This window comes from Helicoverpa armigera, chromosome 17 (assembly GCF_030705265.1).
Source record: "Helicoverpa armigera isolate CAAS_96S chromosome 17, ASM3070526v1, whole genome shotgun sequence".
In the NCBI taxonomy this organism is placed as follows: domain Eukaryota; kingdom Metazoa; phylum Arthropoda; class Insecta; order Lepidoptera; family Noctuidae; genus Helicoverpa; species Helicoverpa armigera.
Window position 1 is genome coordinate 4,461,743 of NC_087136.1, and position 72,089 is coordinate 4,533,831.

Sequence of the window (72,089 nt, forward strand, 5' to 3'; positions counted from 1 at the left end):
TAATAAAACAGCAGATTCAAAACCAGAACTCTCACTAAAGTATCAGCAGAGCATGGTTGAAAGTAAGAAACTGTGAAATTTCACATTTTAATATGAAAAATATTCAAAAATATTTTCACGGTTCCAATTACCCTAGGAGGCGGAACTATCGCGTTTCTGATAGAAGAATACCAGCACCATAATAAAACAGCAGATTCAAAACCAGAACTCTCACTAAAGTATCAGCAGAGCATGGTTGAAAGTAAGAAACTGTGAAATTTCACATTTTAATATGAAAAAATATTCAAAAAAATTTTCACGGTTCAATTACCCTAGGAGGAGGAACTATCGCGTTTCTGATAGAAGAATACCAGCACCATAATATAACAGCAGATTCAAAACCAGAACTCTCACTAAAGTATCAGCAGAGCATGAAAGTAAGAAACTGTGAAATTTCACATTTTAATATGAAAAATATTCAAAAATATTTTCGCGGTTCCAATTACTCGAGGAGGAACTATCGCGTTTCTGATAGAAGAATACCAGCACCATAATACAACAGCAGATTCAAAACCAGAACTCTCACTAAAGTATCAGCAGAGCATGGTTGAAAGTAAGAAACTGTGAAATTTCACATTTTAATATGAAAATATTCTCATTCCAATTATAGGAGGCGGGAACTATCGCGTTTCTGATAGAAGAATACCAGCACCATTATATAGAAGCAGATTCAAACCCAGAACCGCGAAAATATTTTGAAATTTCACAGTTTCTTACTTTCAACCATGCTCTGCTGATACTTTAGTGAGAGTTCTGGTTTTGAATCTGCTGTTATATTATGGTGCTGGTATTCTTCTATCAGAAACGCGATAGTTCCCGCCTCCTAGGTATTGGAAGCGCGAAAATATTTTTGAATATTTTTCATATTAAACGTGAAATTTCACACTTTCTTACTTTCAACCATGCTCTGCTGATACTTTAGTGAGAGTTCTGGGTTTGAATCTGCTTCTATAGTATGGTGCTAGTATTCTTCTATCAGAAACGCGATAGTTCCCGCCTCCTAGGTATTGAACCGCGAAAATATTTTTGAATATTTTTCATATTAAAACGTGAAATTTCACAGTTTTTACTTTCAACCATGCTCTGCTGATACTTTAGTGAGAGTTCTGGTTTTGAATCTACTGTTTTATTATGGTGCTGGTATTCTTCTATCAGAAACGCGATAGTTCCCGCCTCCTAGGTATTGAACCGCGAAAATATTTTTGAATATTTTTTCATATTAAAATGTGAAATTTCACAATTTCTTACTTTCAACCATGCTCTGCTGATACTTTAGTGAGAGTTCTGGTTTTGAATCTGCTTCTATATAATGGTGCATGTATTCTTCTATCAGAAACGGGATAGTTCCCGCCTCCTAGAGTAATTGGAACCGCGAAAATATTTTTTTGAATATATTTCATATTAAAATGTGAAAGGAGAACATTCATTTCGTACCTAAAACTGAAAGTGCCAGCCAGAAGAAAAAAATAGCAGATTCTTGTAGAGAATAATGCCCTGAAGATTTTTTACTATTACAAGAATTGTCTACAATTAACCCCCAGGCTGCTATTTGACTTTGAAAATACCAAAAAATCCCACAATGTTTGGAGCATTACATTACAGCCCCAAACTGGAGGAGCCAGCCGTTGCCTTCAAACGACTCCTATTCGACCTGGGAAGTCATCAAATGACCCCCTTCTCGCTGTGGGAAAGTCAGACTCTTACTGACTAAAACCCATCATGGGGAAATCAGGGCCGCGATAATCCTTTCGAACAATCCCGCAGCCTCCATAGGCCTTGTCCCCGCAAAAATATCGTACGATTCTTGTCGAGGATGCCCTGAAGATTTTTTACATTGTAAGGAACGTCTTCGGTTAACCCTCAGACTGCTATTTGAGTTTATCGTGAATAAAAATCTATACTTAAATGTTACGACATATAACGTCCACAGTATTTTTTTAACTAATTGAACGTCTACGCCCCTCCCCCTCCTGCTACACTGAGGATACTTACTAAGAATTACCGCGGCCGTGGTTTCCCCATGATGGGTTTTAGTCAGTAAGAGTCTGACTTTCCCACAGCGAGAGGGGGGTCATTTGATGACTTCCCAGGTCGGGCAGGAGTCGTTTGAGGGCAGCGGCTGGCTTCTCCAGTTTGGGGCCGTAATGTAATGCTCCAAACATTGTGGGATTTTTTGGGATTTTCAAAGTCAAATAGCAGCCTAGGGGTTAATTGTAGACAATTCTTGTAATAGTAAAAAATCTTCAGGACATTATTCTCTACAAGAATCTACTATTTTTTTCTTCTGGCCGGCACTTTCATTTTTGGGTACAAAATGTTCGAGACTTGAATGATCTCCTTTCACATTTTCTTACTTTCAACCATGCTCTGCTGATACTTTAGTGAGAGTTCTGGTTTTGAATCTGCTGTTATATTATGGTGCTGGTATTCTTCTATCAGAAACGCGATAGTTCCCGCCTCTTAGGGTAATTGGAACCGTGAAAATATTTTTTTGAATATTTTTTCATATTAAAACGTGAAATTTCACAGTTTCTTACTTTCAACCATGCTCTGCTGATACTTTAGTGAGAGTTCTGGGTTTGTATCTTCTGTTATATTATGGTACTGGTATTCTTCTATCAGAAACGCGATAGTTCCCGCCTCCTAGGGTAATTGGAACCGCGAAAATATTTTTTTGAATATTTTTTCATATTAAAACGTGAAATTTCACAGTTTCTTACTTTCAACCATGCTCTGCTGATACTTTAGTGAGAGTTCTGGTTCTGAATCTGCTGTTATATTATGGTGCTGGTATTCTTCTATCAGAAACGCGATAGTTCCCGCCTCCTAGGGTAATTGGAACCGCGAAAATATTTTTTTGAATATTTTTTCATATTAAAATGTGAAATTTTACAATTTCTTACTTTCAACCATGCTCTGCTGATACTTTAGTGAGAGTTCTGGTTCTGAATCTGCTGTTATATTATGGTGCTGGTATTCTTCTATCAGAAACGGGATAGTTCCCGCCTCCTAGAGTAATTGGAACCGCGAAAATATTTTTTTGAATATATTTCATATTAAAATGTGAAAGGAGAACATTCATTTCGTACCTAAAACTGAAAGTGCCAGCCAGAAGAAAAAAATAGCAGATTCTTGTAGAGAATAATGCCCTGAAGATTTTTTACTATTACAAGAATTGTCTACAATTAACCCCCAGGCTGCTATTTGACTTTGAAAATACCAAAAAATCCCACAATGTTTGGAGCATTACATTACAGCCCCAAACTGGAGGAGCCAGCCGTTGCCTTCAAACGACTCCTATTCGACCTGGGAAGTCATCAAATGACCCCCTTCTCGCTGTGGGAAAGTCAGACTCTTACTGACTAAAACCCATCATGGGGAAATCAGGGCCGCGAAAATATTTTTTTGAATATTTTTTCATATTAAAATGTGAAATTTTACAATTTCTTACTTTCAACCATGCTCTGCTGATACTTTAGTGAGAGTTCTGGTTTTGAGTCTGCTTCTATATAATGGTGCATGTATTCTTCTATCAGAAACACGATAGTTCCCGCCTCCTAGGGTAATTGGAACCGCGAAAATATTTTTTTGAATATTTTTTCATATTAAAACGTGAAATTTCACACTTTCTTACTTTCAACCATGCTCTGCTGATACTTTAGTGAGAGTTCTGGGTTTGAATCTGCTTCTATATAATGGTGCATGTATTCTTCTATCAGAAACACGATAGTTCCCGCCTCCTAGGGTAATTGGAACCGCGAAAATATTTTTTTGAATATTTTTTCATATTAAAATGTGAAATTTCACAGTTTCTTACTTTCAACCATGCTCTGCTGATACTTTAGTGAGAGTTCTGGTTTTGAATCTGCTGTTATATTATGGTGCTGGTATTCTTCTATCAGAAACGCGATAGTTCCCGCCTCCTAGGGTAATTGGAACCGCGAAAATATTTTTTTGAATATTTTTTCATATTAAAATGTGAAATTTCACAATTTCTTACTTTCAACCATGCTCTGCTGATACTTTAGTGAGAGTTCTGGTTTTGAATCTGCTTCTATATAATGGTGCATGTATTCTTCTATCAGAAACGGGATAGTTCCCGCCTCCTAGGGTAATTGGAACCGCGAAAATATTTTTTTGAATATTTTTTCATATTAAAATGTGAAATTTCACAATTTCTTACTTTCAACCATGCTCTGCTGATACTTTAGTGAGAGTTCTGGTTTTGAATCTGCTTCTATATAATGGTGCATGTATTCTTCTATCAGAAACGGGATAGTTCCCGCCTCCTAGGGTAATTGGAACCGCGAAAATATTTTTTTGAATATTTTTTCATATTAAAACGTGAAATTTCACAGTTTCTTACTTTCAACCATGCTCTGCTGATACTTTAGTGAGAGTTCTGGGTTTGTATCTTCTGTTATATTATGGTACTGGTATTCTTCTATCAGAAACGCGATAGTTCCCGCCTCCTAGAGTAATTGGAACCGCGAAAATATTTTTTTGAATATTTTTTCATACTAAAATGTGAAATTTCACAGTTTCTTACTTTCAACCATGCTCTGCTGATACTTTAATAATAGTTCTAGATTTGAATTGAAGTCTAGATTACAGTTTCATGAAGCATCTATCGAAAACAAATGAGTTTTCGCCCTTTTATCTGGATTGAACTTTGAAAATAACACTTTAATCTTTATTCATGCTCTGTTAACACTCAAACGTGAATTGGGAAAAAAAATATTTTTCAGCTGAAATACGCCAGAACTATTCCTGAAAAGTATGAGGAACTATGGAACTCATCTTTATGTGACAATATCTCAGTTTTTTTTTGATTTTCTGAAAAATGCTCTGCTACCAGAAGTTAGCAGATCATTTTGTGAACTATCGTTTTTCAGCTGAAAATGGCAGAACTATTCCTGAAAACTATCAGGAACTATAGAACTCATCTGCATGCGATAAGAACTCAAAAAAAAAGTTGATCTGCTAGACAATGATCTGCCAGGTTCACGGACACGAAGCGGACCCCGTCTAACGCTAAGACGAAGAAGCCACTACGGGCCATAAACTCCAATTCATTTGCATATAATAAAATGTCATCACTGTTTATAGCACATGGCTGTAGTACATGTACTATATGTCATATCTCCGATAGATTCTATATATTCAGAGATTTTTACCACTTTTTGACGTAGCACTATCTTCAACATTCACATAATGAATGAAAAATACATTAAGATGGATCAATGAAAAAGATAGGATACTAACAATCTACCAAATGACATGATCAAAGTACAATTTTAGCACCTAACTATAAGATAAATCCTATTTATCACGTTGTACTTAAAATAAACAATCTTTTTGAAATTATTTTAACAAATCCGTTAATTTCAGTGATAAGATGGCATAATCGTGAAATTGATAAAAATCGGCCAGTATAAATAGCTATGGGGTCTGAGGAAGAAGGATTGGCTTCAGATAGTCGTCACGATGCAGAAGTCTCTCTTGTGCTTGCTCATTGTTACCGGTAAGTTTTAAGATATCATGTACGATAACATTGAAGATCGATTTTGGTGCAAATAATAAAAGTGCTGGAAATTCAGTCTCAATTATACATGTCTCATTCTCGGTGATTCTTATCGATGGTGTCAGTTAACCTTATAATATGAATGAATGATTTGAATTTAAATGGTGTTAAAAGTCTATAAATCTATGATCAAAATAACAGTAACAGTAGTGTTTATACGGAAGAACTTTACATCGACGACGTCGTAACGGATCTTTCTTACATACGACATAGAGGCCCAACTTTAAATAAAGTTTTTTTTTTCTGATATTATACCATGTTCTAGTTTTTGGATCATTGGATACGAATATGTGATTATTATTTCAGTATACGCCGCGTCTGCGGTGCCAGTACCATCAGAGTACTCTGAGGATCGCGTGTACCCGCGATACATCGAATTCCCCGATGGCGAGGGTAACATGCACACTGTAGACCTCGAGGGTGAGCCTGACATGGAACTCCTCGACGAGATCGAAAGAAACCCAGCTAACAACCTATACTTGCTGTTCACTAGGTAATACTACGCCCTATTCATTTGTAGCTACTTATTTAATTGTTTAGGAATTAAAGGATTTTAATTAACCCATGCAATTTACAGACGCAACCCCAGAAACGCACAAACTTTGGTGATTAACAACGCCAACTCCATCACGAGCTCCAACTTCAACGCTAATCACCCCACCGTGGTCATCGCTCACGGCTGGCTCAGCAACCAGAACACCGACATCAACCCCACCATTAGAGATGGTAAAATAACGTAAATCTCTAAAATGCAATATTTAAATTCTATATCCAGGAATATTTTTTAAAAACCTTCCTTTTTTTCTAGCTTACTTGAATAAGGCAGAAACCAACGTCATAGTCCTGGACTGGAGAAGACTGGCGTTGTCGGACTACTACACAGCGGCAAGAGGTGTACCCGCAGTCGGCCGTGGTCTTGGACAGTTCCTGGCTTTCCTAAACAGTGTGACTAGACAACCTTTCACCAGCATGCACTTGGTCGGCTTCAGTTTGGGCGCTCACCTTGTTGGTAACGCTGGCAGGGAACTCGGAGGAAGAGCTGCTCGTATCACTGGTAATTAACACATTTAATATAAGTCATCATGCCTTATTTCAAATAACTGACTTCGACAGTCTAACAATGTTTGCCTTTACAGCTTTGGACCCTGCTGGACCTCTATGGAACTACAACTCCAACCGCGTTAACCCCAATGATGGTGTCTACGTTGAGGCTATCCACACCGATGGTGGCTACACTGTCGGCGGTCTCGGTATCGGCACCAACGTGGCGAATGCTGACTTCTACCCCAACGGTGGTATCTCCCAGCCTGGCTGTCTCACTAATATTTGCAACCACAACCGTGCTTGGGAATTGTTTGCCGCCACCGTTTCCTACAATCACTTGGTTGGCCGCCTGTGCGCGAACAACACTCAACTGACATTCAACAATTGCCGTGGTGCTGAACTCCGTATGGGCAACGATGACTTGAGGAAATGGGGGTGAGTTCACTTATTATTTTGAATAATCCTAGATATACCTGCCCTAATAAAAAAGTTTTAGTTTTACCATTATTTAAGAGACTGAGAAACCAGGTTACCGAAAACAGTCGCTAGATTGCTGTCTTTCCCAGAAAACAGTCCCATTTCAATTTTACTGAAAACAAATTTTTTGTTTGCGTTTATTTATATTTCTATTTTTTTTTTTCAGAGCTGGCATGTACCGCTTGGACACAGCAAGAAGATATCCTTTCTAAAACGACCGCGATGCAAAATAAACGATTTTTGGCACTATTTTTGTGATTTTTACTTTTTTCATATCAGTTACCTCTGGTCTATTTTATGGACCTACAACAACAACAGTTCACCTTTACTTTATAATACACCCCTTATTCAATAGTCTTTATTGAAGCCCAAAAAACATATTTTCAAATAATATTACATTACATATTTGCCATGAAAAACGAGAATAGTTTAAATAATTATTGGTACCTAAAATTCTTGTTTGTGATTTAAAGCATCAACATAATTATGTTAAATTCTTTAAATTGGACTTTAGATCCGCTTACGCGGGAGAAGGAACAATCATAGAACTAAATCTAAGATAAAGACGAAACGAAATGCCAATTCTTTGATTTGGAGTTCAGCAGACACCTAATTTGTACTACTGGGCAATGCGTTGTCGATCCAACACTTGCTATATCTCTTTGCCTTATTTAAAATACATAGTTATATGTACACTCAAATCCTTGTGTCAATGTCGCCTCTAATTTGCCTATCAGTCTACAATATAGTTGTATTTGTGATTGTCACTTACCTCGTCTTTATCTTCCCACATTTCTAAAAATCTTCTAATGTAGGTCTATTTACCACGTGGTATAAGCATCTGCTATTGGTAACTAAGTTATTTAAAAAAATACGGTGGACTTAAAATACTAGGCATTCTCTACTAGTCTTGTCTTGGGTGGAGGAGAAAAGGAAATGATAGGTACAATAATAACAAAGTGTTTAGTAATTACTTCTTAAGAAAGTGAGTTTTTGGTATGGCAAAAGTAGATTTTAATAACATTAGTAACCCGTATGATGAAATCACATCCTATACCGATATCATTATACCTAGTTATGATTAAAATTCACGATTAAGATAATCAGGCACCCTCAGACGAATTAAGTCCTGTCATTATCACCAACAAAGTTGATAATTTTAAAAGGGGGATTAATAAAATATATAGGTATACCTAAAAGTTAAGCTCACTCTACCTATAGGTAGATAAGGCATTATTCATTCTTGGATGAAATTTAATTTCAATTGTAAAAGTGACAGTACTGCTTTATTTCGATTGAAAAGGACACTTTCGAGCTTAGCTTAGGTATAGGAAAGTTTATAATGTGTTATACAAATGTAACTAGTTTTCTCAAACTTGAAATATAGGTGAATACTCGTGCGTTGGTGAGAAAAAAAAAATGTAAATAATTTCAAACCCAGAGCACTACACTCTTTTGAAAATGATGGAACTTATTCGCTGAAATTGGCATTTCAAGTTTATTACGTTTCACTTATTTGTGCCAATTATGAAGATTGCGCAAATCGCACCTGCTGTAGGCATTCATAGTATGTTACGTATCTAATATCAATGTTTAATACCTATACTAATATATCATCCTCCGAGCCTTTTTCCCAAACTATGTTGGGGTCGGCTTCCAGTTTAACCGGATGTAGCTGAGTACCAGTGCTTTACAAGGAGCGACTGCCCTGCCTGACCTCCTCAACCCAGTTACCCGGGCAACCCAATACCCCTTGGTTAGACTGGTGTCAGACTTACTGGCTTCTGACTACCCGTAACGACTGTCAAGGATGTTCAATGACAGCCGGGACCTACAGTTTAACGTGCCATCCGAAACACAGTCATTGTGTCTAAGATATACTTAGAAAGTACATACAAACTTAGAATAGTTGCATTGGTACTTGCCTGACCTGGAATCGAACCCGCGCCCTCATACTCGAGAGGTTGGTTCTTTGCCCACTAGGCCACCTATACTAATATATACTAATAATATAAAGCTGAAGAGTTTGTTTGTTAAATCATTAGCGTAAGACTAATAGGAGCAGAGCAATAATGAATAATGTTCCAAAATCGGGGGATTTTTTTACACGCTTTTTATAAGCTTCACCTGTATGTTTGTAACCGACTTCTTTTGGCCCACTTTAAACGGCCAGATTTCGTTCAAACTTTGTAGATTTATTGAGGACCGATGACAATACACTAATTTGATAAAATTATTCCATTTTTAACCGACTTCCCAAAAAGGAGGAGGTTACACATACACATCGATTACGCCGAGGTTTATAGACCGATTTACGTGATTCTTTTTTTGTTCGACTCAGAATAGCTGCCAGTTGGTTCCATAGTCATCAGCTCAGAATCTGATGACGGAAACCCTGAGAAATCGAGGGCAACCTTCAAAAGTTGTAGGCATACAGAGGGTAAAAACTTGACACTCAGGTGTACGCCTAAAAGCACTATTCAACTGTGAAGATTTGGAGCTGACCTGATGATGGAGACCAGAGAGGGTCGAGGGAACTCGACAACTGAATATGTAAACTACCTCGTGTTTGGGCTTAAATTATCTGTATTGACAAGTCCTTTGCAACAGTGAAGGTTTGGAGCTGACCTGATGATGGAGACCAGAGAAAGTCGAGGGAACTCGACAACTGAATATGTAAACTACCTCGTGTTTGGCCTTAAATTATTCGTATTGACAAGACCTATGCAACAGTGAAGGTTTGGAGCTGACCTGATGATGGAGACCAGAGAAAGTCGAGGGAACTCGACAACTGAATATGTAAAATACCTCGTTTGGACTTATATTCTTTGTATTGATGAGAACTTCCCACTTGTATGGATAGTGACAACTATTCGTATCACTGAAAAGCTTTAAATAAATAACCTTTTTACAAAAAAATTAAACCGACTTCCCAAAACACTAAAAAGCAAAAAAAAAAAAACTAATTTTAGGTGCATCGGCCTAGAAGTGGCTGGCAAAATTAACTTAGTAACATCCATTAGACACCGACTTCTAGGCTTTTCAATTTGCAAAATATGATTTTTGTTAATTTATATAATTTCATCTATAGTCGATAAGGTAAGAAAATTAATTAAAATTTTCTAGAATTTTTCAGTTCAGAAGGCAGGACTCGATGTTAATTTTTATTTCCAATAATTATCTTTAGCCGTTTTCTCTAATATTGACAATTTTTTGTATTCTAAAGAGAATTTTAATTCTACAAAACAAATAATAGTTTTAAAACAAACTAAAAAGTAGAAAATAAATAATAGTTTAAAAAAAATAAAAAACACGCTTTTTATAGAAAAACGAACTAAAAAAAAATATTTGAAAAAAGCGTGGGGTGCTTTTTAAGATATTATCGAAATGAAAACCACTGTACACATATCTGTCAATAAAATATTTATAACTATTGACACCATGCACCCCACGCTTTTTTTAAATATATTTTTTTTTGTATTCACACTATTATTAATTTATATTCATTGATTAACACTGTTTTCTTAATTTAAATTCATTAAAATTTATTTGTTCTATTGAGAGCTTCTGCTGCGTGCGCTGCGTAAACGGTTAAAGGTTAAAGGTTACGCAAAAATGATGTAGGTATGCCAGAATTGTTTCTCTTTAAAAGTTCTATAAATATTTCCGTGACAGCTCATAAGTTATCTTTTTTAGGGTTAGGTCACTATAACCTTTTATATGCTTGTCTTTGTTCTCAAAAAATGCATTATTTACGAGGTGTTTTTTAATAAACATGATATTACTCTATATCCAAATAAATACATACGTCACTAGTATTTAATTTACAACAAAATTGTATTTAACATCGTTCGATTTTAGTGTATATTCTCTCACTGTTCGGAAGCTACACTATCCCCGTTTAACATCGTCAATATTTTACCCGGGTTTGGGAAGTCGTTCCCTCAGGACGCGAGCAAAACCAGGTAAAACGGGTAAAAGCGAAACACTACTTACTGATTAATTACGAAATCTCAGAAATTGTTAACTCCTACAAACTTGAAGAGAGGTAGGTTCTTAATAGAGAGAAGACATGCATTAAGGAGGGATTTTACTAAAATCTATTCCTTATATGGTTAAACCGGGGTTGATAGTTCGCATGGAAGTCCTGTTTTAGAAGTGAGTCCTGTTTTAGGGTCCCAAAATTTGTAGTTAGCCCGCTTACGATAAAAAAAAAAATTGTACGCGGATGAACTCGCGGTCGTCTGCTAGTATCTAAGATAAAATATATACTTGTATACAAGTGCGTGTGTTAGGTTAGACAATGACAATGGCACATCTATGCTGCCCAATATACCCCAACACCTGCGTAATTAAAACTACGTAACTAAATTCCTTTAATAAAAAAATATATTTTTAAGCAGAAGAAGCCACGTGCCATTTCCCAGGGTAGGTACGATAACACTCAATCAATCGATTGATAGTTTGGTCAAGCACGTAAAATAACACAAACGTCAAGATAAATAATTTGCGTGAGTAAAGTTAATCGTGGACATTATTAATTATTTATCTGATGAATTTGATCAATATCAAACATACCTATTACTGGTGATAAACTGTTAATAAATAGGTCTGTTGCGCGAATAAGCTTCAGACAACATCGGAGCCATAATGAAGACAGCCATTTTGATTTTGGCTACGGGTACGTTGAATGAATTTATCTTATCAAGCACAATGGGAGTGACGTGATACTGATTAACACATAGAAAAACAATTATTTGTGAATGTCAGATGATTTATAGTAGTAATGTTCATTATGGAGTCTAAAAATAGTGCACTAAATAAGTTAACGGCTCGAAAATAACAATGAGTTGTTATAGCTACTTGTTAAGATAAATATACTTTAAAATCGTAACTTAAGAGAATTATTTCATAACGTAATTTCTTACATTTCTAGCAATAACTGCTTATGCAGTGCCTTTGGTTCCGGAGTTCTCAGAAAACCGCGTGTACCCTCGTTACATCCAATTCCCTGATGGCGAAGGTGTATTGCACACCGTGGATCTTGAAGCCGAGCCTCAACTTGAAGTAGGTGAAGATATCAGTAGAAGTGGATCCAGGAATCGATACTTGCTGTTTACCAGGTAAGTGATGACTAACCCATACGTAACAAACATACCCCCAGATTTCTCAGAGAAACGTAATTAGCTAAGTAACTAAAGCAAAATTCACCCAAAACTGGTCTCAAATGATTTTGATGATAATTATGGTAATAACGAAGATTTACCCTTATATTTCAGGAATAATCCAGATTCAGCACAGTCCCTGTTGATTGATGATGAGGATTCCATCAAGGCATCCAATTTCAATCCTGAGGTTCCTACCATCGTTGTTGTGCACGGATGGCTTAGCAACCAAAACATTGAACCAAATCCCACTCTCAGAGACAGTAAGATCTACTTACTATTAATAAAATTGTTATCCATGAAGTTTGGTTTGATTCTAATATTACATGTTTTTTTACAGCCTTCCTTGCAAAAAGTGATGTGAACATCATCGTAGTTGACTGGAGTCGTGTAGCTATATCTGAATACGCGACTGCTGTGATTAGAGTACCAGGCGTCGGGAGAGCGGTTGGCCAGTTCTTGGCTTTCTTGAACTCTGTAACCGGTGCACCTTTCGACCAAATGCATCTTATTGGCTTGAGTTTGGGAGCTCACGTTGTTGGAAATGCAGGCAGAGAGCTCGGTGGAAGAGTTGCACGCGTCACCGGTAATAAGTTGTTTCTTATGTATGACTTCATTTACGTAGTCGCTTCTTCAAGCACGTAACCATAAATTGTTTAAACGTTTCAGGTCTAGACCCTGCTGGTCCTTTGTGGAACCTTAACTCAAACCGCATCAACCGCGATGATGCTATCTACGTAGAAGCTCTCCATACTGATGGTGGTTACCTGGTCGGAGGTCTTGGTATTGGAACTGACGTGGCTGACGCTGACTTCTACGTCAATGGTGGTGTCTCTCAGCCCGGCTGTTTAACTAACGTCTGCAATCACATGAACTCCTTCAGATACTTTGCTGCTACCGTCACCTACAACCATATTGTTGGAAGAGAATGCACGAGCTCAATGCAAATTACTTTGGACAGATGCCGTGGTCAGGAACTGCATATGGGCAATGATGATTTGAATAAATCCGGGTAAGTTGTATTTAAAAAGGCCATCGAAGAAGTCTAGCAGTGTAAAATATCTGAAATCAAGGAAGTTTAATGGTTAATTTCCGAATTTATTGTGATACTTTTTTTTCTTATTTCTAGGTCTGGAAGGTACCGCGCCAACACTCGCAGAAGATACCCGTATTAATTCTGGATAAAGTTGAAGCAATTTCCCAACAAATCTGACTAATTTAGCAACAAAAATGTACTATTTACTCGTGTATTCTCACAAATAAATAACTTATTTCCCCACCTTTGCACTTTTAATGATTGTTTTATTGGTGTTCACCTGATAGCCATAAATTCTATTATTCGTCTCCCAAACTATATTTTAATGTTTTTCATTAACCAATAGCAGCTCTTTATTAGCATTCCACATATTATACAGGTGGTATAATTTATAATCTAGAAACAACATAGTACAGGGCACAGCTTAATGATGTTGGAGAGCTATACAGTAGCATATTACAAAATTGTATTATATTTAACAACAATGGCTTTATCATTAGGATTTTAATATCAAAACCAATATATCGTAATTAATGGTTTACTATTATTTTATCTATCAGGTGTAGCTGTAATATGCGAATGACGTACGTAAAAAAATATTTTACATTTCCGCCGATCATTATCTTTGCACGCGGTTAGATACGCACAAAGCCTAAAGTAAATATTAACTACTGTTCTTTAGAAAGCTTTTGACTACATTTATCACGTCATTTGCTTGAGAAGCAGTGTTGTTAAATTATACAGGACCCCTTCTATGCCAGATAGAAGGGGTCCTAATGATTAGTTACTTGATAACAAAATATTCTACTAAATTGATCATGGTCAGTGACTACACCGAATTTTATGAACTTCAGTATTTTGGGGTGTACCGCAAGGCTCTATACTGGATTCAATGCAAGTGCTGGAATAGTTTATACCAGTGTAGTAGTCCAGATTTATATAGAGCCTTGTACTCTTAGGATTACTCTATACGCCAACTTTTAGTCTGCTGGTAGTTTGTTCGGACTCATAAATCAGCAAGGAGATGAATACTAAAAAAACATTTGGCAACCATCGAGTCTACTGTCGTAAGACTGACTGTTTAGTCTGCAGTTCGTGCGTACTCTAACGATTTGCTTTCTTTGTCATCAGAATCAATCAATTTTGTTTAATCGAGTTATGGTACAAAAGTCTAATTAGGGGAAGTCTACAATCATATCTTAATTGTAATCGGTAAAGCATTTTTATAAGTATCTTCATCTTTGGCATGTAGTCAAGCAATCTTGCTTGACGACAATCTAAAATATTGGAAGCTCTCAGGGAAGATAATATACACAAATAATTATGCTGAAGATTAAGGTTAAAAAACTTACTAACATGCTTGCGTGCTTTCAAAAAACCGCTTTCTTTGGTACATAGATAAAACCTCGGTAATAATCTAGAGATGTTATAATAATCATCACCACTTGTCATCAAAGTCACGGGGTTCTGATACTCGTAAACAAATCTGATATAATCTAGAAAGGTAGACACGTCTCACAGATTAAAATTATTAGATATCGCAAAGAACACAATTGACGAGATAACAATGTAATTATGAATATTCGCCTGTTAATCAAGAGATAATATAATTATTATTTATTTTCATTGTTTCTGACAAACGGGGTGTAGGAAGTCAGATAGGTAGTCACATGCTGGCCTGATCCCAGCAGCTAAATCTTATTGAGTTTATGAAAAATATTGATGCAGCGGAGCTTAGTAGTATTGCTTAGGTATTTACATTAATTCCTATACCTAACGCATTGTGTATTATGAGTAATTTCAATTACCTACAGGAGAATACAATTGAAAGCTGAAAAGCGTGGAGAATATCTACAAAAATAGGTACTTAGTTATTCCATTTAGCTTAGAAAAAATATGTTTTTATAGCCAGCGTTTTGGCCACGAGAAACGTCAACCAGCCGCCTAGACAGATCTTTAAATAGGGTTTGGCCATTCGGACCACACGATCCAAGGGTTTCAACCCAAAACGGTTCGAAAATATAGTTGCCGACTATGTCGGCTATAGTTCGTCATATACGGTAGGTACCTCAAAATCAACTAGTGTTAGAGCAAGACTGACTAATTTCTCAGTACCGTGAACCGAGGTTATGAAAACCGGTAAACTAATGTTAGTAATGCGGAATTGATGATTAAAGGATAGTACATGTAATTAATCGAAATATCATTATCTTTCCTGGAAACAGATGTTCAAATACTTTTTATAAGATTACTAGATAAATAAATCCGCATTGAATCGTCCAAATTATCTATTTCATGAACGAGATCAATATCAATAATTATTTTATGGAAATTCTGGATGATAAACTTTCAATAAATACGTTCGTACTGCGAAAACTTTTTGCAGACATACTCTTCACTTGTGGTATGATGAAGATGGCCACTTTGCTTTTTGTTGCTGCGGGTAAGTTTCATACCATCACTAATTACCATTCCAAAGTTATAAAGTTACCATGTAAAATGACTTAGGGTCGTTTTACATAATTATTTAAATAAAACTACTTTTACGGATTTTATCGCGGTTATATTACTATTATTTAAACCCGACGTTTCGGATCCTTTGAATTCTAATGTTCGAATGTCTAATATTCGCGTAAGTGTCAGAAATCAATAAGTGGCATAATTATTATAAAATTTTTTCATTCCTACACAGCGCTAGCAGTCACTGCGTCTGCAGTGCCACTGACTCCGGAGTTCTCAGAGCAGCGAGTGTATCCACGGTTCATCCAATTCCCTGATGGTGAAGGTATCCTGCACGATGTGGACCTTGAAGCACAACCTCAACAGGACATTCTGGATGAAATCAGTAGAAACCCAAGGGTTAACAAATATTTGCTGTTCACCAGGTAGGCAATACTTTAATGCAGTATTTGGCTTCTGAGAGCCAGAATAGAAGCCAGAGAAGGCCATACAATATTTTAATAAGTTTTTTTATAATTGTAGTATCATAATTTTCCTAGCACACACTTAAAATGCCCTTTTCTCAGACGCAACCCTAAATCTGCACAATCATTACTTTTTGATAATGAGGAATCCATTAAATCCTCTTACTTCAATCCTGACGTTCCAACCATAGTCGTGGCCCACGGATATTTGAGTGATCAAAACACTGAACCGAACCCTGGACTGAGAGACAGTGAGTTTTTGTTTGATATCAATTTTATAATTCTGTATATGGCCTATATGCATTCTTGGCCTTACTTGTAATGCTCTCTTTCTTCTTCGCAGCGTTTCTCGGAAAAAGTGATGTAAACGTCATCGTGATAGATTGGGGTCATGTTGCTAGATCTGATTACGTCACTGCTGTACGAGGTGTCCCAGGTGTTGGCAGAGCTCTTGGACAGTTTTTGGCTTACTTAAACTCTGTAACTGGTGCACTTTTTACCTCTATGCATCTCATCGGCTTGAGTTTGGGTGCTCACGTTGTTGGAAACGCAGGCAGAGAGCTCGGTGGAAAAGTTGCTCGCGTCACAGGTAATAATAACGTATTGTAAACTGTTTTGCATTAAACCGCTGACTCTGTATGTACGTTATCAAAAACTTATCCATGTTAAAATTTTCAGGTTTAGACCCCGCTGGTCCCCTATGGAATCTGAACTCTAATCGTATCAGCGCAAATGATGCTATCTACGTGGAGGCTATCCATACCGATGGTGGTTACCTTGGTATTGGATCTGACGTGGCTGATGCTGACTTCTACGTCAATGGCGGCGACGATCAGCCGGGCTGTCTAACGCATGTCTGCAGTCACATGAGATCATATAGGTTTTTCGATGCTTCCGTCAAATACAACCATATAATTGGCAAAGAATGCTCGAGCTCATTGCAAATAACATTGAACACATGTCGTGGCCAAGAGCTGCCTCTGGGCAACGATGATTTGACGAAATTCGGGTAAGTACATTTTTCAAACGTTGTAAAAATAATGACCAAAAAATAGTAAATAGATAATCTATTTTTTTTGTTCACAGATCTGGCAGATACCGTGCTAATACTCGCAGAAGATACCCGTACTAATCAACACGATCTATTTAATAAAAGACGTTTGTAAGACGTGATTTTGCATAAAAATGTTGTCTGGTTGAATAAAAACATGAATTAAATATTACAGTGTTCATTATTTTTTTCTTTATCTAATAAAATTGCCGAAGGTTTAAGAGGGCTATCACAAATTTTCGCGAATTTAAACGTTTTATACGAGTTTTGATGCTTTGGATATAGTCACAATAAAAAAACAAAAATAAGATTCAGAAAGTTTGATCATTTATCTTGAAAGTGTATTAAATAAATATTTTAATTTGTCCACGTACATCAGTAAAATCTTTGTCTCTGCAAAGGATGTTTCATAAAATGTTGCTTTTGGGTATCTTTTGATGCTTCGGTACTCCGAGGATATAGCAATTTAACCATTTATAAAAATGTTCATGATACAACTATATCTTGTACTTGGAAGTGCTTAAATCAATTTATTACAATTCATACAGTATTACACCAAAAATAATTCTATAAAACTGAGAGTTACTGACAATTTTCCGTACGAAACTATATTTTTTATCTATGAAAGTATAATCCAAATTCAAATAAAAAACATTTAATAATTAAGGTGGTATTGTTATAAAGCTTGAAAAAAAAAATTGGTCTATTTAAAAGTAAAACAATATTTTAAAATAATTTTTGTTTGCAATGCATAAATCAATATAAATCTTGTGACGCGCGGTGTTCAACTTTAGTCAGCGCCAGGCGCTTACCGAGGAGGGACGTATCGCTCACTGTTGCGCCGCGTAAACTCGCCGGAGTTCGAAAAATATAGCGCAACCTACGCATCTAACACGTTTTGATACTAGTGAGTTTTATTTTATTTATTAGTTATAATGATCTGATTGAAATGTAATATACATAAGTATTAGGCCATGATATTCTAATTCGAAAATGTTATAGATTGGGTTCTCTTTTTTTGATGTTGGTTATAAAGAAATATGTACGTAAATGTCATCGTCGTTAGTTTCGCTGTTGCATAATGATGTAATTGGACTTCTTTGATTCTTGCAGGATAATGAAAGCGTATTTAATTCAGACTATCAGACTCAATTGAATACCAGTACAAATAATATGGTAAGTATTTTTTGTCACCCGCAAAAGGTATACGTGACATATTTGTTTTAATAAACTATCTACATTCCTAGTTTTCATTGTTGCAGGAAAATGAAGATACAATACACGGAAGACGAATTATAGATTTTAGTTTTTTTATAAATCAATTACTTATAATTGATAAACATGGTGAAAAGTTTGGTTGTCGATTAAATAATTTAAAAATTGTAAACGATTACTTGTTTATTGTAACTCAATCGAGCTATTCTAGGTTATAAAATTCATCGGTACAAATAATATTTCATAAACTATAAAAACAATAAATTATTTCGGAAAAAAGTGGCAAAGTCTCAAGTTTGTTTGTGCCGCGTGGCGGTCCGCAGGTGTGCGTTGCGTATTTCACTAGACGCACACATGCGCAAGTGCTGCCGGCTATCGTCTAATTTACCTACAACTGAGCAATTCGATTTTGTAATAGCGCTCTTAAACCAATCTTGCCACAGGGGATACTGTTATTGTGACCGAGTTGTGAAAACCAATCAAGATATTAGACTCGAAGAAAGCCCCAAAATTGCTGGCATGGATATCTATCGCAGCTATAGGATAATAGAACATTTTATAATCTTGAGGAAACAAGATCCTCATTGGCCATGTGTTTCACTTAATCTTATCATACGCTTTATTAGTCTCCGTAGTGATTGTTGTCCATCAGATATCAAAGATAAGTGGAACTAGGGTGTTACTAGGCATTTTGGGGTTCTACAGCGAAATACTTATCAAGACCGTCTAGCAAAAATATTGAACTAGCACAGATTAGGAAAGCTTTTATTTAAAGTAAACTGTCGCGTTTAGCATCGACAGTATCTGCCTGACCACTCAGTCTTCAAAAAAATTTGGCTTGATCTGGGTGCTTTGGTCACTTTGGGTGCTCACCATTGCACACTCATTACATCGAAGTAAAACATCCTCGATTTTACAACTAAAACTACTAAAGCAAGAACACATAACACAGCTAGATGAACGCATAACATGACTTATCAATTAAGAATGGATATTTTAATTATTTCATGCAAGTGGTATTTATATAGTCACTATTGGTCGGCCAGTATTTTGTACCTATGGAAAGCTTATCAAGTTATAATATGGCAACCAAAATTAATCCACAAAGTGTTTAATCATTTATCTAAGACAAATGATCAAAATCTTTTATTAATTGATAACCTTTTCAATAAATAGGTGCGCTTGCTCGAAATATTTCACACGGTTCCTTTTTCTCGTCGTCATAATGAAGACCGCTCTATTATGTTTCCTCGTGGCTACGGGTAAGTCAGACAATACTTTTTACAACTTTTTCTAGACGTAATTCGGTATCATCGTTGCTGTCGTACCAAGATAAGATCAAATGCTTTGTTTGTTTTATGACTATAACCTTATGTTGAACAGTGTTATTGACAAAATGTATTGACAAATCCAAATCAATAATCTAAAGTCATGGTATTATACCAAATAAACCTATCATACTACATTTTATACCATATATTTTGAAAACGCAGATCTCTAACATAATTTGTTTCCTTTCCAGCCTACACTGCATATGCAGGGCCAGCACGATCAGACTTCTCAGAGCACCGAGTATATCCACGGTTCATCAAGTTCCCTGATGGCAATGAAGTATTACATGATGTAGACCTTGAAGCTCCAGCCCAACAATCATTCCTTGATGAAGTCAACAGAAACCCTGCTAACAACCAGTATCTGCTGTTTACCAGGTAGGATTCCTTCTATGTAGATGGTCATGTCATGTAAGTACTATAATATCACTAAACCCGAAACTCATGTTTATATGTGGATGATATAATACCGGGGTCATAGCTGTCCAAAAAAATGTCTTGACCCTGATTCTTGACGGATAATCCTACTTTTGACAGTAGAATTGTGAAGTGCAAAGAGAAGTTTGAATATCAGCAAGCCGACATAGATCCGCTCTTGCTTTCTTACACATACATACCAAAATAGACTTCTAACATTCATAACTTTGTTCATGTTATATTTCAGGCGTAATCCAAGATCATCCCAGTCTTTGGTCATGAACAACGTTGGTTCAATCACTTCTTCCAACTTCAACCCTAACCACCCAACAGTTGTCATTGCTCACGGCTGGCTCAGCAACCAGGAGACCAATATCAATCCTACCATCAGAGACGGTAAGGAACCACATTCTCTAACCTAATTAAATAGAGTATTTGAATAATAATCAATACGTTTTGAAAGTATGCAAATTATGTATCATTAAAACGAGGAAGTGTTGAAACAAAAATAAAACCTGTAAATAAATAAGGAAAATACAAATCACGCAACACACTGGTTTGTTCTAAGAATTTTGCTAAATTACGTCATTTTTTAAACGCTTTAGACTTAACTAGTCATTTTTTCAATTTTATCAATGTTACTTGCATTTTCGCCGGTGTTTATGTTAGCATTTTTTATTCTAAAATACTCTATTGTCAACTCTTCGTTTACTTTTTCTAATATATTTTAACATGGCCATTCATTGTTCTTTGCAGCTTATCTTAACAAGGGTGAAGCGAATGTCATTGTCTTGGACTGGAGAAGGCTTGCGATCTCCAACTACGTCACAGCCGTCAGAGGAGTTCCTGCTGTCGGTCGTGGTCTTGGACAGTTCTTGGCTTTCTTGAACTCCGTGACTGGCGCTCCTTTCAACTCCATGCACCTGGTCGGCTTCAGTTTGGGCGCTCACCTTGTTGGTAACGCTGGTAGACAATTAGGAGGAAGAGTTGCTCGTGTCACAGGTAATTATCTTTTTCATACCTAATAGACTGTACTTCTCAAAGCTTATCTTTTTAGTGCCATTCATTTTACCTAACATCATATTAAAACTCGAATCCTCTTTTATTTTAGGCCTCGACCCTGCTGGTCCCCTATGGAATCTCAACTCCAACCGCATCAACCCTAACGATGGTATCTACGTTGAGGCTATCCACACCGATGGCGGTTACACCGTCGGAGGTCTTGGCATCGGATCTGATGTTGCCAATGCTGACTTCTACGTCAACGGTGGCATCTCTCAACCTGGTTGCTTAACCAACGTCTGCAACCACAACAACGCCTGGAGATATTTCGCTGCTACAGTGACCTACAACCATATTGTTGGTAACCAGTGCTCGAGCTCATGGCAAATTACTTGGAATAACTGCAGTGGTGCAAGACTGAACATGGGTAACGACGATTTGAGGAAATCTGGGTTAGTATTACTTTCTTTTTCATTGAAGCACCTTTTTACTTGCCTTAAAGTATCTGAGAATTAGTTTACCATCCAAACCTTTGTTTATTGGACATATTTTGTTAATATCAAATAACTCATAGAAATGTTTCTTTTTATAACATAAATGTCGGGCAATGTCTTCTTCCTATCTGGTAACTGAGTTTATGACGAAGAAAACTAACCATTCTTTCTTAATTTTGCAGATCTGGACGATTCCGTGCCAACACCGGCAGGAGATACCCCTACTAATACGACGACTCACTCACTCATAGTAATAAAGGACCTATTTTTTATTTAACGCATTTTATTTTTCTTCTTCAATGACATAAAGATTCTAAAGTAACTAATCTCCAAAAAGACAATTTTCGTCTAAGTTTACCATGTGGCCGGTTAAAACTAATTGAACAGTAGCTGTTACAAATCAACCTTGGCAATCAAAATAACACCTGATAGTTTAATCAGAACTCGTTCAGGATACAGGTGACAATAATACAATCTATTAGATCCTATCTTTATTCATTATCAACAGGTATTTGCTTGCACGTTGGGGGGAATTTTGGCAATCATTTAACAGATCCTGTTATTAAATGTTTTACAGTATAAATAAACATAATTTTCCCTGAGTGATACAAACTATAAATTTCCCCTTTTGAATGAAAAAGAGGAAAATCTGTTTGCATTTTATTGTTTCGAAAACTACTACAAACCGGTTTCTACCAGATAAAATACAATTTATTGATAAATCCGTCGAATCGGCTAGAAGCTTAATTGATAAATGGATTCGATAAGTTGATTGGCCTTTAAGAATTTCTGAACGATAAAATCCGGTAAAAAAATGCTGTCTATGAATACTGTGTAAAATATAAAGTTAGGAGCTAAATGAAATAATTCTTTTGATGCAGTTGGTACAAAACATTATACCTACAAGGCTTTTTTATATTACACTCGGGTCCAAGGGTTCTTCTTCTCGCACCGATGAAAAGTGACTTATAAACTTCTTCGTCTATCTTCCTAATCAACCGAATAGTCCAGTGCTTCAGTACCTAACTACTTATCTCCTTATTGTCATACGTGACACCTTATCTGGTTAACGACTTTATATTAGGTCAAAATAACTTTGCAATTATTCAGCTGAAGTATTATCAAATAATCCGCTACTTATACGATTTGATATAATTTCAATTGACGTGCTTTCACAACTTGCATAAACAGATTTTTTTTAGATAGATAGATAAAACATTTATTCAGACAAACAAAAAGACACCACAAAGATACACAATAAGAAAAATAAAACAAAACAAGAAGTGGGTAGAAAGAGAAACATGAAATATGAAATACAATCAGAGATTAACGGCGCGCTGCAGTGTCTTACGTTTGCACCGAATGGGAGTCCAATTCAGCATGTGTCAGGTAGAATACCTGACGCTGGTATTCTGCTGGATCCCTAAAAATGACGCAAGGACGTCGAGTAGACTATTGGTGTGTGTGCTGTGTGTATTTGAAATAAGTGTTTTATGTTCTGTGTGTGTGTTGTGCTTAAATGTGAACTACGATTAATACTGAAGTGTAGAAATGTGTTACTAGGTAAACTACTAGTACTAGTTCTCTCAGACTACGAGTGAACCGGAATACGGCGACGAAACACCATCACGGCAGGTACCTGCTATCGCTATATTATTATACGCTATATCGGACGTGTTTGAGATCGTCATACCAAGTTCTTTTTGTGAGTTAATGAGGAACTTTCGAAGGTGTAATTCTAAAAGTACCAAGAGTTTTGGCATTTCTTATTGGCGGGGGAATGTTGTTCCAGCATTTAGTAGCAGCGTACCAAAAACTGCCTCTGAAGGCCGCAGTGCTGTGTACCTACTACCTACCACTTAAAATTATCACGATTTTTATACTTTTAGGTTTATTTACGTAAATTTTTCTCTGGAATAAATAAACAGCACTTTTTTTGTATTAATACACCTCATAAATCTTCAAACAGTACGTCTGTATGAAAGGATGAAAGCAAACATAAAAGAAATAGTGTATACAATTTTATTAAACTCACAAAATTATGTCGAAATATCACCTCCATACTTAGTAAGGATAAGATCTTCCAGTGTTGACGCGGAACATACCAGATCTGTGAACAAGATAGAATTATTGTTAGATTGTTAAATACTAATTAATTAAGGAGATACATAAGACAAAAATGAATACTCACCCAGTTTTCCTCAAATCATCGTTACCCATACGAAGTTCGCTGCCACGGCAAGTGTTAGCGGAGACTTGGAGTGAACTGGTGCATTGTCTTCCTACAAAGTGGTTGTAGGTGACTGAAGCAGCGAAGAATTCTACTGCACGGTTGTGGTTGCAGAAGTTGGTGAGGCAGCCAGGCTGGGAGGTACCACCGTTGGGGTAGAAGTCAGCGTTAGCCACGTTGGACCCGATACCGAGAGCTCCTGCACTAGAACCTCCGTCGGTGTGGATAGCCTCAACGTAGACGCCGTCACGGGGGTTGACACGGTTGGAGTTGTAGTTCCATAGAGGTCCAGCAGGGTCCAAGGCTGGAAGAAAAATCAATCACGTATCGTTTAGAGAGGGTCATATAATATTAAGTTTAAATGTAGAACCTTTGGGTCGTCGAACTTACCAGTAATACGAGCAGCTCTTCCACCAATTTCTCTGCCAGCGTTACCAACAAGATGAGCACCCAAACTGAAGCCAACGATGTGCATATCACTGAAGGCTGCTCCAGTCACGCTGTTTAAGAAGGTCAGGAACTGTCCGAGGCCTCGTCCAACAGCGGGTACTCCTCTTGCGGCTGTGACGTAGTCTGATGAAGCGAGACGTCTCCAGTCCAAGACAATGACGTTCACGTCGCTTTTGCGAAGATACGCTGAAGGAAAAGGTAGCATTAGAGCACATTGAAAATATTTTATTCCAAGAGACCACCAAACACACTCCTTCAGATTCTACTTCAAGATAGTGTTTATCTTACCGTATACAATCACACAATTTACCGATTTGAAAAAAATACATGAAAAACAAAGCTAGAAATATTGTTAAAAATATTTTTAGCCGTACCATTTCTGATGATGGAGTTGGTTGAAGTGTATTGATTGCTGAGCCAGCCGTGAGCAATCACAACAGTTGGCCGGTTGGCATTGAAATTGGATCTAGTAATGGAAGCTGCATCGTTTATCACCAGGGTCTGGGACACAATTTGGTTCCGTCTGAAACAAAATTTTATATATGATATATGATAAATTGTTTTGTTTACCTGGCTCGTACAAAAATACACTTTATCGGTTGATACTTGAATGCATTTTAACCATCTACTAGAAAGGAGAAGGTTCTCAATTATTATCTTTTATGTTTGTTACGCGATTTCTCGAACTTTCTGTCCCAATATATTAACTTATGGGTACTAGTAGATCTCCCTTTTTAATGTCGGTCAAAACTTGCTCAACGTATCCCTTATGAGACAAAGACAGTAGTAAACCTTCAGATTTATGAGCCACAAACCGTTTGACACAGTTCACTCTTATAAAATTCACAGGTTGCGGTGTGCTTCATGGTCAACCTTTGTACTCTTGACTATATAAGTAGAAATAAAATTAAATATTAAATCAGAGCCTTTTTTTCTCGGTAGGTCAACGCACCAGGGTACTTTTACATTGCATTGGCAATTTGTCTTCAAACAACTAAATCATATGGTAAATTATTTCACTCAACTTTAAATTTTGAAGAAATGCTGATTCCCTTTTTAGGTTACCGCTATGTGAACAAATATCTATATTTTTTACAAAAAAAGTATTTCCAGATACATGCGTGGCTATAACTATCTTTGTGGTCTACCAGTAAGTCCACTTTAAAGTATAGGCACTATCAGCAGATAATTATAAAGAATATACAATCAAAACTGACCTAGTATACAGCAGGTACAAGTTGTTAGCTGGGTTCCTCTCGATCTCGTTGAGGAGTTCCATGTCAGGCTCAGCCTCGAGGTCGACGGTATGCATGACACCTTCTCCATCAGGCACCTCAATGTACCTGGAGTATTTACGTTCATTTTGCTCTTCTCCAACCGGTATCGCTGATGCGATGTACACTGGAAGAGTTTAAATACTCGTAGCTTAGAAATATGAAGGCTGACCGTTTGTAGATAATACAAAAAATAAGCAATGGAGTTGGAGAAAAAAAATGAAAAAGTATAAGTCAACTAAGTCATATTAGTAATTTAAGCCAAAATTTAAGTACAAGTAGCCTCGGCAAGGGGTAAACCTTGGCGTGACGTATTTTATAGGTACGTCACGCTCCAAGATTATGTCAAAAAAACGACCTAGGACTTGAAAATGATATAAATTATCAAATATTATATTTACCGGCACAAACTAAAATTAAGAACGCTTTCATTGTTGCAACAAAACAACACAAATGTAGACAAAACAACTTGTACACGGCTTGTTATTTACCTCTATTATATATCTGCCCTAATATTAGGTTTATTATCATCATCAATGTGGTGATTAATCAATCTAATCGTATTTAATCCTGATTTAAAAATCGCATCTTCTGGAAATATTACGTAACTTCCGTAATATTTTGTAGTTTGTATCAGCACGTGCAAAATAATTGACTGATTCTATATCAAACTTGGAAAAACATTGTCTAGAATTATCTTAAGTTTATAACCGCTGATATATTCACGCCTTTACTATGCTGCATATTCTAAGACCCCAAATGAATTGGGAACAGGGCAGGAAGATGATGATGATGATATTCTAAATATTTGTATAAGTAACATTTAAAACATAAAGGTATCTTTAAAATATTTAATTGCACACCACACCGGAATATTTATCATAGAAATTAATTCCAAATTAATGTACCCAAAACTATCTCTATTATACTTATCAAATCCGTGATTATAAACTTTGATTTTAATCTTTTTAATCCTCTACAAGTGATTAAGAGCATTAAACTTTATTATATCAGAATATTCTACTGAATTCTTATCAAATTGATAAGTTGTAACACGCTCAATTTGTAAATAATAATGTACATAAATAAAGATATTTTGTGTTATATCATAGCATGTATTAAAACATAACCTCACACAATAAGGAGCGAGATAAATTAATAACAATGCATTTTGAAAGAATTTCTGGAACAGTCCATTATCAGTAGAAATTTTATATTCATATTATTTGTTTGCATTCCATAATGTATAAAGTAGGTGTTACAATTTGGCTTAGAGCTAGGTACAATTGTGGACCCTGTAAGGCACAGCAAAATAAAATAAAACTTACAACTAAAATTATTATTATTAAATCCAAAAAAAATAGGTATATATAAATCCAACAATTAACGTATCAGTCAGTCAGTCAGTCAGGAAGTCAGTTAAAAATACAGTAGAAATCTAAATACAAAACTCAAGACGAGTCACAAAGACCCCTAAACTCAAACTGGAGCAAAACAAACGAAAATAGTTTCCGAAGCTCACCAGAGCTGGGGTGTTGATATCTCTAAGTAAAAGTGTTGATTATCCCTAAGTAAACAGTTTTCTGCTCTCAGTTCTATCACGTCTATCATTGTGAAGAACTTACTAAAACAAGAAATGAAAAAAGTTTTCTTTAATCAGCAACTTGTGACCACTAGTTCTTAGATGAAAGTTTTTGTGGAGATAACTTAAAATTATGTTTCCAGCGTCTGTCACGTTTCATTATGTCCAGTGCAGTTCGGAGATCTTTTTGTTGAAAGGCTAAGTTTAATTAAATTTTTATAATGCTGAATCTAAATCGAAGTTATTATTTTGGTGAATTTTATGACTTGTAAAGACGTTATAAACTTTTTTATCCTATCACCTTTTTCTTGAAAGGCTAAAGTTCAAAGTTTATTTGGTAAATATTTCATGGAATGATAATTTTGTATCAGCATAACTTCCTATAAAACGGCGTTGTCACCAAAACAATCCTAAGCGACACAGTAATTAAATCGGAAACTACTATCAATTCTATCCAACAAATACATTTCCACACTAGCGTAACGAGTTTTCTAATGTGGCAGACACAACGTGATTCAAATAAACAAATGAAATCCATCTCGGATGAGCCCGAGATAAAATCAATAACATTTACGAAGTTCGTAAGCAGGGACTAGTGGTACGTGTCGGCGAGTGGGTGCTACCCTTCAACCTTACCCGAACACTGGTAACTCCTCTGGCCTCGAATACGAATCGTCACATAATGAGACCGTGAAAAACACTCGCTCCTCACAACTCCTCAGTCCGCAAGCCATCAGCTACAAAACGAATCGAACACGCAAATCCACGCATACAATTACAACCCCTAAAACATTTGCAATAAAGACCATTTTTGCTCACGAAACACATAAATACAGTAGAGTTACACTTTCCCGAATCGCTGTTTGATATTCTGATAACATTTGTGAAATAATAGGAGATGCTCCGGTTCACGTGTGGAGACACCCATTTAACGTTTGGCAAAATTTGATGAAAATACTTAGAAGTCTTCGCTTTGAACACCGAATGAGTGACTTCGTGACGTATAATCTAGCTACCCTTTTATTTTGACGAGCTCTCTCATATCGTTTTATCGTTCATAAGTTCATGTGACATGAGAACACTTGAGAGTACTCCTCTATTATTTAAGTTTGAATTATTGCAGCTACGTGTTCAGAAAGCTTTATTTGAAAAATGTAGCAATATATTCATAAAATGTAGTTACTACGTGTATGAAGAAAATGTTTCTTGCCTTTGCAATAGAAACGTTTATGAGGTAGTCATTCGTAACTTGCCATCATTTTCTGTTTACTCCAAATGGCTATAAATATTGGGGCCAGAATACGCGTGCTATAAAGAATTCACAATTACGTCTTGTCTTCCCAAGCATGATGATCAAACTCTATACATTAGCAGTTTGCAAAATAAAAACATTTGTCTGCACCTTTGTCTATTATAGTTACATGCCTATACAAAATAATCAATTAGACACCCGATATTCATCAAAAAATATTTCATAAAAATACCCAAATACCAACAACATTTACTATCAGAAACAAATACAAAATGCCCGTTCAGTAATCAACAATAGAATAGAATACCTGCCGTCGAAAAACCGAATCAGAAATACTCTGTATATTGTGCGAATTTGGAATATGATTTTTCCGCGGAAACCATATTCTGTGGGGTGTGTAGTAAATATTCATGAACAGAGGCGTGCAGTTTGGGTACAGTATTATATGCGACCGCATAAGAAGGAGGTTGAATGCAAAGTGTGCTCGGGAGACTCGCGCCATCGATTCTACGTCATTATCGATGCATGGCTCCTACACTGTGGCTACAAATTTTAAGTTTTCGTGTTTGTAAAAGTTTTGCGTATTTCTCTTAAAATAAAATGGCATACAAGTGGGCAATTGTTAGGTATCAACCTGCATTGATCAAGCGTTGTGATTAACACTTACAATCCTTTTCTGTGTAGTAGGAGGTCAGTTTCTAGCAATGAGACGATAAAAGCGCTGATGATGATGATGAGTTAGGCATAATTGCGAATGAAAACACTATATTCAATCAAAATAATTTATTGATAACACGCTTATTAAAAAGTTTAATTTTATATACTAATCAACTAATGTAATCAGTATTCAAAAACACGTCTACATTAATTCTATAAGTATCACTCGATAAAAATCAACAATCCTCAAACATTGAAGCGAAACCATAAATAAAACAATTGAAAGTTCAATTATATAGCATCTTTGCGGCGCAACATTAAATTAATTGAAATTGTTATGAAATGCATTACGTTTTATTGCGAGGCAGGCGTGTAAAGTACTGCTATTTTATTAATTGCATGCAATTTGTTCATGGTATTGCTTCATTAAATAAGGCCTATTAGTTTTATTGAAGGGCTGCTGATTGTCTCACAATAATGAGAATTAGTGCTGAGTTTGCACTCCGAATGTTGCCAGTATTTTATATTGGATTTTTCTTATCGCTACCAATCGTTCAAAGGCCAAATAAAAGCTTAGTGTAAATGATGACATACCGTTTATTTATTGCCCAACCATCATTAAACATTGCATGTGTGAAATGTGATAATCATGATAATATAAAACAATAATAGAATGTTATCCCAGGATAACACGTACATACCTACATATACACAAGGAAATAGTGAAAATATATAGGAAATACATACACACCTAGGAAATAGTGAGCTATTAAACAAATAAGAAAAGTCTTATTTGTTTAATAGCTCACTATTTCCTAGGTGTGTCCTAAACAAAGCTAGTGTTTAGTTACCTTCTCTTAGAAGTTCTAACAAGAACGTTAGATATCTTATGCACAAAGGAAGAAACCCTTTATGTACCGGTTGTTAATTACGGCGCAAACCACAGAGCTGCAATCTTACACGGTTAAACACCGCAAACAGGAAACACATTCTAATCTCTTGTCTTACAAACTTTATTATGTACAGAAGTAATTATTTGGTTGCTTTAAAAAGAGCTTCCAATTTTGAAAACGGTTAGACTTTTTTACAAACATATAATGCTCAGGCCCAAATGCTGGATTGACAAAGTCTCTCTGTTACATACTTTTTTTTTTAACTAGCATCAGATGGCCAGCGCTATTGATCCTCAATGTGACCTCTTTGGCACAAAATTTTAATTTATTTGCTATTTTAATATAGTTTCTGTGATTTTTCTTTTTTCTTTACTTTAATTTGTTTTGTATTGTGTTTATAAAATCATTGTTCTTTCTTTCCATAATCGTAAACCATGAACAACATGCTTACTTTGCAAAACTAAAACAAAACCAAAATCTAACACATTCAAAAGGCAACCAACTTCAGCCACAGCTCGGTAAAAGCAAACTAACAAAGGTTATATACAGCACATTATCTTACATCAAGCCCATTATACCAGCATCTTAATAACCGAACGGGGTTCGTACGGACCCCAAAATGCGCAGGGGTCAATAAGGAAACGATCAGCACTCGATTACCGACAAGCTCAACGAGGGTCTAATATTCCAAAGGCGCTTGATTTGACAACATGAGTGATATTGTTGGCCCTTTTTGCAAGAATAATATAATGACAGTGATGTAAATTACTGTCACATTATGTAGAAGTTTTACTGTTTAATGCTGGCTGGTTTTGTTTTATTTGAGGTTTGTTTTATTTTTGTGTCCACTAGCCAATCGACGAAGCATAATTTTAGGGTAATCTTATCAGCACTTTATTATTCTTGGCGCTGCTTTCTCTCGTCACAAGCTAGTCAAATTCAAGTTATAACTTAAGAACAAGGGTCGTCCCAAAATGTTTTGTTACTGAAAGGACACGTCCAAAAATGAAAATCAAAGGGATTTTTGTTACAGGTAAAATAAAGCTAGTATAATCAAGAAAAACAAAAACACTCTTCCAAAATACAAATGGCTACATAAATTAAGCGGCATAATTTTCGTAAAAAGCGGAGCATAAAAAAGCCTGTTTGTTATCAAGGGGAACAAGTTTCATAGTACGTGCCCCTTCACGCACAACTGTTCCCAGGAGTACAAGGAACGTGACTGCATCCCCCTGACTTCCATACCTACGATATTATAATCTGAGTTACGAACAACAAGTCACATAAACCATTAATGGAATGGGAAAGAAGCTTTGTCATTGAATATTAGATGTACTTGTCAAAAAGGAAGCTTTATAAATAGGTAGGTATATGATTTTCTTTACTTTGTAAAATTTTAGCTATTTGTCTCATTGTATTAATATAAGGGAATATTAATTCTGGAAAAATCGTATTGCGACGAGTCTGCTTATTCCTAAAAACTAAAAAGTAAACTCAGACTAGGTGCACTAAATGAGACAGTAACTTTATGATTGAAATATTGCCACTAGTCTAGAAATCGCTTTAACAAAACACCCTCGGATAACAAAGTCCTTTTTACCTAAGCCCGTTAAAACTATCAAGTAGAAATTGCGTCCATACAAAAAAGAACTATTACAAAAACACTTGTGCAAACAAGCAGCAACTTTCCAATTGAATAGCTACAAAAAGTGCTATAACGGACGACTGTCTGGCAAGTTATTTCAGAAATTACCCTCAGCCGGTTTAACCCGAACTCGTATGTGTACAGTTTTTGTCGGATTTTGGTCTCGCCACAAGCCCGGAAATCTGTTGTATTAGTAAAGCAATTTGTCCCGGGTCTGCTCGCCGCGCCGCGAACTTTTCTAATCTAAACTGTTGGCCCCCGCGTTCAATCTTCGTGAAAACTCGTTCGCCAGTCGTACGTACGAGCGTTGTAGCGCGCCTCAGATCCTATGATTTTACATTATCGATAATGACTATAGTTTCCCGATACGTACGTTCTAGAATATGAAACGCCCGCCGAACGTACTCAATACTCTTAAAGTTAGATAAATCGAAATAAGCTCCAGCTACAATATTTCCAGCTTCATTATAGTTCCTAAAATAACAAACTATACCAATATTGTAAAGTTGAAGAGTTTGTTTGCTCGAACGTGTTAATCTCATGAACTACTAGTCCGACTTAAAAAAATATTGCAATGTTTGATAGCCCTTTTATCGACGAAGGTTGTGGGCTTTTTACCAATATGCATAGTAATTTCCACGGGACACCGGTCAAATCGCCGGCGGAAGCTAGTTTTCAATGATAAAACATTCACATGCAAACACAAAGAATAACCAAGCAGTTTTGTCACTCAAATATAAAGAGCCCGTAAACCCAGTTGCACAAAGGATGCACTGTGCATCGTGCATTTCTTACGCGAGCACAAATTTACGACGTCCACAGGGAGTGGAGTGGCGTTTTATGTGCGCTGAAAATACTACCTATTTTTTGTTACTACTATTTTTTGTCCACAAATATGACGAGATATTGGAAATCGTAAATTTTAGGTTTCATATGAAAAAACGCTAGAAATGCAATTTTAAATAATTGACAAATTCTTTCCAGTATGACTTTTGGTTAGGTACTCATTGATCCAGCCATGGACTTATAGAATGTTGTTAGTATGTACAACTTTGAGTACCTATTTAATAAATATTATAAATTACTTTTTCTTTCCATATTTTACTACACCTGCCTACTCCCAGTAGGTACGATACGATAATCTTCTAAACAAAGGATAGTTACACGTCATTAATTAACGTAAGCTTAAATCGTATAAATATAGAAAACAATTACGCTATGTAAATGACATTTAAGCATTGTTTATGAGTACCTTTAATCACTTGATAGCAATATGATACCAATAGAGATTAGATTTTCACTGGTGCGCATATAAATAAAATCCCGTTATCGAATCTAGACCCCATATGAAATTATCTAAAGACTTTAATCTTATTAAGTGATTCATGATTTGCACTTAATGAGGGACAAAGGTTAACGATGTATTGTTGTTGTTTTTATTGGCATTGATAACCGTTAAATTAATCCTTTTTTTTGGGTGATTAAGAAAGTATAGAATAGACAACCGACTAAACAGTTTGATGTTATTCACGATCGACTAGTCTACCTCTCTAACTCTTTCGATGTCTGACCACACACTAACTAAAATCAAGTGAACTTTGTGACATTTTGGTTAGTTACCATCATCGCATATCGTACCATGAACTAACGAATTGGCACAGATTAAAACAAATGAACGTCGAAGTAAACCCGTACTGTCCTAGTCCGGTGACCCATATTCAGTGAGATATGAGGTTATTGAAAGGTTACGATTATTTCAATACTTAAAAAAAGTATGGGGGGTACAAATTTATGGGCGGAGAAATAGAAAAATGGTACATTTTACAGGTGCATTTATTTTCACAATTTTTTTTTTGTTGTTCAAAAAAGTCCGATAAAGATTCAAAATACCTACACATCCCCGATTTTTGCATTTTTATGCAAGTGAATTGAATACCTAAAACTCGTTTCAATTGTCACACCGAACTTGACATGGTTCAGATTTTCCACTGAATGACAAAAAACTTGTGCCTACAGCAAACCCCTGAATTGGATGAAACTTCAAAAAAAGCCGATACTTACAAAAAAAAACTTTCAAAAGTGGATATTTCACAAAACAAAGTCCTGCAGTTCGGAAAAGCGGCAGAGAAATTTTTGTTCGGTTGTGTTCAAGTCAGATTTTTGCGGCGTACCTACATTCACAATCCACGTGGGTCGTAGAGCCAGCCCGGAACGCAATTGTTCTTCAAATTAGCGAGTTGTTCACTAACGAGCGTTTTTCTACGCTCCCTTTTGCCGGTCGAGTGTCGTGCTCTTTGCAGAGTAATTCCTTTTTGTGTAATTGCTATTACTTTCTGTTGCGGATCCGAAAAGTTGCTTAAATACTACGGTATTATGTCTAGTAGTATTTATGGGTCTGTCATTAAGGGTTTCATACTTAATGGGTTGGCAATTTTTAATGTGTAGATACTTTTACAATAATAGCATATCACGCTATCATAATCACACATAGGTACATCAACATATTATCATCAATCGATAATTCTTTGTTGAGGTCAGTGAGCCTAAGTCGTGGTTGCGCATTTAAGTAGGATTAAATAATAGTCGCTTTGCTGAGTCCATTGTAAGTCCATTAAAACATCAAAACACATCTCAAAATTTACAAAACTATGCAGCATACACCACCAAAGCAGTAACATCAATCACAGAAGAGAGTGTAGATCTAAACGCGGTATAACGAGCTGGGAAAACTTAAGGTCCTCAAGGGAAATCAGGTTGATCGCAGATAACACCAGACATCAGGTAGAAGCTCGTAAATATTGCTCTTACAAATGTACCTATAACGTTGTGCGGCTATAAATTCTATGGAATGGAGACTGTTCGCGTTATCTTTGCATGTCCTTTTATTTAAGAAATGAACAACGTCTTGCTGTGCTTGCTTTGTTCGCGGTTTGAGTTATTCGTAAATTGTATGTTCTGATTGTCTGTTTCCAGAGACCAAACTATGTATGTGTATATGCGTATAGGTATCGATGATAGATTATTTCTGTGATAAAACAAATTGTGGCTCTAAAGATATTCAAACAAAGAGTTCTTTTCAATAGAAAAAAATCTAACGGTAGAATGGAGGAAACTGCGACGAATTTGTGAAGTTAAATACCCCAAAATTTGACATGGCTGGTTTCTTTATTAAAAGAATATAAAAGCAGATATTACGAAACACATAATCATCTTATTTCTACAAAAAGCATTGCTGCATAATTAATGTCAGGACTGCTATTTTATCGTTCTTAATTCAAATAAATTATTCATGTAAAACGGACTCCTTTTGAAGTCGGTAAGTCGATTGGCTTCGAATGGAAAGCTTTTTTGGCTAAACACATTTGTCAGACAGAATACTCCATCAGGTTTCACCTCTAGGTTTCGACGAAGCGACGAGGTTCGTAATTCCTGACTGAACAGGACTAATGCGTATAGAACGGGTGAAAACGCCTTTTTTGCTCTTGCAAGGGAAATGCTTAGGATTTGGGTCCGAGTTTTTTGGGCTTAAGTACTGAAAGGGGCAAAGTGGGGTCTAGATTTTAGTTTGGTTACTGGCAGCATTTACATAAGTTCAATTAGTAAGTACAGTCTGTTTAATGTGATGATGACAAGCATATTTATGTATGCTAAGTTGTTATTTTATCTGAGCCATGTTTCGAAGAATTCTGAAGAACTATATTATAAATTCTAGAACATCCTTTACTAAGACCGAGTTTGGACGAACGACTTTTTTCAGTCGCTTAAATAACGACGCATAAAACAAGGCATAACGTTGTAGTAGGTACGATAACAAGGAGCTGAAAGGGTTCCGTAATTTAGGTGACTGAAAATAGTGTTCAACTCTACTCCCTTAAATAGTTACTGACCGATTTCCTATCTATTACGAACTCATATAAATAGTTACCTATTATGTCATAGTTACCTCCATCGCCAGCTGTCCCACATTCCCTTATCACAAATACATATTAAACCGCCGATGATATACGGCATATTACGTCCTTCGTTATGACGTCACTGTACTTAAGTCGTCCGTCCGAAGTGTCACTGGTTCACCACATTAAAGGATCTACAGAAGTATCACGCTAATATTATGTACATACGTGGATATTTTGATTGATGTATGAATGGATATGAGGATATTTTTTCTCTTCTCGCAAAAACAGCTGCAAGTATACTGCAATGTAGTTTTAACATCAATGTAACACTACTAGGCTCAGTACTCGTTACCAGGTTGCGGGCAGTTCCTTTGGGACGCGGGTGAAATCACGAGCAAGTAACAAATGGATTAACATTAAAACATAAGTCTTTAATAGTTTGCAGCATAGCACAAATAATAAAGAGAATTTGATTACATAAAATCATTAGGTATTAATACAATTACACCTATGAACCTGCACACCAAATCGAATCATCTTTGTAACGTCACAAGTTTTAGCGTAGTTAATTTAGCTCTAGCTCCCACAGTAGTCTTGGCAGCTCATCCCATCTGTCTGGGCGCCATCTTGTCATTGATTACCTGAACACTTGACAACTGTCAGTGCATTGCAGTTCCCTCGACTATAACACTTTATTTATAGGCAAAGAGCCCGGAGTGTCTTTTAATAATTTATATGCATTTGAAAGGTTCTCTGAATTTATTTTGAGTTATTTTCCCAATATCACCACTAAATTATGTAGGTATGTTAGTGGTAATGCTGTAAATATGTAGCAATAGGTATTTTATTGATTGATGTTTAAATTCTATAACAATTAATTAATTTTCTCGTAATTTTGATAATTTTAGTTCGTTGAATAACTGTTGTAATATTTAATAGAATTACAAATTAATCTGTGACCAACGTTTATTAAAAATCACATGACTCTCTATAGTCTATATCATTGTGTTATTTATTAAGTTTCGTATTGTTTTTATTAGTGATTCTGTCAGTCATATATAAAAAGAACTCATTTGATAGTAAACCTTTTTTTACACATACCTATTCTGTGCATATATCATACTAGTCCACTGATATCTACGGATTCGCTGCTCAAATCTTACGAAAATAAGAAGACTTCAGCTGGTAGAATTACCCTCATTTATATCAACTGTCTGGTGTGACATCACAGCCCTTTTTCATAGACGTTCGACGCAGACAGCTGATTTGTGCCCGACTTGGCACCGGTTTCCAGATATCTACGATTTATACCCACTAGTTTCATATTAATGTATGAAACCAGATTGTGAATGTATTAAGAACCTGATTAAGGTTTAATCAATGAATGGCTAAGATAGAGTAAGGGGTTACAGAACAGTAAGCAAATTAGCAAGTTATAAACTTTAATGAGGAAAGAAGAGGAATCATAATTAATGTCTATGATAAAATACATTTTTATTTATCTTCGAATCTATGTGTAATGAAAAGTTAAGAATTGGCCATATATTGTTGAGCCTCGATTTGATGTGAAGCCCAATACTGAGACTGCCTTTTATGAAAAGCAAAAGAAGTTTCACACTCTCCACCGATTACGGGCGCATTTTACGACGACGAATGAGACTACTGGCCTTTCCACGTTAGTAGTAAAAGTGAAGCAGGTGTATGCGACATCCCACGTGACCGCCTCTAATTGTCTTGTTGTACAAACAAATTGATGTTACGCGTAAGTTTGTCGCGCGCTCATTACACAAGTCTGTGACGACCCTTATATGTTGCGACAAATTACAAAGGGTTCTAAGTGGGCGAAGTTTTTAAACGTTGTTTTAAAATTCTTAACAAAGATAATTTTAGTAGCGTTGTTGGTTGGGAAAGGAAAGTTTTCGTGATGTTGTTGAACTTAGATTATTATGAAAGTATATTATTGATTTCAGTTGTTTTTTTTATGAAAGTAAACAAAAAAAACATGAAAAGTTCCAGAAAAATACATTTTAGGTAAGAAGAAAAGTAATTCTTACCTAAAATGTATTTTTCTGAAATTTTGTTTACTCATAAAAATTTTTAAAAATACATTTTAGGTAAGAAGAAAAGTAATTGAATTAAAAAAGTCGTGGTGGCCTAGTGGGCAAAGAACCAACCTCTCTAGTATGAGGGCGCGGGTTCGATTCCAGGTCAGGCAAGTACCAATGCAACTTTTCTAAGTTTGTATGTACTTTCTAAGTATATCTTAGACACCGATGACTGTGTTTCGGATGGCACGTTAAACTGTAGGTCCCGGCTGTCATTGAACATCCTTGGCAGTCGTTACGGGTAGTCAGAAGCCAGTAAGTCTGACACCAGTCTAACCAAGGGGTATCGGGTTGCCCGGGTAACTGGGTTGAGGGGGTCAGATAGGGCAGTCGCTCCTTGTAAAGCACTGGTACTCAGCTACATCCGGTTAGACTGGAAGCCGACCCCAACATAGTTTGGGAAAAAAGGCTCGGAGGATGGATGAAGAAAAGTAATTGAATTCGTTCGTTTGAATATTTCTTTCATCACTCGATCCTCAAAAGACCTTCCAACCCTATAAAAATTTATGCTGATAAGTGTAAATTATTACCCCATAACCTAAATAATGACCATATCCTAAATAATGATACACACTATTCAATTAACAAAAACATTTATACAATTCAATTTTAATACAAATAGCTCAACCCCAATCCACTTAAGTTTTACCTACATATATTTTAAGTCCAGCTTATACCACAGTTGCATAAAGCCCATTTTACATGTAATAAAATTTATTATACCTTCCGAATGCATTTCAATTTCCCTATAAATCGTGTTCGACGAAAAATAACGTCGACAGGTAGAATCGCCTTGTAAGTTATTGGTTAGATAAAATGCATTCAGGTACAGTTTTGTCTTAGCTCTGTACGATTACGTAAAGGATTCGGTAGGGGAGAATCAATATGAAAATTTGATGGGATTGGCCAGTAATAATATGTTTACATTCGTTTTTTATTACCTAAAAAATTAATGTTTAAAATCAATTTGATTTGTTATTTTACTTTTATTTGTTTATTTATTGTATTCTGAAATATTTATTGTATTCTGAAATAAATATTTATTAAATAATACAATAAACTAATATACGTACTTACGATATTAGTTTTAGTCCATGATTTAAAAGTGATGGCGGACTTTGCATGCTTGTGGTTTTGTGTTATTTTAGTTTTTTTACCGACTTTTGTTACACCGACTACAAGGTAATATTTTATTTCTATTTCAATATGGTTATTGAAATAGAAATAATCAAATATTTGTTTTATTTTTACTTTCAATCCGAGTACATGACAAAAACATGAATAATATTATGCATTAGTAGGTAATATATTGCTGGACACAATTGGTAAAAGACACCTGGTTAATTGCAATATCGTCTACGTGAAGATTGGTAATCAGTTTGATTATTAAAACAATTATTGATAATAAATTAATTACTAAGCCTTATAGTAGATACCTATAAAAAGCATTATAGTAGTTGCCCAATAAGGCACACAATAGTTAAAGACATTCCAAGTACATAACATTAATCAAACACTACACGAACTCCGCCTAATTACGCAACTAAAAGCCATTACATTACAGATTTAATTTTCCAAAGACTACCCACAGCCTCAAAGAATTAATAGAAAAACGTTTCACGCACCCACAATGCGAAACTTGTTTCAAAAGGATCACGTATACGCGTTCTATACAAGTTTTAGAGTACTCGTATACTGTAGACTAAACAGTCGGCCGATAGTTGATCCGATGGTAAGCAAAAATGTTATTTTTTAAGAAACCCGTTCTGCCAATCTAAGTTTTCAGTCAATCTGATACAGTCACTTGATCTTTGTAAGAGGCATACTACTGTTTATGTTATCTTCATACTGATTTATGGCTGCCTTGTTGGTGTAGTTGTCGGTAGAGAGACTGTTGTGCACGAGGTCTAAGGCTCGATTCCCAGGACGGGCCGAAATCGCTTTGTGAGTTTTAGAAACTTTCACAAATCAACCCGGACGCTGGAAATTGGCGGTGTTACACCCGTATCGTAAAGCCAGCGTCTCCGAATGCTACTCAGTAGTAGTCGTTACACTTCAACGTCAGAGGCCGTCAGGCTGATCTGAGAAAAGCCTTAGTCTCAGGGCTTACTAAGTAATAAAACTTGCAGTCTACTCGATAAGAAAAAGATACTGAATTATAACCCTAAACAAACTATCGGCCGACTAAAAGTATGTGGTGTGCTCATACTCTTACGTATACGCGTTCTATAGAAGTTTTACGTTATCAACGCTTTGGTTGCCCACATTCTTCGGGCGAAAAACTTTATTTTCGATAAAGACTCACTAACGAGTTCTGAGTTGGCCCAATGTTAGTGTTAAGTTAGACGGTTTATTTATCCAAAGGCTTTTCTGATGCTACAGACGTTGGATTAACGGTTCCTAATGACTTTGATGCCTCCAATTGGATTAGTTTTGGGTACGCCCGCATATTTTTAGGCGTTGCGTGGTACGTGGGTCCTGGGCTTAACAGCTTTGTAGGGTGTACTTAGATATTATATGTAGTATTGAAGGAACATGTCATTTGATGTTTTTAATTTGTTTTGGCGTATTTGACCTGTATTTTACGAATTAGGGTTTCACATGACTCAAATGCCAAAAAGATTCTCAGTCAGTACCTACCTATAGAATAAAATAAGCGTCTGTGAGCATCTTCCAAAAATGTAACCTAACTCCAATACAAACTGGATCAAAACACTGAATGCACATTACCTAACTATATATTTTAATTACACCAACTCAAATAAAAACCCTTGAAAATACAAAATTAACTCGCACTTCTGCGTTTAAAAAATGCAAAAGAACACGTTGTAATAAAAAGTATGCAGCCGTTATCTCATGACATCTAATCTGCATGATGTAACCCCGCAATGCTCGGGGGTATAACCCCAGCATAATATAAATACACATCTCGTTATATCGTTTACTTTTTCGCGTAGTTTTTTTGCTGGTAGTTTTAAGTCGCAATACTTGCTTGTACATACGTCGCGTATTAATGTTTAAATAATACATTCTTACCTGTTTCTATATGATTTTCGCCTATAATATTCGGCTTTATACAAATTGTTGACACTACTTCTAAAACCATGAAGTTTCTTGGCCGTTCTGTTCCATAGGATAGCTACTTTTTAAATGGGCAACTACATAAATGAATTTTTATTTAATTAGATCTATTTTTGACTTTTCTTATTGGTTGTAAAGGCCTTGGCTTGAGTGAAGTTAATAATTTGACTTCGAATACTACGAGAGTGCAGAATTTAACAAAACTTAGTTTTTCGAAGAATCTATACACCTGATAGCAATAACCATAAAACAGAAACCAAAATTCAAGATACATCTTTTAAATAAATAATAATAAAAAAACATATTCGCAGTACATAATTCAATTTAAAATCAACTTGTAGCTCAAAATTTTATGTTCAACAATAAAACAGTACGTTATTACATTTACAGAATAATGGCAGCAGGTGTTAGCCCTGGTTATTTACTGTCTGTCTGTCTGTCTAGACCGATACTCTGTGAATAGGGTTGAAATCTACCATGAAGAACAAAACGACTAGCGGAGGTGCCATAATGGAAAATCGCCTAAGAAAGCAGCGCGCCAAAATGCATGTGTGCGAGGGACGAGGAACGCTACTGTTTTCGCCCTTACACGCCTTCTTTGGATCCGACCATTTTCTGCAACACCAAAAATCGTTGACAGATCTCTCAAAGCACCAGAACGGGTCGTTGATCATGCGTAACTGATCGTTTTGGTCATGACCACCGTACGAATTTGACCTAGAAGAAGGAGCCGGACCTACCTGCATTATGGCCATCTCCGCTCATCATTCCTTACTACGTGAAATCAACCTATTCGTCCGTACTATCTATAAGATTCTGCCCACGCCCGCCTGTACTTACATATGCATACCTACTTATGTATGTATCTTTGTATGTAGATACGTAGACTTTTATATATGTTGGCGATTTGTCTACATTTCCCGCTTGAAGATTGGCGGTCTTTGTTTTCTTTTCTTAGTCTAGTACAGCCCTAAAGATACTAAGCCCAGATATTAGGTACTGATGGATTTTTAAAAACTTCCTTACTTTTATCGTACGGCTTTGAGTGACTGATCGAATTTGGCAGAGCTTTTACAAAGCAAGATTGTAGCACGGTAGCCTAAAGCAGCAAGTTTACTTGCGTATACCATGTTTTCAGGTATTATCATCAAATGAGGCTCAATCTGAAAGAAAGAAGAAAGAAAGAAAAACCATTTATTTAACACACAAATGACGCAGAAGACAAACACACACAAATACAAACAAATAAAACAATGGACAAAACAAACAGTGAAACAAAAAAGAAAAGCGCTGCAGCTGCGTCACTTATGCGTGAAAAGGGGCAACGCTCAGCATAATGCTGTGTCTCGCACACGCAGGCACGAGACAACAGCGCTGGTTTTCAGCGCTGATCCACCACATGACTTGCCTCGGGACTATACAATTAAGACGCCGTTTCGGCACGAATCCAGTAAATTAATAAATATATATATATATATGTCGGAGACTGTCAATAGTACGGACACTAAACGTCACGCAAGCGCGCCCTCTGGTGGCGTTTCCGGTGAAACAACATTTTGGCGCGCTTGGCAGAGTCGTGGTGGTCGGCGTGGCGTCCGCGGAGCTCAGTCTTGGTCGAGTCGTCGTGCTGCGCACATCTCGATACTGCCTTTCGTTACGTGTAGTGTACCTAGTGTTATTGCTTAGTGTTGTAGTACTGTTGTAGATCCATATTGTAAAGTGTGTAAAGTGTCTTTTGAAATTAAAGTGTAAAGGTTCTTCTAACCTAACAGACAGACATGTGTTGCTGGGGAGTTTGTTCCGCCACTTCTTCTCCCCAAGCCAAAACACATAGGAAGTGGCGAAGGGCGGGCGTTTTGGGGGCCGTCTTTTGTTCTGACTAATTTGAATAAACGTTTGACTTTTGAGTTCGTTTGAGTTTTGAGTTTCTTTGAGTTATCTCTTTGCTTCATTACCCTAACTGATGTCGGACGATAGTGCCATCCTTGATGTTCACCTCCGACATATATATATGTTACCGTAAGATTACAAATATCGTTAGATTACAATCTATCTCGAGAGATTGTAAACTGTCGAATTATTGTGAACCGTAACATCTGATTGCAATTTAACGCATTATTTTTCGCTATATTATAATCTATCGATGAGAAATTGTCGAATTGTCAACTGTCCGAAAGCTCTCTCTGATTGGTCAGTCTTTTTGTAAGATCGACCAATCACGACCAGCCGTTCTGTTCCCATGGAGTTCCCGTAGAGTTAGGAATGAAATAGAGGTGTCAGTTAAATAAAATAAATGCTCTTCAAAAATTCTTCAAGTATTAAATTTATATAAAAATCACCCTTATAAAAATACAGTTAGGTATTTTGTCTTCAAATACAAACTAATATTTAAAAATAAAATAAAAGGGGTGCTAATTAAACAGGCTTCTTTTTAATATCATTATTCGCCCCCAAAAATGTATGTTGCCTTCTAAATGACTAAGTCAGCCACAATTAATAAAGCGTCGAGCATCTAAATAATACTATCATAGCCACGAGTTATCTTCTAAATACAACTCAGCATGATGGTTATTTTTTGCATCTAAAGGACAATGCTCATGAAGTATGGGAAAAAACCCAGGCCCGGCGCAAAAGAAATGTAAGTCAAAATATAGGTAAAAATAAGTAATTAAATATTACATAGGGGGATTATCGAAATTATTACCTATAATTTGAGTTACTTTTCGTTTACGCCGGGCTTGGGTTTTTTTTGAGCATTGTCCTTTGTAGCATGCGTTCTAACAGTAAACTTCTTAAATACTATTAAATGACATCATAAAAATATTTATTTACCTTCTAATTTTTTAACTCGTACCTACTGAGTTTTTTGTTTAAAATATAACACATCCCATATTAATTGACCCAGCATGGAAGTAAGCATGCAACATGCAGCAAGCATAACTTCTGTCACGGCTCCGGCGCTGCGGGGCTCCGGCGGTCCCATGCGAGCTTATCGTCGCAGATGGTTTTCACGCTCACCACCGCAGCTTCGGCTTGCTGGCCGGCTCCGCCGGCCAGCCTCAGCCGCGGCGGCGAGCGCTGAAACTACCTGCGCCTCAGCTCGCAGGCCGCCTCGCCTCTCCGCGCCTACGCGGTTTTGAATTGCACTCTAGGGGTAGAGCAAACTAGACTACGTGGAGTCGGTTTTGCAGCGATTCGTTTTCGTCACTAACTTCAATTTTTAATACAATGTTTTTAATTGAAGGTTATAAATGGCAATGTAAAAAAGGTAATTTTGGCCTCAGACAATTTAAATTGGACAATAATTATAAAAAAAAGTTAAAAAAAAACAATTACTTTGTCTTGTAACACAAATTAAAATTAAAAACATAAAAACCTCAAACGTAAATTAAAATAATGTTACTTTGAGTCTTAAAAATTAAGTACAATTTTTTTTATAAAAAATTAAACCGTCTCTTATTTTTGCACGTCAAAGATCTGTGGCACCGGGAGTTTGACGTTCTACCAATCAGCGCGCAAGATGCATTCCGTTCACAATTTGACCGCTCTACATTGATAGATTATAATATAGCGAAAAATAATACGTTAAATTGCAATCAGATGTTACGGTTCACAATAATTCGACAGTTTACAATCTCTCGAGATAGATTGTAATCTAACGATGTTTGTAATCTTACGGTGACATATATATATAAATAGTAAAATAACAGAAAAGTAGTAAAAGTTAATAGTAACAATGAATACAAAACAAACCATAGACAAAACAAAACACAATACGAGAATATCAAGAAAAGACATAGACAAAAACTTGTGAATATTAGATAGTGAGCGGCTCAGACCATAGACAGCGCGGCAAGTGAAATGTCAGACTCAGTTTATCTGTCTCATACCCTTACTTACTTTTGAGTTTTCATGTATAAGAATACATTGCATCTGCAGGATACATTGGGAACAATACCATAGCCTCAAAATTATCTTACCTCAATAACCCTCAGGCATGCACAACATAATTCACATCATTACCATCGCATTCTTGCCACCAAGTGCACACAGACCGCGGTCGTAAGTCAGATATGCAGGTGGCATTAGTTATATCTCGGTTGATTGCCAGACGCACTAATAATTAATTAAACCACAGACTAGAGCAGCCGGTATCTGCGGTGTCACACTATAACAATCGCTTCATATTATGACAGATGTGATGTGTGTATGTGTGTGTTGTTGTGTGTGTTGTTGTGTGTGTTGTTGTGTGTGTAGGGTTCTGTGTGTGGGTGTTGTTGGCGCGGAATGTCGCGTTGCGTTTATTCAATAAGATGCTTCGTGTAGTGATCAAGAGGATTTAGTGAATGATTAACTATGTCGTTAGCTCAATAAAAAATATATAATAGTAAAGAAAAAACAGATTCTATAACGTGTCCGTCGGAAAATCTTACGCGCGTCGCTAATTCCTCAAAGTTTGACAAAAAAGTTAACACGAACTTACTTCATTGATGAAAGAAAAAATGTTTAAAGCAAAGTCAAATTAGCAAAAATCAGAATGCGCGTACAAGGCGATTAGCAATTCCAAATCCTCAAATACAAGTTTCGATTACATACGAGCATTAAACATTATTGCAATCCGTTCTCATTATAATTGCTACACATGTAGGTACATCAAAAGCCATCGAATATAATGGGATCTATAGTACTGGTGAGTTAATGGACACCTCCATACATTGCTACATTGAAAGGTAGACTGAATCCAATAGTGCGCTTCATCAATTTGCCAAATTAATAATAATTGACCTAGCTTTCGCTGCGGGTTCTCTCGTATTAATTGTAACTGAAATTCGACCAATTCTGATCATGGTCAGAATTTAGTTCCAATGTGTGTAGGTATGTTTGCTGGGATTGCGACTACGTTTACTTCATATACTGAAAACCATGTTGCTACATACACTGTTAACTCTGTGACCTTTCTAGCGAAATTCTACTAATTATTTTTGCGAAAGTTTGGAAAGTCAATAAAGAATAGAGTTTGTCAGTATCTATGTGTTTTTGTTTCCTTAAAAACTACGGATAGAATTTTAATGTAACATGGCAGTAGTACCTTTAGCTACTTTTTATCCGTGTACCTACGGGACCGGGTAGTGTTTCCCTCGGGTCACTGGTGAAAACGCTAATTAAAAATATTTTATACGGTTCATGTGTCTGAATATATTTATGTACAAACTAATCAATATCCATTTCACCTGTATGTTTAATTTCAAACCGAAAACATGAAGTTTGTACAAAAAAAGAGCTTGGTCAAACAAAATTCACATCGATAGTTACTTCGGACGGTTCAATTCCGACAAAACAAATAGAAAATAGATTTTTGTTGTACAAACACATAGCCAGTACCCAATCCTCAAATAAAATGAAAGGTTCATCTATGGCTAGTATCTTCAATTCTAGATTAGGTACACAAGCATTAACCACAGAGGAGTTATCAAAATATTTCTTCCTCTTCGGTTTGTTTAAAATGTTTGGTGAACCTTTACTGACAGTCTCGTAACTTTTGGGGTCATTAAGATAATTTTAAAAGTAAAATGCTTATTTTATGTTTATAAATAATATTACCTTTATTAAATGAAAATGGAATCATTAATACATCATTCTATTGTGTAGGTAGGCTATTCTGAAATTATGTTCTTAAATATTTTCAAGTAATATTACGTGCAAATTACTATTTCATTTTATGTGTCTTCTTTTCCATTATACAAAAAAAAAACAAACCCTGATAAAATGAAAAAATATTATAGTGACTAGATTTTAATAACAATACTTATTTAGCTAAGAAAATATGACATAAGTGACACAAAATATTCTTTAATTGTCTTATACATTTAATTACAAAAATTATAAACAAAAATATCAGTAACAAAGCCTTAATCTAAGGCAATAACATTAATAAAGTTCCTCTATAGAGGGCATAAAATTCTCTGGCACTTGTGAATTGTCCACTTGTCTTTTTCTAAAGGCCGGCGCCATGAAATGTGGGCTTTCTGTAGTACTTGCTGCAGCCTTATTTCTTTCCTTTTCTCTCTTGTTTTTCTTATTTACCTTCCTCTTTGCAACCATCAAAAATGTTTCGGCGTCTGGCGCATCGCAAGGGAAAGATTTCTTAACGCTGTAGAATTGGCAAGACACTTGAGTGTCGTTTTGTTGATCTGGGCTTACTAGTGTATTCGTTTCTTTTATTTTCAGGGCATACACTTCTCCGTCCACGTTGAATTTAGTTACTGACACTGCCTTCGTCTTTTTTGTTTTATTTCTTTTTATTTTAGTGCTATATTTTTCTGTTGTAGATTGTGTTTCTCTTTTCTTTCGGTCAGCCTGTAATATTCGTTTTTTTAATACTTCTTCATGTAGTTCGTCGTATTGTGGTCGGGTTTTCACGATGTGGTAGTGTGATGTGTACGCTTTGATGGCTCGTTCCATGCAGTCGATACATTTCCTACAGTTGACGTCCATGAACACTATTTGCAGGTCGGTGACCATGTTCACTAGCGGTGGTCCATTGATGTTTAGTAGTATCTTCTTTTGCATCGGCTTTTGATGAATCATCATTGAGTTGTTGAATTTTATATCCAAATCTGTATTTCGAAGTCTTGTGTCAGGGATCATACCTTTAATAAACATTATAATTAGACAAAACATTAAATATTTAAAAATGTAAATAATATGTCTATAAATAAATAAAGGAGACAAATTGTATCATCGCACTGAAGTATCTCAATTATAAACATAAATTAACATCAGTATCCAGGCTTCATTAATAATTCTATTCGAAAAATTACATCTATGAAATCGCTGTGAGTATGTTATAAGTTTAATTAGTTTAGATGAAGACAAATCTAAGTGATCTAACTTATTTACACCTCAATTAAAACACACGACTCAATTACTATCAAAACAAAAACATTGACGCAACATTGTTGTTTTTCAATCATATAATTATGTTAATGAGCAAATAAAAAATCGAACGATAAAAATTTCAAAGAAAGTCAAATTACAATTTACAAATACGATAAGCAATTTGCATAAATCGCATGGCAGCTCACCTAAGGCTTGCGGCAAGTGTGCGACTAGCGCGCAGAACAACAGGGAACTCATTAGTTCCATTTGTGCTCTCGTTGTGAAGGTGTCTTCGCTCCTGCAGACAATCTTCTTACTAAAGTGCACTAACAAGCTTCGTTACTGCGCCGAGTTTTACAAAACGCGCAGTGTTGTTCACAGGCGCGCGCTCCTCGGTCTTCCAGCTAAAATGTTTTCAAGTGTACATGGTTCGTAATAATTAAACGTAACTAAAGTTAAAAGTAAATTCTATTTCTGTTTAATTTTACTCTTCAGAATTATTTGTTTAGATTTTGAATATATATTTTTTTGCTTACCGAAAATACATCTACGTTAGCGTCTTGTGGAAATTTTTTTCAAACACTTCACTCAACTCAAATAAGCGGCCCGAATAAACAAAGCGCGAAAGATTTATTTTTCAACTGCACTACGTGTGGGATTCCGGGAAACTGATATAATAGTGCGGTTCTGAAGTGAAAAATCTAACTTATATCCATCTGTTTGGGCGACGCGTATCTGTTACGCATTACGTGGTCCATTGTTTACTCTCTGTTTACACACGGCCGAACTAGCGACATTCGACAATTGAATGTTTGCTCTGTAGGCTTGAATCTAAGCCATTGTGATCGCGTCGATATGTTTATGTTGCTCCAATAACCGGACACTCGCATCCGTGCGGTTGATTACATTCAATCCTATGTTGCTAAGTCAAATTCATTGTTGACCTGCTCTCAATGTTGCAAACTTTTCAACCAAAACTGTTATTATTTTGGGAGATTTTTCACAACAGTTGTTGCTTTTCAAACATCAAAATGTTTAGTACATTATTGGGGTTTAACATTATGTTGACGTAAAAGACCAGTAATATTTGAAACCCGAGTTCAAAGCTACACAAGGATGAAGGCAGCTGGGTATGCCGCTTCCTTCTCGGCTGTCAAATCGACACTGGTGTGTAGTTTCAGAGCACGGAGTTTTCTCGCAAGTATTACGGGCTGCAATTTGCTGTAGTTGCGTTGCAGTGGGTTTGCAGCTTTTGTGTCTTAGAGTTGCGACTTCAAAATTGTTGTAGTATACGTAATTATTATTTCTAGTCGACGTACAATAAACTTATTTTTTTCTATTTAGTTTTATATTCTTGACTTGTAATCAACAAAGTTTGTTCGAAATTATAACATAATCTCTTCTTGATTGTAAAATTGAGCACTAAAAATCTGAAATCACAAAAAAATGAAGCCCAAACATTTGAGGCCTTTACGCCAAACGTTCATGTTCAGTTAGGTTCAAATAAAATTACCATAAAATATTATGGTAAAGTGTAGCCGAGCATAAAACTGGGGGCAAACAACTTTTTTGTAACTTATCTCGTTATTCACAAAGATGTGACTTTTATGACGCAAACGGACTTTCAGGTTATTTGTATGCTACAAATATCTCAGATTTGTTCGTATGTTCCGTGAGAATGTTAAGATAAGGCGTTTTACTGTTCTGATTCTATCGTGCGATTTGTTTATGTTATTTCGGCATCGAGGTTTACGGTGTCGTAAATAGGTGCCTCTGATTGTTTTGAAGAGACTACACGAAAGGTTCAGAACTGATGATGACGATAAAAAAGAAAGTACTCTGAAATGTTTTGGTTTCGCCATTTTATACTCTATTTGTTTCGTTTTTTCGGGTCTTCTATTCTTTTGCTGTACTTTGACTTCAGATACCTCAGTTTATATGTAAGAACATAGTTTGTCAAAGATACCAAAAAATACCACTTAAATGACGTAACATTTTGCTTTCAACACTGACCTACCTAACATTAAGACAAAACCCAGGTTACCCACAATAAAATGATATCACCCAATTTATGAATGGCCAATATCAAACAATGACCTTATTGAAGACATTGAAAACGTGACCGGCCAATTGTTCTCCAAACTCTGGTCATGAATGCAAACCATCATTGTATCTAGTAGTAACGCATAAAGAATTGAATAATGACGCCTTTCTTCATTCATATCTTGAATATTTATATTTATTTATTTTCACTCGTTCATTCATTATATGAAACTTTGAATCGGTAGCAAGATTTTTTAAAAATGGCCTGATAATGGGACTTATTTGAGCCGAAATAGAAATTAGCCACATTTTAATGTATGTATTTTTAGAAGTTTACTTAACAACTGTTATACTAAGTTTTATCTAATCTTTAAGTAAAGCCTCCCGCGGCCGTTTTCCAAATTATTTGTACGCCATAAAAAAGAATAATTTATATAAGAAATGTTTAAAAGAGCGTTTTATTTGATATCGTTTCACTTTGAACAAGTAACTCCTACATGAAGATTTATAAGGCGCTTAATATTGTAAGATTTTTTTTGTATTCTTATTTTAACAAGAAAATGTTATATTACGAAAGTAAATGGCTTTTTTGTTTTAGAAATATTGTTTACATTATTGTGTGGGATGTGAATGTATATACTAAGGAAGCCTTGTTTTGCCTACGTTCCATCCGACTCAGGTACCTACAAAACGAAAAAATTGTATAACTTTACAATTCTAAAGTATACATTTTATTTACATAGATATTTACAGTACATATTTACAATAAATATCAAAAACTATCCTAGTAAAACAAACAACTAAAAAGCGTCAAAAAATTCGTCCAAATCGCTGTCAACTGGGAGCGTGCCCTAGAGGATGGCAGCAATACTAAAGTTAGCCATTCGGGCCATTATTTGCTATTTACAATAGTGTTACAATAATGATAAAAAACTGACTTTATACTGGAAAGTAGCACAACAATTCCCGAGAATAAAGAAAGAAAAACGTACCGCAGTCACTGTACCAATTGACATTAAGAGGACGAATTGGAATTTTTGGCCCCAAGGATTTCAATATTTCTCAGTAAATACAAAACGGATCAAAATACAACTTGGTTATCTGAAAGTTCACGATATAAACCTTATTTTGTTTGTTGTAGAAACATGATTAGGTAACTTTTATAACAGAGAAAAATATATCAAACATACCTCTTTTTAAAAAGAGATTCACATATTATGGGCATACGGGACCGATTTAAGCCTCTTAACTTTTTTAGTAGTTGAGTATATACATACTCTTTAAAATTGTAGAAGGATTTTTTATCAAATTATCATTTCTAAATAATAAAATTACAAAACCATTTTGTCGCTTACGACTTTTAGTTATAAGCTAGCGCGCGTATTGTTATCCTCGCCCCGCTCAGACGCTCCGACCCCTTTTGGCGCCTTAGATGCGCGTGCCGGTTATGGAATAATTATTGTTGACCAATTCTTCGCCTTAAGTTATTGCATTTGCCTTTACTCTAGAATTTTTCTCTGTAATAAAAGTGCTGAGAAAGTTATTCTAGCTGTCATCTCGTTTCTATTATACCTTCTATAAACTGATCTGCCTAGCCTTTCCCAATACATATGTAGTGTATGTCGGGGTCAGCTTCCAGTCTAAACGGAGGAAACTGAGTAACAGTATTTTAAACAGCTTATTTTCAGCTAGGCTCACTCCTCAACCCTGTTTTTCGGGCAACTTGATACCCCTTTTTTGACAACTGACTGTCTAGTTTTCTGGCTTCCGACCACCCGGGACCCGTTATGTCAAGATTTTCAAATGACAGCCGTTACCCATCAATTTAACGTGCCTTCCGCGGAGGAACTCGTCATGACAAAGGCCACCAATCCGAACATCAACCGCGCGAACCGTTGCTTAACCTTATGATCAATCACCCCGCATCCACGAGCTCACTACTTAACCACGAGCTCCTTACAATTCACTGAAGTATTAAATTAAAAGTATTTCCCTGACCGCTCAGCGTTGTTCCCAAAGGCTTAAACTCATTCCGCTTATAGCTTCATACTCTACTAGCTTTATCTATTAATTTCAGAATTGCAATCCATTACACAAAGTAAAATTTTATCGGTTTAGCTTAGTGTACAATCTGAATATTTCATGTACAGGCTTTTTATTATATCAAAAGCTTTAATCGAATTAATAGACCCGTTTTTGTACAGTTCGCTTTACTAATTAATCTGTACTATGATTTTTATAGTGATATTTTTGTGACTTTTATTACTTTTGTAAAATTTTTTGGCATAGTTTGTACAATTATGTAAAAATATATTTCACGCGTCTTGGTCAAACCTGACATAAAAATATAATTAACAATACTGAACATTGAAATACGTATGTTTCGCGCAGTAGAGTACACTGAATATTATTTCCTCAAATATTTAATGAGTATATCAAAAGCCTTTGATAATCACAGGCAGATGCACTGTTCCTTTTGTTTCCACAAAATGAGAGAAACACAAAGCTAACCTCAAATTGCGCAGATAGTACTGCAATGTTCTTTGCAGGAGTTAAAAACTTTCGCTTAGAACTAATCTAATTAAAATACTGGCTGGAACAAATTATTTTCAGTAACACTAACAATATAATTGAATTGTCTGCGCAAATTCGTTAGGTATATTAAAAAACTCATTCTATCAATTTGTAAGGGCTGGTTAGTTTGAATATTTTAATCATAGTTTTGAATTTATTACAATCCATGAATAACTTGAGGAGATAAGTTCTTAAGAGTTTTATGATTTATTCATATGCGATCCAAAAAGTATATTCTTAAGCCCTATTTATATTGATAAACCTAGCGAACATAGCCTAAAATTATTTTGTGTGACTGAAGAACTTACAAGCATTACCAATCGCATTTACCTAAAGGGAATAAAAGTCTTAGAAACAATGAAAATAATTATTACGTAATCTTTAGAATTACTCTTTATTTTTACTATTTTCTGTACAGAAATAGCTAGAAAATAATAGGCAGTTACAAATGTGCCATGCCAGAGAATGCTTGTGCCAGATACAAACGAATATTATAGTGTCAATAGTGTCAGAAATTAAGAAGTGAAAATAATAATAATGGTGTCCAGACCGATTGTCGTCCATTCGGTCGGCTATTCTGCTATTCTTTCTAGGAAGATCAGCCAGCCACATGACAAATTGATATTCTAAGATACTACCAACAATTTACACAAAGGTTCGTACTATATGTATATGTACATAATGAGGTAATTCTAAATAGTTCTAGCGGAAAGACTGCTGAAATAGTACAATAGGTGACCGTAAATAATAAGACTGCACTTTTTACTTGTTCTAATTCAACTTTAAAACATAGTGGAAATAGTGTGCCTTCTAAATGGCACCGTCTGGAGAAATAAAACCTTCTTATTTATTGCACATTGTTTGAATTACAGGCACGTAACATATGTATTTCCTGCATTACTTCTAGAGGTAGTTATATTTACGAAGAACAGTTGACCACATATTTTTACCCCATTTTTATGCTGCATTCATACATGATCGTTTAGTTTTTATAGTCCAATAAACGTCATTGTTTTTTATGTATATGTTTTCGAAATATTTAATTTGAGTTCGGTTTCAAAATTATTTAATTCAATATCAGTATTCATAGACCAACTTTTGCTCTTACAGTTTTCGGAGAAAACATCAAATAAAATAAAATCGAACCACATCTAAACACGATTCACGTAACAGATTAAAATAAATGAGGTAAATATGTAAATGGCATTTCTAATCTGTGTCCTGAAATTGGTTATATTTTACCGTGAAGCAGTCAAGTGCCTTTGTAATAGCGAGCTGATGCTAATCCAATTGGCTATAGAGAAAATTTAACGGATTCTCATCGACAATCAAATAGAAATATGTACATTGTACATGTTTGGGCTGGCATTTGTCGCAGTTGTTAGTAAATTGATCAAAACAATATCATGCTTTAGAATTTAGAATACCCAATATAAATAGAACGGCAGCAAGAGAAGGCAATGTATGTGTATTAATTGACAATAGGTGCAAAATAATTATCTTGTCATCAAATTACACGAAATTCCTTAAATACATATTTGATTAATAAATAAATACATATTAAATTAAGATGCCTTTCAACATACGTACATAAAGTCAAAGATATCTCACCAATATTTGCTCTCGTAAATAAGAAAATAAATATATTTTCCAATACAATTCTCAATTGCAACTAAATAGTGAGACCACGCCCTCGAACAAATCACGTCTCTGCAACTAATCTCGGTCCCGTGGTATAAATGTGTTCAAGAAAATAAAAACCTTTTATATTTCTAATTAAGTTCGACTACAACGAAACACAATACGTGTTAACTCAATAAATCTTTAGTTTTAGTTTGTTATTTTGTAAACTAAACACTTTTAGATTTATCTCGAAGTTTGAGAGCTATAAATCAAGTTTTTGTATGGACTCGTTCGGTATTGTTATGGAGATTTATTTATTCAGTATTTCTTCTAACATTTTTTAATCATCGAATACATCAGATGAGCTATATCTGTAGCTATAGTTATCGGCACGGATATTGAGCTCTCGGCGAAAGAGTGGAGATCGCTTTGCGCACTGTACACATAAGGCAATAAACCAATAAATCGCTTCTGCGCAGGTGAAGGTCAGGGCTCAATATCCGTGCCGATAACTATACTGAAGCAGATTCCAGTGGTAATTTAACTTACTCAATTACGGCGATACATTTCAGAAGGTATATATATAACTTTGTGGGAGTGAAATGTAGGAACTATCAAGGTGAGCCGTCTGGCAAACCACGACAATGTTGTAGGTGGCAGTTAATCTATCGGAAAGCGGGGATATTTCACTGAAGGGTCACACGACCCCGACAGATAGATGTGGCCATCTGTCAATTGAATGCTGCCCATCTCTCTATTAATCTGTGTGTGTATAAAGTTGGGACATTGAGAAAAGTTGACTATCTTATCTCGGGTGAGGCTTTGTGTAGGTACTATGTTTTTGTTGTGAAATTTTTAAAATATAACGTTTGTTGTAGTTTTCTTTTCTAATTTAAATGAAGCTGTGTTATATTTTTATAAGAAGCAATATTATTTCATAGTATTTGCTTAATGCTTCAAAGAAAATCTTCAGCGTTAGAGTTATTTTTCTAATAAAATAATTGCAAATGGATTGAAAACTTGTTTAGTGTAAATAACTAAAAAACTGTTTACCAATATGTTTGCAAATATCAAGTATACTGGTTTTCATGAATATTCAATATACATTTGATATTTTATGCAGATATGTATGCAAACAACTAATGAACTTTATGCAACGTACAAACAGCGAATTAGATAAAATTTAAATCTATAAGTGGCAAATTTAATCACTGTGTTAAGACCAAGGTCTTACATAAACGTAACCAAACTTATAATTATAAAAACAAATGAAAGTAAGGACTGTTATGGCTCAGTATTGTTCGAAAGAGCTACCGTGGGCTTGGTACCTAAAGGGCCACATAAAGAACAAAGGTGGGTTTTGGTCAGTAAAAAACTGAGTCTTATTTTCTCACCTAAAAAGAAACACCATTGTAATCAAATACTGTGTATAAAGATGACATTGCACCATTGGAAACTGACATCAACAAATCAAATACGACAGCAACCCTTTTCATCTTAAAACATCACTTTTACGACATTATATCTTTTTGCATTTTATTGCTCTCTCTAAAAGGAATCCATGGAATGTGTGTCATGGTATGGTTACACTATTTTTGTACTGTAACGCGGAAAAACTAGGATCAAGTGTACTTTCAACTGTAGTGGGTTCACCGAAAATAACTGTAGTTTCGCGGAACGATATATTGTTTCTTTTGTGCTACAAATTGATTGCTCGTTCGTGTGTTTTTTTGTTGTTTTTAAATAAAGTGTACTTGGAAAATAACAACTAGTAAAATGGCTGTTATACTTTGAATATATTGTTTTCGTCAGTTATATCTCAGTGATTGGTCTCGAATGACATGTAAACTTAACCGACACTTAGCCAAGAAGTACAGTATTCTTTACCATAATTAGTTGTGACCATTATAGAAGAAAATAACTTGAATATAGATACCTAATGTCGGGACACGTTTTCACACACGTTCGGCTAGCCCCATGCTAAGTTATTAATTAACTTGTGTTATGGGTGCTAACACAAGTGACAAACTACAATAAATATATATTATAACACCCAGACCACGGCTAACAAACATGCTCATCACACAAATGTCGACCGAACTGGGAATCAAACCCGAGACCTCAGGTTCGGCAGAATACAATAAAATAGAATTACAAATGTGTCTGATACACCCTTTGCGTTTGTGGCATTGTGTGTTTAAGTGTGTCATTTTAATCAATTTATGTTGCTGGCTGTATCATTGAACATTATAAGAAATCCTTGTTCGTAAACAGTAACAAACTAAGAAGCATCCAATGCAAGCATTCTATTCGATAGGAAGCTTAGTGAACATGCATTTTCCTACGTACCTATAAATTCTTTCCTCATTTTATCGAAAGGTCATTTATTCGCCTTCTATTGGCGAACGTGCACCCAAGCCATTTAGTATGACCTCACACAAACCAATATACCTTTCTACTCTTTTTAACTAACACAACAAAGAGCTTCAATAACTAGTAAATAATTTATTATCTGTAATTTTTCGTGAAAGAAAAATTCTCTAAAACTCAGAATATATTTATTTTAATATGAAGCACTCAGAAATCATTAACAATAGGTACTTCAATCAATCTTATGACTAATGATAATAAAAACAAATGTGGATAGATTTTATTCTCATCTTAGGTTTAAGATATAAAATATAAATTACTTACTCTTAAAACTTACTCGCATCATAATAATTATTTAAAGCATATATAAGTTTACAGACAAGATAAATATTTCACGTTGATACTCATAAATTACTGCCTTTAGTTTTCAACTTGAAAACAATTGTTAATTATACAGGCCTACTCTATAAATTATCATAAAACATAGGAGATACGCTGTTGGTTGCGGTTCTCTATGTCACTCAGACAAAGAACAGTGAAAGAATTCTTCAAATCAGTTCAGGGTTTTGGAGTCTTAAACAAATAATTTAATATTTCCTCTTCGATACTCAATTCACAATATCTCTTGTAACAAACGAAGGCAACACTTAGAAAGATTTCTTCCATATCTCATCCTCTGAGCCTTCTTCCTTTTTCCAGTCTAACCGGATTCAGCTGAGTACCAGTGCTTTACAAGAAGCGACTGCCTACCTGACCTCCTCAACCCAGTTACCCGGGCAACCCGATACCCTTTGGTTAGACTGGTGGTTAGATTTCTTCCATATAATAAGAAAAAATGCACCCAGCTCGTGTGAGTCAACGTCGAAGGAGCGATCGCAAACGACGCCTCCGTACCAATGCATTTTTAAAATTAAGCGCCTCTCTCGTTATAAATCCGTTTCCATTAGATTGATGGCGAACATTATTGGCACAGGCATTATAAACATTCAGCTTTATGACGTCATATTCTACTAGGTGTTGCGATCTTCTTTAATGGTTCGATCGCTTTGTTTTACTGCAGTGTCAGGAGTGTGTGGAATGTCGGAGATCGTCGATGCTGAGTTCCTGAGTCAGCAAAACATACGTCCATGGAGTGTCAGGCTTTTTTCTTTGACTGTGATAGGTGTATTTTATATGTACATTAATATCATTGCTGAGTTAAAGCAGTAGCCGTGGCCGAAAATAGTTGAGAGTGGTCATCATCATCATCGCATTATTGTTATACGTGTGTTGTCTATATATGCGCCACGTGGTATAATGAATGCGTTATTATACTCTGGTGAGACTGCACGATAGAAAATATCTCTGGTAGTGAAATATAATTATACACAAAAATAACGGTTTTTTTTTTCGATGAACAAAGACATTTTTAAAATATGAAACTTCAATTAAAAGTTTTAGCCCTCTCTACTCTACGATGTAGATGACCAACAGTTTTCATGCAAAACCTATCTACATACAAAACATGCTGTACTGCCAAAGGATTTTATTCAACACATTTACGTTGCAGGAAGGAAATATTGCTGATTAAAACCACTCGTTGGAAGTGTGAAATAAAACTGGCACTGACAAAACGCACAAAATTAACGCTACGTCGGAACTGCTACGGTATATTGTAGCGATAGCTACGAAGTAGCCCGTAGCAATGTAATGCTACGTTTTAATGCCGCTATAGAAAACTGTTGTTATTGGTTTTATTTTTTTTAACGCAGATAAAAAAAATCTACAACATTTTTTTTATAATTATTACTATAGATTCTTTTATTCTTGTTTGTGGTCATATAAAATATTGAAAATGCTGTTTTATTTCTGCTTAAATATTACATGTATTGCAATTTTAAACAGCTGGTATGAAAACGTACATAGAGCACCTTATATTTTTCTCAGTACTAATTTGAATCAACCATATTTCAGATCAAAGTATGGCACTAAAAACAGACAAACTGAAAACAAGTCGATCCATCAGAGTGTGTTACAATCACTAATCCGTTTGAAATAGAGGTTATAGTAAAATCCACTCACGGTATTAAATTGAGCGTATTCATGAAACTTGTTATGACAAATAGGAAAAGGAATATCCATTTGGTTTTACCGGCATTGACTTATATGTAACTATTTCAGATTAGCTCTAGAATAAATCAGAAAAAATATATTGGTTTCAACGTTAATTATTATTATGTATCCAAAGCTTCAGACTTGAGCTTGCAGAGTTTTGACATAAAGACAAAATTCTATAAATGTCTTTCTCAACAAATGGGTTTAGAAACCCCACTGAAACAATTAATCAAATACAATCAGTAGTGCTTGAGATTTCAACCAAACAAAGAGAAACAGTTTTCAGTTTCATCTTTATAAATAAATAAATAAACAAATAATAGTCTATGGTGTTTCTCATCATCATGCCCATATTTACAAATAGTTCTTTTATACATATGTATTGTGTTTGACGAGTTTGTAATTTTATTACAGAGTCTTTCAAAATTCATTGGTTTCGGAATGTCATTACCAGCAATCGCTTTAAATATAAATTAAGACTATTAAAAGACCAGAAATGCAACATTAAATAATTTCATTTTAAACTCATGATGATTCTTCATTACTGCTCAAAATTCAATGAACACGTATAAATTAAATATTTAAACAAAAATAAATGCTCAGTAAATAACTGAAAGCAGTTAATGATGTTACGATAAAATAAAGCATGAAATCCCGGGATTGTAGTGCATTAAATAATGTTGTGATAATTCGCTTTAAGTTGCATATTATTTTAACATAGCACCTGCGAAAAGTGGCATTTCAAATCTACATAGGTACTTTATAATGAAATAAGATTGGCGCCCTACCTGAGTGTACAGTTTTAGAAGAGTTGCTGAAAATTGTGTTAGATATAATATGACACATTCATATTATTGGTATATTTTTAATGTTTTTTTTTATATCTAGTATACCAGACTATGTTGTGAATAATTCACATCATTATTTTACAGGGTTCCAGTTGAACAAAAAATAATATATAACTAACAAAGATACCCTATATGCCATATTTTGTTCAATCTGGCAACCATAACCCATACATGAAAAAAAACTAAATAAAAACTCCAACAATAGAGGTCGAGGGATGATGGACTCCTTGGTTACGATCAGGCCCAAGCATCTACATAATACTTCTTATTAACATTTTCTTTAGATATAAAAGTAGTTCCTTCTATTGTGTTGAAACTAATCCCGGTCCTTACTTATAAACCCTTCAGCCTAAACGCATACTGGAGACTAAACAGTCGGCCAACTGTTGGCCCTGTCGTTGGAAAAAAAATTATTATATATTATTAGAAAATCATGAATGCAATCAAAGTTTTTAGTCGATCTGATACTGGACAAATACCTGCTCGTTGTTACGTGTGTACTTGGCAGTCGTTACGGGTAGTCAGAAGCCAGTAAGTCTGACACTAGTCTAACCAAGGGGTATCGGGTTGCCCGGGTAACTGGGTTGAGGAGGTCAGATAGGCAGTCGCTTCTTGTAAAACGCTGGTACTCAGCTGAATCCGGTTAGACTGGAAGGCGACCCTAACATAGTTGGGAAAAAGGCTCGGAGGATGATGATGTTACGTGTGTACTTCATCCGTCATATTCATCTTCATACTGATTTATAAGCCCAAACCAACTATCGGCCGACGAAAAGTTTGTAGTGTGCGCGTACTGTCATGATTCCACCCTGTCTCACCCGCGTGATCGATTCCCGTCAGATTATTTAGGGGAACGAAGTGTAAAAAAATATTTTATTCAAATACACTTTGATGTCTCCATTCCTTTGAAAAATTTGATACCGTTGACGCATTTAATACTTTTTCCAAAAATTAATTATTCAAATAGAGAGCTTTCAAATTATTCAAAATATTTTTATTATCCAAATGGCGATTCCATGGAATTTTATGATACGGTCAAAGGGCTGAAAACACTATATCAAAATCATGTTTTAATTAACTATATAAAAGCAGGGTTTTGATACAGTTTCATAACCTTTTTCATTACTGCAACATGCATAGGTACTAATGTTATAAAGCAGAAGAGTTTGACTTATTTGAATGCGCTAATCTCAGGAAATACTGAACCAATATGAAAAAATATTTCTGTGTTTATCGAGGAGGCCTATACGCTACTTACTATTTATAATCGCAGCGTAGTACCTATGGAGCTAGTACACTGCTGCTGCTCTCATACTCAATATCTACATTACATTGTATTCTCCTTTATTAATTTACATTTCAATTCATATTACTCCTTACCGTAACTTACCTCATTTGTAAGCATAAGTTTCAGAAATAAGTATCACAGTAAACTACATGAATACAACTACAGAAATTCGCTTTTATTTTTTCCTTGAACTTAACTTGTTATATTCTGTCTGAGTACGAACCAACGTAATATTGTCTGACTACTGATAAAAGAAAGCCGAAAGACGGGCACATAAATGGCGTTTATACTTGATGAGGTGCCGTTACTTGCACTTTTCTAACTATGTCATCATTCCACGTCGCTTTGGGAATTAACTTCAGGGAAACAGATGGTAAAAATAACTCTTAAAGGAGTAGCTTCCAGATATTTAGGACTTAGAAATGTTCTTTGAAGCGAGTTTCTAAAAAAGTTAGAAGATATTTTTTTAATGCTTTCAAGTGCAAGTGAGTAAATTGAGTAAGCATAACATTACAATTGTGTTTTTATTAATTCTAAAACTAGCAACACTGAGCACATTTCCAAACAAATTGTTTTGAGTGCTTTCAATCTATTCAAAAAGGTTTTTAAAACTGATACACAAGGTCCACACAAAAAAGCACTTAGTACATTATTGATAGAATATAGGTTCATATTTTATTCTGTAATAAAAGTGATATATGAGCATCTTGTACCATGAATATTAATTTATGATTTATTGTTGTCTGGTACAGCTGCCTCACGTGTTTAGTGATGAATTGTAGTAATTTGACCGTCTAGACGGCTTGGTTGACCGTCACTCAACTTCTAAAACTTCCACGTCGTATCTGTCACGATAATTAATCTGAGTTTACATTTAACATTCCAGTAATGTATGAGAGTTATTTCACAGGGTTCTACGTAACTTTGTTTGAGCAAAACATGTTACGCTCGGGACTCTTTAGTCTAATTTTATTATATGTACGGATTGGACTCTTTTTTGCTGTTTTGGTCGGTAATTTGTTTTTATGACTGACTGGTTTTGTAAGCGATCTTTGTAGAAGCAATTTATTTTATTTCATCGCCGACCAATTCGGTAAAAAACCTTTGATCATTTCATATATTCATCAGTAAAATAAATTAATTAACAAAATAGTACAGCTGAATCGATTTTATGGGAACCATATAAAGAAACATGACATACAAACATCAATACACGTTTATGAGCACATAACACATTTACACGATCAGTCTACATTTGCAGTGACACAGCTTTTCATGAAATGTGAGGAAATATAACAACTCAGTAATATTTTACGAAGATAAGAAGCTATTATCGGGATTATTGGCACATGGCAATACTCCAAGTAATATATTTCTGTATTACTTTATAGAAAACTGGGAAAGCGTGAGCGTTCAATGAAGCGTTCGCGATTCCAGGAATTCATTTGAATTAATGGTTGTACAAGATCTAACGAGCGGAATGTTCTAGATAACGGTATATAACTCTTTGTATATGTTTCAAAAATATTATAATAACAGTACTTAACAAGACCTCCTGAAATTGTAATAATAATAAAAAAATCTGATAAAAGGTTGCATATGAAATACTGTTTTATAAATAAGTTGAATATTTTATGTTTCTATCAAACTCGTGCTCATCACAACCAGTCCGTTTGTGAGAAATAAACAATTACGTTTCTATTAATAAAATTATATTAAAATTCGAGGAAGACCAGTTACTCAAAATCTAGTATTGCGTTTTTAATGTTTCTGATTAAATTGAACGAAAGTAAAAGGCCTCTCAATATTCTTGTCATAAAAATCAAATAATGGAGAAATAAGATTTGCTAAAAGATGTCTTAAAATAGAAAATTAATCTACTGAGTATAATATCCATTACGTCTGTATTACCTTCAAGACGTCATTTCAATTACAGTTAATGAAGTTTCATTATCAATTCAATCATAGTTGCCAGTACGATAATCCAATTTATGACACCGACTTTATGATTTCAATATTCAAATTCCGAATATCAAAAATAGGCCTGATCATCAAAGAAAAACAAACCTTATTGCTTGGGAACAAGGTTCAAAATTCACTAAATGTGATATTCTATTTCTTTCTAAATCCGCTTTCCATACTCCGGCCTAGTATGGAAAATGGAGCCTCTCGAAGGAACAAGTGTGAGGAGGTTTTGAAGCGAAAGCCCCGAACTTAGTAAAACCAATTTTATATTAGCATGTTATTGAAAATTTTAAATGTGGAGTTGCCAGCTTTTAAGAATACAATTCGGTTCTGAAAAACTGCAGAGATGTTTATTAAAATGCATTACATTGTAAATTCAAAATTATGTGACGTGTTTTGTATCTAAGCAATCCAAATGAGTCTTCTATTACGCAATAAAACACATTTTCTTTCTTTCTTTTACATGAGACACAATGACATGCCTAAGTATTACAAACAAACTGTACATTACATAGTTACAGCTCACGACATAAGTAAAGTACATTTACAGTACAAAAAATATAATAATAGTATTTTCAAAATATTTACATGTACTTACAAAATATGTACAAAACTCTAAACACTAAGCAATGTATTAGATTTTAGCAATAACAGTCAAGTTTCCTCAGTACTTCCAGTGGATTAAAACTCCGCCACCTCGGATTACCCTAACGTAGATAAAACGGTGCATTAAAAGCATCCTTTGCTAAGCTCTTATTGAAATCCATTTCAACATTATTAGGTTTACATTTCAGTGGAATAACGTCGGGTTTTAGCGTAAACGTGGTTTAGTACTTTTACAAAAGATAGCTGAATAAGTTGTTAGTTAGAAATTACATCGGTATTTAGTTTTAGAACATAGTGCATGAGGATATTTTAGAAAGATACATACATTTTTAAATTTTGTTAAAAGCGCTCCCGAGCGCTCAGGCGACACGCATCAAATACAAAATCATAATATATATTTTAAGCAGTGGAACTTTAATAAAGCAGATTTTTTTCAAATGTATAGTTTATTAAATGATATAGACTGGAGTGACTTATACGCTTTAAATGATCTTGATTTAGCATTAAATTTTTTCTATAAGAATGTAGAAGAAGTATTTGATTCGTGCGTACCTCTCAAAAAGAAACAGTTAAAAAATAACAATAGGTACACGTATCCAGTATGGTATACATCCGATATTATTAGTAGTATTCAATTAAAATACAATCTGCATAAGAAGTATAAGGCAAGTAAATCAGTTACCGATTACGAGGCGTTTTCTTTATGCCGAGCGAGAGTAAAGACTGAAACAAAGTTGGCTCATGATCGTTATCGTGACCGAGTGCAGAACCATCTAGCCAAAGACCCAAAGGCTTTTTGGAATTATGTGAGATCCAAAAAAGGGACTTCTAATAAATATAAGTTAGTTAAAGACGGGTTAGTTCTCACTGACAAAGAATGCGCCGAAGAGTTTGCACAATTTTTCCACTCAGTATATAGCCCCAAGCCTGCCACGTTAGACGTAAATGCAGCCAGTGCCACGGCCTCACAGTGTGCAGCACGAGCGCAACTCGACCGTTTAGACAAAGCAGCGGTGTACCGCTCGCTCGCCCGTTTACCATCTAAGCGCTCCGTGGGACCGGACGGCATACCACCATTCATTCTGAGGGACTGTCGCGACGTATTCTGTGAACCACTGTTACACATCTTTAATATTTGTATCTCGTCTTCGACCTTTCCAGAGAGGTGGAAACTTACGCGCGTCGTGCCAGTCCCAAAAGGAAGTGGCGGAACAGAGGCGAGCGATTATAGACCTGTTGCTGTCCTGTCTTCTCCTGCCAAAGTATTTGAAGCAGCTGTGCATAGTTCCCTCTATGACCAGGTTAAGGCTCACTTGTCTAACGCTCAGCATGGCTTTTGTCCGGGACGTGGAACCACAGGAAACTTGCTCCATCTTATGTCAACATTAGTACCAGCGGTGGATGCTGGTTTGCAAGTAGATGTCGCGTATCTCGACTTCAGAAAGGCGTTCGACACAGTCGATAATGATGTCTTGCTCTCGAAGTTAGCTGGCAAGGGTTGCACGCCACACACGTTGAGGTTCTTTACCAGTTACTTGCGGGACAGGCGTCAGTTTGTCGACTGTGGAGGATGCCTTTCTGAGCCATATTATACGAGATCAGGCGTTAGTCAGGGCAGCAACTTGGGTCCCTTTCTTTTCATATTAATGATTGACGATTTACCAGCAGTAGTCCAAGAATCATCTTGTTTGCTTTTTGCCGATGATCTAAAATTATTCCGTGTGATGAAAGACACTACTGACCATAATGTTATCCAGGAAGATTTAGACAGAGTTGTTAAATGGAGCCATGATAACAGACTTTATTTCAATGTCTCCAAATGTTCAGTAATGTCTTTCACTCGTGCGCGTAGTCCACACCACCACTGTTATAAGTTAGAGGGTGAAACTTTGGAGAGAGTGATGGAGGTTAGAGACCTTGGTGTCTATTTTGCGGCCGATTTAAAATTCAGAAGTCATATTATTAAAGTCAGTAAGAAAGCATTTAGAAATTTGGGATTTATCTTGAGACAAGCTAATGACTTTAATAATATGGGGGCTCTCAAGGCTTTGTATGACGCCTTGGTTAGATCTCACCTCGAGTACTGTGCAGTGATATGGGGACCAAGTGAAGCCAATTACAAATTCATAGTTGAGAGGATACAAAATAAATTCACCCGATTTTTGTATTTAAAAATATACAAGGTATACCCCGGGTATCCTCTACTATACCCAACATTATTTGTGTTGGGTATGGTGGGATACTTCAAACTGGAGACTAGGCGGGAAGTGGCACTGGCTGTTTATTTATTTAAAGTATTGAGAGGTAAATTATTTAACTCCACAATTCTTACGGAGCTACGCATGTGCGTGCCGGATGGGTATGTGAGTAGGCGGGCGGCGGCCGCAGCTGCTGGCGGTGCCGAGCGCGCGCACCAACCTGCTGCAGCGAGCGCCACTGACGCGCGCCTTGCGCACGCTCAACGCAGTGTCGAGTACGGTCGATTTGTTTACTTGTTCGCTGAATGAGTTCACAAGGGCCACCTATAGTATTGTTAGTATTTAAAATTTTAGTAGTGGTATTATTTTTGTGATATTATGTTTAGTTTTCGTATGTATAATGTAAATTTGAAATTTAGATAATGTAACTAATTTTGTCGTATTAGGCTAAGTGCCTGTGAAGATTAAATTAGCTGTGTTTTTGATAAATAAATAAATAAATTTCGCCAAAGTAATAGATACTTATATTGTGTGTCGTTTAGTCTAAATTACAACGTAAATTAACTTAAAAATGACCATCTGGTCTATGACCGAACACAAATACCAACCACTTCATGTAAAATCCAGCAACAAAATAAAGACAAACTCACTCCGTCAAAACTGCATGCATTCGAAATATGTAATTCAAAGCGGCATTGTCATCACGGCAGTAGTTCGCGCACACAATCCCTACGGAACCCTGATTGCTACAAAGTATTGCACCAACGTTCTATACAGTAAACTGAATTTAGAGCTTAAACTTTATTCACACGGCACTTTACCAGACTTGCGGTCCGCGGTTGGACTTAAATCGAATAAACGTCAAATGTGGCGCGCCCTGCACTACCCTGAAATGGAATTCCTCGACCCCAGAAAACAGGAAACATTAAATTTGAACCGCCATTTGTTTTAGTCCTTGCCCACCGCAAATATTCCAAGTCATTTGTATGTGGCTATCGAATTTATTAGACTTGCGAAATTACTGGGTTTTTTGTACATTGATTGAGTATTGTATGCTATGCCTGCAAATGCTTCATGGGGTACGAAAAGAACGAACTTACCTATACACATGGAGAACCACATAATATGTCTCTCATTATAATGAAGTACGTTATATTTTATTCTGTATTGAAAAATAAAGTTAGTGTGCAGCGACCCCGATCTTAGATAATTTTTACTTGACAACAAATTCAACAAAAAATCAAAGTGGTTTTTCTGTAAGGCAGCTTGCAGTCCAAGCCTTTTTAATAAATCGCCTTACACGGAACGTAATATTTTTATCGATAAACTTTGCAGGTGCACCTTTACCTTCAGTTTTGTTCTTATTTCTAACAATAATTTCTTCTCGTGCAGAGAGAATCAATCCTTTGAAAGGCTTACGAGGGATTCTTAATTAAATATGAGATTATTTGGAAGGATCGCAAGCCTTAGGAATGAGGGATTTCCTTTCTGCTGAAGGAATATGATACCAAATAAATAGTTTTGTGCATGGGGCTGCAATGTAGACTTAAAGTACTCGCACATTGCACACTAAACAGTCAGCCAGTTGAGCTGATGGTGGGCGAATTTAATATTTAAAGAATGTCGTGGTTCCAGTTTTCAGGTTGATACCGGCTAAATACCTGGTCTTTGTAATGTGCATACTACCATTTATCTTCATACTGATTTATGAGCCCAAACAAACTATTGGCCAACTAAAAGTTGAGAGTGAGCGAGTACTCTAAAGGATTCGGTTGGCATCTTATGTGAGCTGTGAGAAAGTCGGTATTGTCAAGAGTGATATAGTAATTCGACTAACAGAAGCTAAGACAAGGTAAGAACATATTAATAGAATATTATTAATTCCCGGAATCTATCATTATGAGTCAAGAATATAACATCACAACAACGATCTTTCGACACATGATTGTTCCAATAATGAAATCACATGCCTCAGTTTGCAGTAATATTGATGTGAAAACAGTCTTCCATGAGAGGAAATGGCCAATCGTGGGATATTCCATCATTTGATGACGCACCTTTGTCTCGATTTAATTAACTATGAATAGAGGAGAAAACGTTTTGTTATATTAACGTTTCGGGAGAATATGAATTATTTTTATGGTCCTAGATTATTTGAGGGTCTTTTATGTTCTTTTTTTAGGTGGAAAGCTTCTTTTGTGATTCGTAGACTGACTCATTTTCGCAAACTTTGCAGCATAATGTGGTGTTTAAAATTCTGTTAAATAAAACAGATGGATTTTTAATACTCCTCTTTATACAGTCTATATGAACTCGCACGTTAATTCATAACTTAATAAATTCAACTTAGTTCGCAGTTAATGAAGAGTTGTCCCAGCCGGAATTTAATTATGCGAAGCGGACCAATCAACATTTTACACAGTTCATAATTATATCATGATTTTAAAACATAAATATGAGATTCGGGCAACTGCTTTACGATATTAATTGCAGTTCGTTTGGAAATCAATTGGATGGTAATTCTGATTGCTTTCGTTAAATTACCAATTTTTATTTCTGGTGTAATGCGGTTTTTTGATTTTATGTCGAGTCTTTTAATGATTGTGGCTGTCACAGGAATATAAAAAGACAGATATGGCTGTGTGCTTGTAAAAAATATGCCATTATGTAAAAATATCCTATTTACTTTAACCGGGATGCAACTTTCTTGTGTAAAAGAAGAGGTATATGGGAAAGAGAGATGAATTAGTTCACAAGTCTTGAATAATTGGTCGAATAACAATATTTCTTACCGAAAATAACATAAATCTTTCTTACTCCATCAACTTTCAATAAGAAGTCTTAATAAAATCTTCCTCTCAAGACTATAAAATATCCATTACGACGTTTATAGAAGCTAGATATTATCAAATTCTTTCTCTAAATACACAGCGAATTTGCTCAAGCTTTAATTTGAACGCTAGTCAGTCTTGGCGGGAGTTTCACTGAAATTTCAACAAGCAGCTATTAATTTCACATCGGAAGTGGGTACACTGGGCTCCTTACTATCTGACGGTAGTCTTAAACTTTTGATGTATGGTCTATAATTCCTTTGAGGAGTACACCGCTTTTTTGAACGTATAAATTTTAAGTTCAAAAGCATCTCTCAAGATGAACATGACAAACACCTAAGTTTTCCAGCGTCCACCTCGTAAATTTTAAAAGTGCACTTAATTTATTTTAATGCTTTCACTTGAGAGTTTGCATAGTTACTGCGTTTGAATTTAAGAATTTTGTGGAGCGTCTCTTGATATATTTGGTTTTTATTTTCAAAAAAAATACAGGTAAAATATTTCTAAAAAAATATGGCTAAAACAAGTGTTTCTTTCAGTTATTTACTGTAATTTACACGTTTAATTCCTACCTGATTTTAATTACAATTTTTAAATTGACAACACCTTCACTAGGTTAGTATCTACCTATCTTGAAAAAAAAATACATGAGATTTTTTTTTGCCAGTTGTTTAAAAATCTTCGACGCAAACTTTAACATCAAAGGCTTCATTTTAACTTTGTTTAAGTAAGTTTTTTTCTCAAAGCTTCAACAATTAGCCTTGATTAAAGTTGACACAAACCGTTTTGTGAACATTTTCATCCATTACTAGCTAGTACGTTTAATCCAGCATATTATTGAGAGCATCTACTGTTTAATTCTGATTAATTCTAGGTAGGAAAGATTAAAATTTTGAATAGTTAAATCGTTTTGTGTTCAGGTTTCTCAGAAGAGATGCACAATACGTACGTATTTCTGTTCATAATAGGCAGTGGTGCGTGAATATTGTCGGTTTGCCAGTTTGCTTAGAAGATAATAATTTATAGAACGTTTTTAGTCTAAGGATTGCTATTTACACCGAATCACGAGAAAATGTGATATAAGAGATACCTAAGTAATCCAATTAATCAAGGACATACATAGGTATATTTACTAAAAACATACAAAAACCTGGAAGTAGTCATAATTTTTTTTAATGACAATAAGTGAACAAAACGGAATAAAACTAGACTCTCTCACTACAGGCAAACGCAGTGCCTGTAGTGACTGATACCTGATCTTTAGATTATCGCAACAATAGGACTCAACTCTTCTGAAAACACAAGCTGATTTTACCTACAAAAAAAGACATAAACCTCAGTCTAGAACACTAACAAGTAACACAATTACATCTAGATTTCCAGCTTAATTCCCTAAAGCAAAATGAAACATCAAATAGGCGCGTTTGCCGAAGCTAGGTGTTACCTATAAATCATGTCAAATAAGCCATTAAGGTAATTTATACGCGGAGTGCGGCCTGCATCGTAAACCAGCATTCGGCTCCTCACAACTGTTTGTGGTTGTACTAATGAAAAAATACGACTCTGTACGACTTTCTGAGGTTGTTTCTTGATTTTTGGGGTGAGTTCTTAATTTGTAGTCGAGTGGGTGAAGGTGAGGTTTCACTAGTGTGCAGTACTGTGGCGTGCACAAATGTTTCCTCTGGCCTACGAACAAATGTGCGTGAATACGACTGGCATAGACACGTTTTGGTAAAATTTAAGGGCTAGGGAACTTTATAATAAATAGGTAAACGCGCGTTCTTTTCCCATCTATCAAATAATTTCATAAAGAACAAAGAACATGATGTCTATTTATATGGACAAATAATGCTAAAATGCGTCCAAAAAATTACCTAACATTCCGGTTCTAACACCAGTTATTTATAAGTTTGGCCTAAACCACAGAGGACAAAATAACTACACTAAACAAACTCTCACTCTGATTAACTGCTCGCGAGCAAGACTCGTGTTCGGTAGAATATTTAGCGTCGCCTTCTTCTACACAGGACCTTAAAATAATTGGTAAAATGTAGATAATAATATATTTACATATGCTACACGTGTAAAAGATAAGGTAAATATATTTTAATTTTATGTACTTAGGTACTTATGTTTATTTTATATTGACTCATTACATCCAGTTATTTTGGGTAATATTAAGATCTACGTATATTTGTAATCTTATGCATTTAAATAATGAATGCCTTAATTACATTAAGACCAATTATTAAAACTTAAATTAATTTCACAAAGTTTTTCATGCAGAATTTTGCGCGATGAGTCGCAAATTGAAGGAAAAGTTTCACTAACAGTTTAATCCATCGCAAGCATTCAACTAGAATTAATTAAATTGTTATTCAAACCGCCAATTTATGAGTACCTGTAACTGTGAATACATACCTAGACAAAAATCTAACGAAAGGAAGGAGTCCTTGAATTTATTTAGAAATTTTAATCTTCAAACAACAAATACAAAATGATTCTAAACAATTCTCAGAAATGTTCTTTCCTTTATTACAAACAAAACAACCCCAAACCTTTAGGTAGTCTCTTATAAACGTAAAATACAAAAGATTATTAATTTCTACTTGTAATTACTTGTTAACATTAAATCCACCAAAAATAATTTCGTCGGTACGCATTCATAAGTCTATAATAGCTTTTCCGAAAACAATATAAACCGCCGAACATTTTGCTGTCAAACGGTGAACTAAACAAAAGACGAGAGGGTAAGGGGGAGTCCGCTAGGTAAGTACGCAAAACTTCCACATCCATTACTCCAATTCTCCATTGGAACATCGGAACAGTGTTTAGGTAACAAAATAAAAGCGTTGTTACTAAAACAAAGCGTTGTACAGCCTCCTGAAGATAAAACGCTCGCTGTGCTCGTTTTGACGTTTTCATTTTCCCCAGTGTGCGCCGTGACGGATCACAGGTGCATCATGTTGTGCACAATACGTCACTGGGAACTGTTCGCAAATGACGTTTCATATATCACCGCTTTTGAATTTCGCGAGCAAACGTACAAAAATGACGATTGTGACACCTTTGTGCTGGGCGATCGTTCGTAGTGATGTGCTCAGCCGGTACAAGAGTACCAATTTACAGAGAGCATTGTTTGTGTAACTGTACGAAATAAAAGTAACGCAATTTTTTAAGTTTTTTTTTTCGTTTTTGGAAACTAGTATGAGTACCAGTGGATTTACAGTTTACAAAACAAGTGCCTGTAGAAAAGTAGAATTTGCAACATAAATCGTGTGGAGGGGTGTTTACCCCGTTATCTGTTGATTAGAACTATTGTCAAGACGTCATTAAAAAGTTTAGTAATAAAGATAAACGAAACATTTAAATACTTAAAAAAGAGATTAACGAATAAACAAAGTTTAAGTAGTCACTTGCTTGGTACACTTAGGATGTTTATTATGATGATACGAGTATAATTATTCAATTTTATTTTTAATGCTTGTGTCAAACTGAAGTCCTTACATCATCACGTAACTTTCAAAGTCAAAGACCTTAGAGTAAAACTGTCGCGTCGATACCATCGTGAGCCCCAATTACCTCGGAGGGTAATACATTGAATATTTCCAAAAACGCTGAAACAGTTCCCGTCTGAGTAATGACCCACTGAGGGGCTAAAATAAAAATGTCTTTACGACGTAACTACGGGGCAAACATAAAAACGCCACAATGTGAGTTTCGCATTAGTCCTATAAATCGTAACGACGATTATATTTTTTGATGTTATAAAATTGGCCCACCGGCGTTTCGCGCCATCCAAGTTTTTACAGCCCAATAATATAACTGCAAAATGCCACGAAACCGGCTTTTTCTGTGTAATTTGATAATAACGGCTGAAAGTTTAAGGCGCCACCAAACATTTTGGAACGATAATATTTTTATAT

The 72,089-nt window shown here is 35.5% G+C and overlaps 6 protein-coding genes across 6 annotated transcripts; 4 read left to right on the forward strand and 2 right to left on the reverse strand.

The window, feature by feature from the left end:
* The first annotated feature begins 5,404 nt into the window (after window positions 1–5,404).
* Window positions 5,405–7,393, forward strand: LOC110373806 (pancreatic triacylglycerol lipase). Its single transcript, XM_064038780.1, has 6 exons — window positions 5,405–5,563; window positions 5,930–6,116; window positions 6,201–6,349; window positions 6,432–6,677; window positions 6,760–7,102; window positions 7,311–7,393. Exons 1-6 carry the CDS (start codon window positions 5,527–5,529, stop codon window positions 7,354–7,356), a joined length of 1,008 nt encoding a protein of 335 aa, XP_063894850.1. The 5' UTR covers window positions 5,405–5,526; the 3' UTR covers window positions 7,357–7,393.
* Window positions 7,394–11,666: 4,273 nt separating this feature from the next.
* Window positions 11,667–13,603, forward strand: LOC126055698 (pancreatic lipase-related protein 2). The gene is made up of 6 exons (XM_049846067.2): window positions 11,667–11,825; window positions 12,081–12,267; window positions 12,424–12,572; window positions 12,650–12,895; window positions 12,979–13,321; window positions 13,439–13,603. Exons 1-6 carry the CDS (start codon window positions 11,795–11,797, stop codon window positions 13,482–13,484), a joined length of 1,002 nt encoding a protein of 333 aa, XP_049702024.2. The 5' UTR covers window positions 11,667–11,794; the 3' UTR covers window positions 13,485–13,603.
* Window positions 13,604–15,631: 2,028 nt separating this feature from the next.
* On the forward strand, window positions 15,632–17,456 carry LOC126055831 (phospholipase A1 member A). The gene is made up of 6 exons (XM_064038836.1): window positions 15,632–15,788; window positions 16,038–16,230; window positions 16,372–16,520; window positions 16,613–16,858; window positions 16,948–17,278; window positions 17,356–17,456. Exons 1-6 carry the CDS (start codon window positions 15,641–15,643, stop codon window positions 17,399–17,401), a joined length of 1,113 nt encoding a protein of 370 aa, XP_063894906.1. The 5' UTR covers window positions 15,632–15,640; the 3' UTR covers window positions 17,402–17,456.
* A 2,181-nt stretch (window positions 17,457–19,637) lies between these two features.
* LOC126055835 (pancreatic triacylglycerol lipase-like) lies at window positions 19,638–22,051 on the forward strand. Its single transcript, XM_049846560.2, has 6 exons — window positions 19,638–19,797; window positions 20,058–20,244; window positions 20,531–20,679; window positions 21,040–21,285; window positions 21,395–21,737; window positions 21,962–22,051. Exons 1-6 carry the CDS (start codon window positions 19,761–19,763, stop codon window positions 22,005–22,007), a joined length of 1,008 nt encoding a protein of 335 aa, XP_049702517.2. The 5' UTR covers window positions 19,638–19,760; the 3' UTR covers window positions 22,008–22,051.
* Window positions 22,052–23,787: 1,736 nt separating this feature from the next.
* On the reverse strand, window positions 23,788–26,287 carry LOC126055836 (pancreatic lipase-related protein 2). Its single transcript, XM_049846562.2, has 6 exons — window positions 26,135–26,287; window positions 25,677–25,860; window positions 24,834–24,982; window positions 24,400–24,645; window positions 23,971–24,313; window positions 23,788–23,889 (listed from the first exon to the last, which is right to left on the reverse strand). The coding sequence occupies exons 1-6, from the start codon at window positions 26,163–26,165 to the stop codon at window positions 23,844–23,846; spliced, it is 999 nt and encodes a 332-aa protein (XP_049702519.2). The 5' UTR covers window positions 26,166–26,287; the 3' UTR covers window positions 23,788–23,843.
* A 20,215-nt stretch (window positions 26,288–46,502) lies between these two features.
* Window positions 46,503–48,650, reverse strand: LOC126055702 (uncharacterized). Its single transcript, XM_049846075.2, has 3 exons — window positions 48,260–48,650; window positions 47,930–48,127; window positions 46,503–47,494 (listed from the first exon to the last, which is right to left on the reverse strand). The coding sequence occupies exons 2-3, from the start codon at window positions 47,988–47,990 to the stop codon at window positions 46,773–46,775; spliced, it is 783 nt and encodes a 260-aa protein (XP_049702032.1). The 5' UTR covers window positions 47,991–48,127; window positions 48,260–48,650; the 3' UTR covers window positions 46,503–46,772.
* Between the last annotated feature and the right edge of the window lie 23,439 nt (window positions 48,651–72,089).

Coding starts and splice junctions, on each gene's coding strand:
- LOC110373806 (XM_064038780.1), top strand. CDS start 5,527: ATGCAGAAGTCTCTCTTGTGCTTGCTCATTGTTACCG. Junction 6,117..6,200: donor CTATACTTGCTGTTCACTAG/GTAATACTACGC, acceptor TGCAATTTACAG/ACGCAACCCCAGAAACGCAC. Junction 7,103..7,310: donor GATGACTTGAGGAAATGGGG/GTGAGTTCACTT, acceptor TTTTTTTTTCAG/AGCTGGCATGTACCGCTTGG.
- LOC126055698 (XM_049846067.2), top strand. CDS start 11,795: ATGAAGACAGCCATTTTGATTTTGGCTACGG. Junction 11,826..12,080: donor CATTTTGATTTTGGCTACGG/GTACGTTGAATG, acceptor TTACATTTCTAG/CAATAACTGCTTATGCAGTG. Junction 13,322..13,438: donor GATGATTTGAATAAATCCGG/GTAAGTTGTATT, acceptor TCTTATTTCTAG/GTCTGGAAGGTACCGCGCCA.
- LOC126055835 (XM_049846560.2), top strand. CDS start 19,761: ATGAAGACCGCTCTATTATGTTTCCTCGTGGCTACGG. Junction 21,286..21,394: donor AAGAGTTGCTCGTGTCACAG/GTAATTATCTTT, acceptor CTTTTATTTTAG/GCCTCGACCCTGCTGGTCCC. Junction 21,738..21,961: donor GACGATTTGAGGAAATCTGG/GTTAGTATTACT, acceptor TTAATTTTGCAG/ATCTGGACGATTCCGTGCCA.
- LOC126055836 (XM_049846562.2), bottom strand. CDS start 26,165: ATGAAAGCGTTCTTAATTTTAGTTTGTGCCG. Junction 24,646..24,833: donor CAACTCCATCATCAGAAATG/GTACGGCTAAAA, acceptor CTTTTCCTTCAG/CGTATCTTCGCAAAAGCGAC. Junction 23,890..23,970: donor GATGATTTGAGGAAAACTGG/GTGAGTATTCAT, acceptor TCTTGTTCACAG/ATCTGGTATGTTCCGCGTCA.
- LOC126055831 (XM_064038836.1), top strand. CDS start 15,641: ATGAACGAGATCAATATCAATAATTATTTTATGGAAATTCTGGATGAT. Junction 16,231..16,371: donor AAATATTTGCTGTTCACCAG/GTAGGCAATACT, acceptor CCCTTTTCTCAG/ACGCAACCCTAAATCTGCAC. Junction 16,521..16,612: donor GAACCCTGGACTGAGAGACA/GTGAGTTTTTGT, acceptor TCTTCTTCGCAG/CGTTTCTCGGAAAAAGTGAT.
- LOC126055702 (XM_049846075.2), bottom strand. CDS start 47,990: ATGGAACTAATGAGTTCCCTGTTGTTCTGCGCGCTAGTCGCACACTTG. Junction 47,495..47,929: donor ACACTTGCCGCAAGCCTTAG/GTGAGCTGCCAT, acceptor TGTTTATTAAAG/GTATGATCCCTGACACAAGA.